The following is a 71402-nucleotide window of genomic DNA, read 5'->3' as shown; positions in this document are numbered from 1 at the left end:
TCACAACCGTCAGTGAGCACCAAACCCCAAACAATGTGACAAGTTGAACAAACACAACAGCTGCAGGTTAACCCACTGGATTCCACTCTGTGATGGATTTTCAGATACTTGGCACCAAAGCCAAGGTGCTGCAATAACTATATAAAGCAAGACCTCCACAGACCTCATTTCCCCTTGTTCTTTGAAGGAGTCATCTCATTATTTCACTCATGAAAAGGGATCTCAGCTCTTCTGAGTACCTGCCCTCACCTGGCAGGACCAAGTTCTGGAGAAACACTGTCCCTATACCTCTGCCTTCATCCCCATCTCTGTGTTGAAAGGAACCATCTTTCCTTCATGTCCTCGGTCTGGCTTTTCAGTTCCAAGCATTAATTCCCGTGGTGAGACCTCACTCCCATGTAGGTGTCCCAGCCCCTCTGGCGTGGTAGGGCACACCCCCAAGACTGCTGTTCACGAATATACACCATCACTAACAGGAAACAGGGCAGCACAGAGAAAGGACACTGAAAATGGAAACAAAACATCATGCTAAATTCCTCTTTGACCCATTTCAGTCTGTTTTCTCTCGTAAGATGGTGGGTATTTGGGGCCTATTTCTGCTTTGTACACTTGGAGGATTAGAGGGCACTTTGCTGGGAAAGGCCCTGTAAATCCTCTTCAGGTTTTTAATGATGAAGATGAATAAGGATGAGCATGGTCTGTCTTGAGTGAACATCAGAAAGAGTAAAACACCAGGAAGTATAATGAAAAAGACCTTAAGGTCAGAGCAATCTGAACTTTCCTCAGTTTTATGGCCACATTAATTCTGCTTGATTTTTTCTGAAACTGCACTTACCACATGATTTCTCAGAGGCTGGAACTGCTCCTTAGAGCTATGGAAGCTCACTCACAAGCAGAGCTGTAAAGGGAGCTGCATTCAGATTGTACATTTTTCCTAGGAGATCCACATTCATTCAAAGCCACCTGCTGCTGTACCAGGAAAACCAAAGCCCGCACCTGGTTTGAAAACCAAGTTTCTCTTCTGGTAGAGAAAAACAGGGCACTTTATGGCAAAGTTCTGATAAGCAAACTCGGATCTATGCACAGACCAAAGAGCTCACAGAAATCTTCCTGACCAAAAATCACAATAAAAGATTATAAAGGTAAGAAAAACAATGCAGAGACTGGCAGGTGAGATCTGGGCTCTATCCTTCATAGACACAAGCAGCTGAAGGGGCAATATCTGGGGAATGCTGAGCACCTTATGGGACATGGCAGATGTCAGCATCCTCCTCTGAAGCCAGGGACATGTTATGGCTGGGCCACCGGGAAGTCTTAACTCATGGCCTGCCCTGTTCTCCACTCCACAGCAGGGCAGGAGGCCACCTTAGGCCACAAGTACGGCTATGGCCCACTCTGACCTACTTCAGTGCCCCTTTGGAAAGGCAGCGCAGAGTTGTCCACATAAACCATAAGGCAGAAATGAATGCTGGATTTCTGAAACCAAGGAGCAAAGAGCATTTTGTTTATCATCTTGATTTTCTGCGTACCTGCAGATGCCGCTTCCCTACTGTGTTACACAAACTTTGCTTTCAGACTTTTTGAGTGAAATGCTTCATTTTCTCTGCTTTACAGATAAAGAACCAGACGCACAGCAGGGTGAATCACTCACCTCTGTACATGCTGTGGGTCATTGTTGGACTGACAACTCAGAACAGAGTTCTATTAATCTAACTCCATGTTGCAAAGAAAGGCCTGATGAACTGCATGGTTCAGTACGGTAATTCAGGCCATTTCCTGGTGCTGGTGGACTCGCTCTTGTCACAGTCTTTCTCCCCCACCTCCCACAGCCTGGTTCTGCCCAGCTCCCTCCAGCAGCTCCCAACGGCTCTGAGAAAACTGCTATGAGGCTGCTAAATTTTCAAAAAGTGATCTGGATCAAAATGCAAATTCTATAAATGAAGGATAACTCCCACCCCCTGCAAAAACGAGCCAAGAGGCAGCACTGTAATGCTTAAGGAACCCTGTGTTTGCACCTCTCCTCATAGGGTTCTGGCTTCTCCGTAAGGCTCCAGTTCCTGGAATAATGTGACTATGTGAAAACACCTATGATCATTTAAGAAAAGCACTAGTAGCTCTTCAATTTGGGGAGAAAAGCTCAAAAACATGACTCTGAAGGAATCAAAATCCTCAAATTAGAAAGATACCTGGTGACTTCTTTTGGCTCACACCCTTGTCCTGCCTTCACTGGTGGAGAAAGTGGGTGGGCATGGCAGGGTGTCATCAGCCAGTGATAAGAGAAAACCCTAACTCACTTCATGCACTGAGGCTTTTTTTCTATAAAGTTCCTCTTATCAGTGTCAGCTTTTTAAGCTACCTATGTATTTCAACAATATTGGAAAACATCAATATAATGAAAATACTGTGCTTGAAAGCTTGTAACCTCCACAGTAGTTTTGCCAAAGAAGAGATGTGCGGATGCTTTGGGCCTGGCTGTTAAGAATGTATTGCCCTGAAAATCTGCTACCTTCACAGGCAAGGTACTTGTGCTGGAAGGGAAAGGGACATATAACCACTGAACATAGGTTTTATGTGCTCGTGAAGGAGGGCTGACAGCAAAGTAAGAAAGGTTTTCCGTCCTATTTCTTTCTCCTCCTAATTCAAACAGGAGGAAACCAATTTATAATGACTTCACTTCAATGTGAGTCTGGAAATTGTTTAAATAACCGCAGTGAGGGAAAAGAATAAAATAACAGAGAAAGGATCCTGGGAGAAAATTTTGGAGAAAGCAAGCTGAGGAAAAGGCAACATTTTCTTTTTATTGGCATTGTAATGGCAAAATGACACATGTATAATGTCGGTAGGGCTTTTGGGAATAAAAATCTCTGTCCAGTTGGACAAGTCCCCTGACTCCCTGGAGAGGTGTCTCTGGAAGGAGGGCCATAGGACATGTCCACAACGCCTCCTGCTCCTCCCCACCAGCTGAAGGACAGCTGAGGGCTGCAAGTGCCCATTGCGCTCCTCCATCCAGAGATGCTCCAGCTCCCATGGGGTCCATGTCCCCATGGGATGCAAGCAAGCACACAGCCCTTTTTCTTTGCAATAAATGAAGGCAACGGGGTAGATGAACCTGGATTTAACCAAGGTTAACTAAGGTTTGGGGGCCAACTTGTGGACTGCTGGAGAGGGGCAGTGGGTGCTCTCCTGGCATCTAGTGGGGACCCTTCAGATCCTGATGTGCACAGAGTCCTCATGTGTTCAGGAAGTAAATGAAAGGGATCATGTGTGAGGCACTAGGTAGACGTCAGCAAAATCCACTTTATTCATCTTTAATACTTCCAATGCATCTTCTCAAATCTATCAGTTCAGAACTGCCTTCTCCAAGGCTTTGGTTTGTTGTAGCAGTGAATGCTGGAAGAGAGCTAAAAGAGGAGTTGTTCTGGTAATTTTCTCCAGGTACTGGAAGAGCCTGAAATACCTTTTCTTTTCTTTGTAACAGCCTTTTTCTGGACACAAGAACAAGACAGGGACATGTGGGAGGCTCTTGGGGTGCTATGGGCTGGGGGCTGAAGGGACAAGAGCAGTGGTTCACCCACAGCACAGGGCTGCAGCACCAGCTGGAACTGGGAATTCCACTGGGGTGAGGACTGAAGGCACAAGGCCTGCTTTGACAAAGGCTGTCAAGTGTGCTGTCACAGAGGAGAGAAAGCTATTTGTGTAAAGCCATTACAGAAACTGAAGACACTTTAGCTCTAATTCCTAGATTTCACTTCACTCTCTGCAGGGAAGATGGAGAAAATACTGTGTTCTCTCTGTTTGCTGTTTAAACGGGCAGGTTTCCTTAAGAGAAGCCTTCAACCTGCTAATGGCTAATACAGAAACACTCCACTTTCTCCCAGCTTTTAAAAACTATTCTCCATCTCTCCTTTTTAGTCAGATATATGCAGGGGAAATTGAGGAATATCCTGCTACAGAATAATTGCTTAAACCTGTTGTATTTCAAGACAATACACCCTTGCCTGAAGGAGAATTTGCAAAAATTTAGGTTCTGGCAGAGGAAGAATATGAGAGAATCCTCATTGACAGAGAGGATGCAAGTGTTACCTCACTAGAGAGCTGAAGTTGGTGGGGGTTTTTTTGTTTTTTTTTTTCCTCTACAACATAAGAATTCAGCAATCAAATCTTAGAAATACAGGAAATCTCAGTTGGGAAGAAATCCAAAGAAGCCCTTAAAGTTAATTGAATCCCTCCAGGGTAGCAAGTTTCCTAGTGATTTTGAAGTTGTCACATAAACTCAACGAAAGCCATAGTGCCCACAGTAGATAGGGTGACAGAAAATGCTCCCAGAGTGGTGCCAGGTGACAAGCCTTCATCAAGTGTCATGCCCTGCATGACTAGATGGAGCAGAGCGGCTCTCACACTCAGCTCTTGGCTCAGGATGAACAGAAGCACTAACCAGAGAGGTGATGCAAGACATGTACCTGAGGATGCAAGAGTTCAGCAGCTTCCCTGGAAGAAATCTTTGTCTGGGAGGTGGTTTTCAATGTGACCTTGAATGTGTGAACCTTGGCCTGTAAGAGGTTTCTTCCTGTTCTGGAAATGCTGCAACGGGGAAGGCTGTGAAGCAGTCACGGACACTCAGGAAATCCCACCAGGGGACCTGGCAGCTCCAGCCTTGGACCAAGGCTTGGAAATATAAGATTTTATTCCCATTGAATTGATGCATGATCTTGGGGAATGCAATCCGCCCATCCATGCTTCACTTTTACCTTACGTGAAACGGGAATAATCTCTGTGCTTTCAGCTGTACTAATTAAAAGAACAGATAAATGTTCACTGCTAATTATTATCATTGTTATGAAATAGTCAACTAATTGGCAACTAATTGATTCAAGGCCAAGTGCAAGATCCTGCTCTTGGGTCAAAGCAATCCCAAGATACAGGTTGGGTGGAAAATGGCTCAAGAGCAGTCCAGAGAAGAATAATTTGGGAGTGCTGACTGGTAAAGATTCTTCATGAGCCGGCAATGTGTGCTTTCAGCCCAGAAGGCCAGCCATATCCTGGGTTGCATCAAGAGAAGTATGACCAGCAGGTTGAGGGAGGTGATTCTGCCCCTCTGCTCTGTTCTCATGAGACCCCACCTGGAGGACTGTGTCCAGTTCTGGGGCACCCAACAGAAGAAAGACATGGAGCTGTTAGAGTGGGTCCAGAGGAGGGCCATGTAGATGATCAGAGGGCTGGAGCAGCTCCTTGTATGGGGTCAGGCTGAGAGAGCCTTTCAGTCTGGAGAAGAGAAGGCTCCAAGGGGACCTTACAGTGGCCTTCCAATACCTGAAGGGGGCCTACCAGAAAGCTGGGGAGGCACTTTTTAAAAGGGCATGTAGCTACAGGACAAGGGGAAATGGCTTTAAACTGAACAAGGGTAGACTTAGACTAGGTGTTAAGAAGAAATTCTTTACTGTGAGTGAGACATTGGAATTGTTTGCCCAGTGAGATTGTGCATGCTCCACCCTGGAGGTGTTCAAGGCCAGGGTTGATGGGCTTTGAGCAACCTAGTCTAGGGCTAGGTGTCCCTGCCTATAGCAGGGGGGGGTGGAACTAGGTGATCTTAAGGGTCCCTTCCAACCCAAACCATTCTATGACTCTATGAGAACAGCTCAAATATTAAGATTCTTAACTTTAAAGGCAAAGGTTGCTTCGCCCACTCTCTGTGAGCTAGGACCACCATGCAGGGAACAGCCATGAGCCCTAATCAAGAGTCAGCTCTAAGGAGCTCTACTCACAGCGATGGTTGCAGGGACAAAGCAGCAATATAATAGTCTCCCTGCTGATGAGATTTCTAGATAATCTGCTCAGCAGGACATGAAAACCCCTTCTCACCAGCCAGTGTGACTGCCACATGTAGGCCACCTTACTTATAGTCATTTTAATTCATGAGGGACTCTTGAGAATGATCACAACGAGTAATGTAACTGACCAGGCAGATATTAGCTTGGGTTGGCTGACAGAAAAATGTCATTCCCAGTTGGAGTGGGTTTAAATAGTCTTTCATTACATTTAGTTCACTGCAAAAAATGAAACGTTCCTTCACCTCTGTGCACTCAGCTTTACACTTTTTGCAAAGGAACGTTATGCCACTGGTATGTCAGGTTTGCTCCTGGCTCACTGCCCTGCCAGCTGGTGTCTGTACCTCGCCCTATAGCCCCCCCCAAAGGTTCCTGCCTTGTAGGGCTGCCTCAGTGCCTGCACTGACCATGGGCATGTTCTGCCCCATGCAGCAGGGCAAAGGCAGTTATTCTAAATGGATGGTCTGGTTTCATTGTTGATATTATCCCTGGTTATTCAAGAAGTGAAGTCTTTATACAGACATACATCAAGCTTTAACAGCAGACTTTGAGAGAGACGTGCATAATTGACACAGCACTGCAATTTATACTGTGAGAAGACCACCAAATGACCATTTCCTCAGATCTCTGTTGTGCTGGTGTGGCTTTTCGTAACAAGGGAAGGAGCACTGAGGGTTTGGAAACATTCATTGCCTTCAAGAGTTTTGCTCATTAGTTTGTTCAATTTCCTTCTAGCTTTAGCTCGATAGAGATATTTTTAAAATAAAAAAAACTCACCTCACAGGGATCAGTGATGAATAATATGTAGAAAAATTTAGCAACAAATATTTGCAGACAATTATGCTTTGTTTTCCTCTTTGGGGAATTCACTACCATTTATGATCTATATAACAGCAAAAGCTGAGACACAACGGAGGAAAAGTCAGTATGGGATGGTACAGGTAGTAAAAATAATGGGGAAAAGCTGAACAGAAGCATAGATGTCTGTTAAACCAGACAAAGAAGGAAAAAAAATATAATAATCAGAAGTTGTGTGGGAGTAACTTTCTGTAATACCAATTAATATAATCCACTACTACTTTTGAAGCAATACAGATTTGCAAGCAAATCCAAGTTTCTTCCTTTTTTTTTTCTTAACACCTTTATTTTTCTAGACAAGTGGAATTTCCAGGCTGTATAAACGTGCTTGGCTGAACCTCCTACTCTGTTTTTTTTGGGACAGACACAGTGACTGGAGCACGGTTGTTCACAGCTCAGTGCAGGGTCTGGCTCCTGTCATCCCTGGCACAGGAGAAGGCTGTGTCAGTCTATGAGGCATTCTTCTGCTGGCTGCAGAGTATCACCTGGGTGGAGAGCAAGCTCAGCTAAACCCCCTTCCCCAGGTTCAAAGGGCAGCAGCTGGCGAGGACAGACTATCCTGTATGCATAGAAGCTGGCTGAGGTGCAGCCAGGCACTCCAGCTTGGGAAAGAAGGGCACTCCTGGGACTGAGCAGAGGCCCATTCATGGCTCTGCAGCAAGCAAGGATTGCTCCAAATGTGCAGAAGCAGCAAAATGTCCCAAGAGTTAATGAGGGGAATCATAAAATCTTAGTGTCATTAAGGTTGGAAAAGACCTCTCAGATCATCCAGTCCAACCATCAACCCCTCATCACCATGCCCACTAATCTATGTCGCATCTCCCCTTTTCTTGAAAACCTCTGGAGAGGACAACGGAACCTCCACGTTCTGGTGTGCTTGGTGGCTCCTTGTCCACTGTGCCCTAGGGAAAAGCTTGGGAGAGAACAGATGCTTTCTGATGAGCTGTAAGCATGCACAAAGAGCGTCCAGGAAAAAGTCTCTCCAAAAGGAAAACCTGGAATAGAACCAAAAAAGGAAGTGTCTGGGGGCTTGGGGAAGCAGGGAGGGAGGGAGGCACCAGCACAGCCAGATGTTCCTGTAGCTGTCCCTGGTGTCAGGGCGCAGTGTGGCTGGGGCTCATGCTGCCGTCCCTGCAGCTGCCCCCACATTTGGGTGCGGAGCGTGGCGCTCCCCATGGACGCAGGCGAGGGAGCAAAAATAACTCTGAAAGAATGGACTGCGTCCTGACCATTGTTTTAACATTTAGGTAAGTCTAATCTGCAGCTGGAAAGGGCAAGATATTTTTGTCAGGGCTTTCTGTAAAGTTGGAGGAAAAACAAGGGTAGGGTTTGGGAAGCTGTAACGATCTGAGGATGATGGGAGGGAGAGAAGACTCCGCTTGATACAACACATTTTGGTGATTCTGTTGTGTTTTTGTAGTTTGTCACAGATGAGTGAAGATGGCTGGAATTGCTGACTGTGGGGTGAGTTTCATCTGACCAAAAGTAGACATATTTAGGCTTCTTCAGACTCTCTCCAAAGTCAGTGCAGAGCATTAAGTGCTTTGGGATGCAATTCACCTTCTGCTGAAGCAGAGATCTAAACCGGGTCACAAAGACTGTACTCACAAAGCACCTGATCCCTCAGCTGATTATAAGCAGAGCATGCAGTGGGCTGCCCTGCTGAGACATCCACTGCAGGTAGCTGAGTGAAGGCAGTGTGGAGCCCACCATTAATGATGACCAAGAAGTTCATCGGTCTGGAGAAAAGCGCAGCCAGATTTGGAGCTGGAAACTGAAGCGGAGGGATTTTAGATGAAAAGGAAGACATTTTTGGAGCAGTGTTAACTAAACACTGGAACTGCTTAGTGTAGGCTGGTGTAGATTTCCAAACCCCAGAAATCTACCTATATTTCATCTTTAAACAGAAATATTTCTGTTCAAAAGCAAACTAATTCAAGGAACGTCTGGCTGGGAATGCATGTGAAGTGAGAGTAAATGTTTATAACAGCCTCTTCCGACTTCAATATTCTGCAAATCTAAATGGCGAACTGAGGACAGGTTTCACCAGCTTCAGAGTCTTTCTTCCAGTTTGTCAATTGCCTCATGGCAGCAATGGGAAGTGGATGTGATAGTCATTAGTCATGCTGAGCACAGCAGGGCTCTGTATTCCTGCCAATACTTCACCAGGGCTGGCAGCAAGAGAGAAATGTGACTTTGATTGGATGTTCCAGGCTGCACCAGGAAAGCAATCATTTTGAAAGGGGAGTGACTGAGATCAGTCAGGGTTTCACTCCACGGAATAAAGCGGGATGCAGTTCAACCTGGGATGTTGTGGCAATCCTGGAGAATGGATATCTTCTGGTATGACCCAGCACCTTTTCCTTCCCATGTAGGTATGCGGGAATGGCAAAGAGCTGGACTGGGAAAAAGGCTGGAATCACCTTTGCAGAAGGTCAGACAGGAATTTTTTCCAGGCCGAACAATATAGGGTGGGTTACTCCCTATATTTTCTGCCTTTTGATTTTTGCTATCATTGATTAACTGGGGAGACGTTTCACAGATCTTTCTTCACCTCGTGTGTGTATGAGCACATATACCTCTGGCATAAAGCCTACTATGTGAACAAGTTCTGTGGCAGGAGGGCTAGTTTTCTTCCAGTGTCCAACAGGAGGGGCTGCTCAGAGCCATTTGGGAATACTCTGGGGCTCCCTTATAGACACCCAGCTCTTCCAGGAGTGTCATACAATGGGTTGTTCACACAGGGGCAAGCTAAGAACACCCCAAGCCACAGGTCTGAGTGCTATGCACACCTTCTTCCTATGCACTGTCTCATTTCTCCTGCCCCTGTGGCGGTCCATCTGACACTCACCACACAGCCCTTGCCATGACCCAACCTCCTCACACCAGTTTTTTACTCACTGCTGTTGGCTTTTGAGGCACCAAAGCTGCATGTTAATAAAAACTAATCTTTAAGTCTCTTCCCTTTTTCATGTGTAAAGAACAAATCCTTTTTGAGAGGATGTACTAAATATTTAATGTTATGCTACAGTTGATCTTCACCAGAAGTCTCAAAGAAAGTATTTGGGAAATCTTAGGCTTAGTTAATAGTTGTCTTTTTTTTTTTTTTTTTTTCTTTTTTTTCTCCTTAAGAAACAGCAAGTAAGTATGAGGGGAAAATGAGTCAAGGGAAGCACTATGGTGTATGATGAATGGAAAATATCCTGCAGGGCATCTCCAACACATCTGAAGTGTTGCTGTTGGCCATCTCCCTGTGGGCTCTGTGTCACAGTGCCTGGCACAACACCAGCACCCAGTACAATACCACCACCTAACACAACACCACCGCCTGGCACACTACCAACACCTGGCACAACTTCATCACCTGGCACTGCACCAACATCTGGTAGAACATGATCACCTGGCATGACACCAGCTGGTACAACGCCAGCATCTGGTATAACACCAACAGCTAGTACAACACCAGCAGCTGGCACAACAGCAGCAATTGGCAGGGTGAGGCCTGGCTCATCTGGGCCACAGTTGTGGCAAACATTGGACATCAGAACAAACTCAAAACTTAGAAAATGAGAAGCATTAGAACTCAGTATAGAAAGGAGAGGACAGATTTAGACCTGCTGGGAATGGCACTTCTCATTAATGGGATACAACCTCCCCTGCCTGCTATCTGCTGAGAAAGTGAGCTTAATGCTAACCTCAGCCTGGGTCCTTATCTGGCTGATGCTGGGCGTTCACTCCCTTGCAGCAATAGAAGTCCTGATGCTACTCCTCCCTCTCCTCTCTGAGTCTGTAGGGACTGCATAGAGCTGCACAGCCTCACTTGCACTGATGTGAAGGAGGCTGGAAAGCCTCACAGGGCAGATAGGGAGGGTGGGGTGGCAGAAAGGCATCCCTGAGTTATCCCATGCACTGTGACAAGCCCCATCACCATCCCGTGGGAGGCAGCTCCAACATCCTGCAACCAGAGAAGAAAGAGCAGTCAGTGTCCAAATGCTTAGAGAAGTGGCCCAACTAAAGAGATACTGAGCTTGAGCAGTTTAAATAAAATAAAATATATTTATATTAAAGACATCAGAATAGGGATGATATCAGATGGAAGTTTTTCACTGAGAGGGCAGTGAGGCACTGGCACAGCTGCCCAGGGAAGCTGTGGGTGCCCCATCCCTGGGGGCACTTGAGGCCAGGCTGGATGGGGCCCTGGGCAGCCTGAGCTGGGTGCCTGACATAGCAGCTGGCAACTCTGCTCACAGCAGGGAGGTTGGAACTAGACAGACTCTGAGGTCCCTTTCACCTCAAGCCATACTATGAAAATTTTCAGAAAATCAGGAGTAAACCAGCCTGAAAAGGAACTTGAACCTTCTGGCTTTAACCCTTTGAAGGAATCTTTCCTGCAGAGTGAGGAGCAGAGGGACACTCAGGCACAGCACTCTGCACCCAGCCCTGAAGCTCACCCTTGGCTGTTCCCTTGTGATGGAAAGGGGTTGATGTTGGCAGAAGCCTGCTTCTCTGTGGAACGCAGCCCTGAGCTGCACAGCAGGATTACTTTCTGGAAGATTTTGCTGTGTGTCAAGTGAACAGGAGCATAAAAATACTTTCTAACCACTAATGAGAAACCCAGCAATCCCTGTAGTCAATGAACCACAGAGGTCAGAGATAAGAAAGATCACTGAAATTAGGTCAGTTGAAGCATCCCTGTACCAGTGCCAGAAAACCTTAAAGAACCGTTTGTAAAGCAGGCATGCACATTTCAAAGAGCACAGAGGTTGTAAGGTGCCTGAGTGGCCCCTCCAGCAAAGGCAACCCAAAGACACTGACAGCCCCAGGTGCAGCACAACCCAGGCAGCTGTGAGCAGGAGCTGCCAGCCCCCCACCTCCTGCCTGCTGGGCTGCAGTCAGGATGAGACCCCATGTCCAGATTTTATCTTGTTTTGTAGGAAATGAGGTCTCAGCAGCTCTGAGAAGTGACAAGGGAAGGCAAGGCCTGTGTACAGCATCGTAGTGCTGCAACTCTGCTTTCCAGCTTCCTTGCAACTGTCTGCTAGAGGGGGAATGGATTTCTCTGGGGAATAATGAAGCCATTCATTGCCTCTTTCTATTTACCATGTGGTCCTCTGCTCCTCAGCCCTGAAATCTTTCTTAGCCACAGACATGGCCTGGGAGATGAGGCTGAGCCTGACTTATGCCCCTCCAGCTGACATCACTTCAGACCTGTCCCTGCAGCACTACTGGATCAGCACACCTGGAACCAGGTCGTGGGGATGGGGCATAGCAGGCCCTTGCTGGCAGGCTGCGTTTTGGAGCTTTTTCTCCTGAGCGCCCTCCCTTCTCCCTCTCTTCTTCCCATGTCTCCATCTGCTGGAGGACATCGGAGCAGCGATGCCCGGGCTGCATCACCCGACCACACGCAGGCAGGTGTTTCTGCTGGCTTCAGTCCTGCGTCTCCACACGACAAAAGGAATTGCTGGACTCAAGTTTGCTGATGCTTCCCACTCCTATGGGGGCAAAGATGTCAGTCCCATGTAAGTCTGGTGCTCAGGGGGTAAAATGCATTTTTATTTTTTGTTACAAAAGAGCTTAAAGTAAAACAAATAAATGTGATAGAATGGCGAGGCCAGGCTGTTTTCAGTGGTGAGTGGAGACAGGACAAGGGGAAACGGCTGGAAACTGCAGCATAGGAAGTTCTGCACAAATGTGCACAAGAACTTCTTTACAGTGAGGTGACGGAGCACTGGAACAGGCTGCCCAGGGAGGTGGTGGAGTCTCCTTCTCTGGAGATGTTCAAGACCTGCCTGGATGCCTACCTGTGTGACCTGCTGTAGGGAACCTGCTTTGGCAGGGGGGTTGGACTCGATGATCTCTGGAGGTCCCTTCCAACCCCTACGATTCTGTGATTCTGTGATTCTGTGATGGAAAGGGATACAAACTGCATTATTTCTTCAAGATTTTTAATACTTGTCCATCACAAATATTTAAATACCTGTGCTGTGTATATTTTAGATAACTTCTAATGCTTGTCTGCCAGCAGCTCTCTCACACAGAGCCAAGCCAGCGTGCCAGGCCAGGTGTGCACCTCTGCTTGCCAGGGCCGTGTGGTGCCCAGCTGTGTGCACAGCCCTCTGCGCCCTGCAGGCTGCTGTGGTGCTGCCACAGCTCAGCCTCATGCTGTGTCACAGAGCAATGACCTGCAGCACCGGCACCCCTTTACCAAATGGGCCCTGCTCCGGGACACCTTCTCTCAGGGCTCCTCAGGGCGGATGAGGTTAGAAGGCACCTCTGAGCCCATCTGGCCTAGCCCCAGCTGCAGCAGGAATGTCTCGAGCAGGGGTCCCACGCCCAAGCAGATTCTAAGGGTCTCCAAGATGGAGACCCCACAGCCTCTCTGGGCTCCTCTTCTCCAGGCTGAGCAGTCCCAGCTCTCTCAGTTTTCCCTCATTTCAGACATGTTCCAGTCCATCATCGCTGTGGCCCTTTGCTGGACTGTCTCTGTTAGCTCTGTCTCTTGCACCAGGGAGCCCAGAACTGGGCACAGATCTTCTGGTGTGGCCTCAGCAGCGCTGAGCAGAGAGAAGGATCCCCTCCCTGCCCTTGCTGGCACCAGGCCCCTCACTGAGCTGTTCCCCAGCAGCTCATTGCCTTCCTCCTCCCAGCTCACCTGTGAAGCACAGGGCTGCCATCACTGAGCTCGGCCATGGTGGTGTTAAAGGCTGGATGACTTCAGAGTGCTTCAGTGAACAAAGGAAAATGAGCCAGAGGAGGCTGTTCCCAGCTGCGAGCCAGCATGGGAAGAAGCGTGGCGGGTGTCTCACACAATGCCAGCCCAACAATCGGAGGAACTTGGAGAGGAAGCGACCAGAATAGCTGTGCGGGGCAGCCCGCAGAGTTGGCCTCTAATAAATGACCAAGGGACAGCTGATCTGTGAGAGATGAGGGGGAGCGAGCAGGGCTGGGGGGCAGAAAGGGATGGCAGAGGGCTGCTGACTTGTGATGAGCTTGAGCCTGCCATGGTTGGGAGTTCTCTGTTGCCAGCGTGGGACGCAGGGGCTTGCTATCGTGTGAAGCTGGGGAACAAGCCACCAGCATAGCTATGGGGTGAGCAGAGGCCCACACTCTTCCCATTTTGGAAAAGCATGGCCACAGCTCGTTCTGTCAGCCTAACAGCACCAGGAGGGAGGTGTTTTCCCTAATGCTTGCCTGAGAAGGAAAGGACTTGGCAGCGAGTGTCCCCAATGGGGAGCTGCCATCCAGCACATTCAGGGACAGCACCCATCTGCCTGCCTTGTATCAGCCACCCCTGCAACCTGCACAGGACTTTGCAATCTGTATGAATGCACTGGCTCCAGTAAACAGTCTCCTTTAAAAACAAGCAAACAGAGCAAAGTTTCCTTGTCAGCCTTTGTTTGAGCAATAGCCTTTGGCTATTGCTGAAGTGGACTTGTTTCTTCATCGCAGATATTCCCTATATAAAATATATAGTTTATTTGCTTTGATCTGCCCACATGCAGCACTTGAAGCTGATTCCAAGTTTTATACAGTTAAATACTACCACATGCTTCCAGAGCTGGATACAGCCTTTTCTATAAACTAGCATAAATCAGAGTAAGAATTTGAACTGCTTCTTGCCAAAACAGAGGGTGTGCCTCTTGTCCGAGTTCAGCTCTTTTCTTCTCTGCTGCATTCACAGCTAACCTGCAGTTTAGCAGCCTGGGTTTACACAGTGTCCTTACCACCCGTACAGGAACATCCTCTGGGAAGTGCAGAATGAATGTCACAGCCAAGTTCACCAACAGCTGTGGAAGTTCTCCTGATTCTGGTTAATCACTTTGTGATCAACCAGATCTGGTTACATTTAGTCGTCAAAACTAAGAAAACTTGGGAAAAAAATTTGAAAGGAAAAAACCCAACATCTGTGGGATATATGAGACAGCCATACATCACAGGGCAATTGTCCTAGTCTCACCACCCATGGAGCTATTGCAAGCACAGGAATGTCATTCTTCACCATAGAATCATAGACTCACAAGGTTGGAAACGACCTACAAGATCATCCAGTCCAACCGTCTCCTCATCACCATTGCCTCCACCAGCACTAAACCACATCACGCAGCACGTCATCCAGACGCCTCTTGGACACCGCCAGGGACGGCGACTCCACCACCTCCCTGGGCAGCCATTCCAGTGCCTGACCACTCTGAGAGAAAAAGTTCTTCCTTATGTCTAATCTAAACCTCCTCTGATACAACTTGCAGCCACAACAGCCCTGTTTTGCTGCAGAGGAGTACATCCTCATCTCTGTGGGGACCTGTGGCTTTCTGCATCCCCAGGAAGGACTGAGGGAAAGGGCTGGCTCCTGTGGACACAGCAGGTCTGCCAGATGTTGCATGGTCTCTTGTCCTTTTGGCAAAGTCCATCTACTTTGGAATGCTTAGCGGAGGAGCTCACAGCAAGCACAGGACATAATCTCCCTGGAAAGCATTCAAAGAGCTTGTCCTCACCACTTGCCACTAACAAGAAACACGAGCATCTGAAAAGAGGGATAGGACACAGATTGGTCTGGTGGCAGCCCATGCTGCTCATCCACAGGAAAGGCTCTTTGGAGCAGTCTGAGCATCCACTTGATAACAAGTTACAGTAATAATTAAGCACTTACTGCTGTTTACTTTTGCAATGGGAACAATTGATCCTTCTTCCTTCTGACTGCCATCTTAACCCTAATTCCTTGCTCTGCACACAGCCAAGCATAGCTCAGATGAGGAAACAGTAGGAGAGATTAAGATTCTGGGCTTCAGTTAGAAATATAAATCAGCTTTGAAACAGCTACATTTTTGTCCTAACTAAAGAAAGGCATTTGTACCAATCAGGCTATGATTGCTTTTTTTTGTAGTAACATTGTAGAAATGTATTGTAGAAATATGTGACAAAGATTGAGGAAGAGCCCAGAACGGCCTTTTGGATCACGTTATTGTATGTGTGCATGAAATGGAAAGAAGAGAGAGAGTAGAGGATGATGGGAGAGACGTAGTACACTTCTTTTTCCACTTCTACAAAGTGAAGCTATATTGTAAATGTTTCAGGGCTGTAGCAATGGGAGGGGAAGTGCGTCGGAGTATAAAACATATGAAACATCTCATGGCAAAGAATAGCTGAGAAATGCCCAGCAATAACAAAACTTTAGTTTCACATCTGTTCTTAAATATATAAAACATTTAAAACTCCACTGGGCAGTTCCTGCTGCCAAATCTGGATGTGCTGGACCTCATATTAACACAGTTTTCTCTCCGTTACCAGCTACTGAAGTTTCAAAGCAAAACGTGCCGCCCTTTGCTGCGGTTTTTCCGTGTTCTTCTGCTGCTCGGTGTCCCATATGGCACTGATGTTAGATGAGAAGCTTCACTAAAAACCCTCCCCTGCTAAAGGGAGAGAGTGTACTCCTGCAAACACAGCGCCTTTGCAGATCAATGTCTTTGAAGGCAGGAAAATGTCACATATATTTTTTAAAACTGGAGTACAACCACCTTCCCGCTGGCCATGTCAGCACTGCAACCGCCAGCTGAGACTGTGGTTTTGTGAACAAAACCCTGAGCCAATTTTCTGCTGCCAGCCCCAAAGACAACACTCGTGCTGTTTCTCCATTCCAACACAGTGCTGCCAACACCCCTGGGCCCACCTTGCCCTGCCAGAAGGTACATCAAGCACATGCCTGATGCCCTCCAGCTCACCCACAGCTGACACGCAGATGTGCCCATGACAACCTACAGCAGGGAGCCTGCTTTAGCAGGGGGTTGGACTCCATGATTCTCAGAGGTCCCTTCCAACCCCTCCAATTCTGTGATCCCTGAAGAAACAGTTCACGTGCCCACAGGCTCTTTGATTTCAAAACTGGCTGCAGGATTCTGGGTTCTTACTACATTTCTGTGTGCTGCGTAGGGATTTCCCACCAGGATCTCCAGGAGCAGCATGTGGTTCCCATGGCTGATGCATTAGGTAAGTGAAGGGGCTGCATACAGAAGATCCAAGAGGGCACTGTGAATCACCATGTGACACTTGTAAGGTGACATGGGTCTGAAGAGTGTGTCACAGAGCAAACCCAGCACATCCCGATGCAGCCCCACATGGACACTTCCTCCACCTCCCCAAAGCAAAAGACACAGTCTGTTTCATCTCAGAAAGCAGGTGAAACCAGTGGTGTCTGTGGACCCGCACAAACATTCCCTCACCACCACAGTTGTTTATGTTATATGGCAGGCATGACATTCGTGGTTTGAAGTTTGGGTGGTCCTGTGCGGAGCCAGGGGTGGAACGCAGTGATCCATGCGTGTCCCCTCAACTTGGGATGTTCTATGATTCTGTGATCACACTGCAAGAAGCCGCACTCACTGCCACGATCTGTACTCCCATCTCCCATAGCCACCACGGAAAAGGACAGCAGCGGTGCTCCTGTCACCGCTTATCAGCATCCCTGTACCAAGGAGAGCTAGAAAGCACTGGAGTTTGCTTTAATTGTCTCTCTCCACTGCATGTGGCCACAGAAAGTCAGACATGATCAACCTCAGAGCCCAGGCAGCTGCTTGCTGTGCTGCTCTGCAGGCAGGGCAGGGCAGAGCAAGGGCCTGTGTGGAGCTGGGCCCTTCACATCTGCAATGCAGCACTGCAGAGCAATGTTCCTGCTGAGGAGCACAGCCATTCACATCTCCTGTCTGTTTTCTGCCCCACCAGTCCCCTCTGCACTGGTCTTTGCTTCACCTTCTTTATTTATTTATGGTGTTAGATGGTTTGGGGGGCTAGCAGCTTGAAGTGTGACACCCCCCAAAAAAGAATTCAGCCTGAATCGTGTATTTTAATAGCCCGTATTTACTATTTCACTTTCCTCTCTTCCACCTGGAAAAGCTTAAAAGAATGAATAGGGATTAACCTTATTAATATAACCCTATATAATATAACCCTGACAGCTGGGTTCTGTTGAAGTTAATCATCGGTACTATGTATATTAATAGAGATCGACACCATTAATTCATTTTCTATTAATGGAGAAAAACCATTATGTATGGGATTCCTCCCATCTTCTGTTCAGGCCTATTGGTAGGATCCTCTCTGTCTCCAAACGAAAGTGGCGTGCTCCAGAGCATGGCATTTAACTTGATTCTTTCAACAAGAGTGGCAAATTATCAGGGGCATGGGCTTGAAACCAGAGAGCTGCTCTTCTACCTGTTGGAGGATCTTATGTTCCCATCCTGTTGTCTGTGTCCTGTGCCTTAGGCATTTTGCTTTGTGCCAAATGCAGCCCACAGCACCCTGGAGCAGCCCCGTGCCCCATGCTCATTGTCACTGGCAGTGGGGTGTAGGTTGCCAAATTTTTGTTCTTTATTCATGTCTCAGAGCAGTGAATGATGTCTCCAAGGAGAGAAAATATTCCCAGCTAACAACGCCCAAAATCCAATTGTCCCATAGTGGTGAAACTACAAGAAGAATGAAGTCTCCCTGAAAAAGCTGGGGAGGAGAAAAGTGCCAGCATGGGGCATGGACAGATTTTGGCACCCAATTGGAAGATGGGGAGAAGTCTGGTTCCCGGGAGGGTGTGAGTACAGGCAGAGAGGCACAGGGAATGAACTTGTGCTTCTCGCCATCAGCTGGGGGCTATGTGGATGGACAGGCAGAGGCCAGAGCTGCATTTCTGAAAAACCTGCCATGGTTTCTAATGTGGAGAACCTTCTTCTGCTTGAGGGGGCAAACATGAAAGGCAGATGAGGTGTTTGGAAAAACTGTCATTTCAGAGCATGCCTGCTCTGCTGAAGCATGAGGCAGGAATTTTGGGAGGCAGCAGCACCCCGTACCACACTCATGGCCCCAAAACCAGCACAGCATCTCCCCCAAGCATCACTTTTACTTTGATTTTTACAGCACTGGTGGCAAGTTGTGCAGCTAAAAGCAGCTCACATCTTCCATTAACACATTTTAACATCATTAATCTTTCAGGGAAATCCTGCCGTACTGCAAGGCACATGCTGGGCTGCAGGTTAAATCTGTGTGTTTAAGAAGCACCGTTCCACCTTCTTGCTGCAGTGATGTGGCAGTCCTCCTTCCTGGGGATCTGACAACATCAGCAGTGGCTTGAGTGCTGGTACTGGCATGAGGTTAATAGAAAACCTTCACCATAGCTCCTCCTTTGGAAAATGAAGCTGAAGTTTTCAAAGCTACACCAGAGAGGTATGTAAGGAAATTAAGGAACATACAATAGAAAATAGAATCATAGGAGTTGGAATGGGCCTCTGGAGACCATCAAATTGAACAAGCTGGACATACACAAGTCCTTGGGACGTCATGGGATGCTGAGGAAACTGGCCTATGTCAGTGCAAGGCCACTCTCGATCATCTTTGAAAGGTCAGGGCAATCAGAAGAGGCTGCTGAAGACTGGAAGAAAGAAAACACTCCTCTAAAAAGGACAAGAACAAAGATTTTGGGAGCTACAGACCAGTTAGCTTCATTTCAATCCTGGGAAGGTGCTGGAGCAACTGATCCTGAAAACTGTTTCCAGACATATGAAGAACAAGAAGGTGACTGCAAGTAGTCAGCATGGATTTATGAAAGGAAACTTACACTTGATCAACCTCGTAGTCTTCCAGAGTGAGATGGCTGGCTTGGTAGATGAGGTAGACGTTATTTATGCAGACTTCAGTAAGACTTTTGATACTCTCTCTCTTACCAACTTCATAGTTAAGCTGAAGAAGTATAGGCTAGATAGACAGTCAGATGGACTGAGAACTGGCTGAACTGCTGGGTTCAGAGGGATGTGATTTGTGACAAGAGTCCAGCATTGTGCCAGAGGTGTACCCCAGGAATTAATACCTAGGCAGCTTTATTAGTTGCCTGGACAATGGGCAAGAGACCACCCACAATAAGGTTGCAGATGACTGCCAACCTCACCCATTTTGCAATTCTGTATGACCCAGCTTAAAACTGATATGATTTTTATTTCTCCATTCAATTTTTGGTACAAAGACTTTTTAATGAATGATAGAACAGCTTTTTGTTGGCAAGGAGGGATTATCTCATATCCTGGACTTCATCAACTCTCAGGCCAAATGGAAAAGTCTATAGGTCTTCACAAGGACTAAACAGTTCTGCTACCAGGTGTACTTAACAGGGCTTGAAAAGTTACCCTGAAATAATGGGAATTCAGCAAAACAAATTGTATTGTTTTCTAGTTGGTGTTTGCAAGAGAATGAACAAGCCTCCCAGGAAGAATCTTTTTCAAGTTCCACTTAAGAGAAAGCTGTGGAGTGATGGGAAGGATTTCACAGCTTGTTTGGGACTTCAGCAAAGCCCTCTCTAACCAGCAACCTCACACTTCAGGTTCAGGAGGAAAGGTCAGGCAGAGCTTCGCAGGGATCACTTTGGCACCTTAGACGTGTGCTTCTAACAGAAGCATCTATTCTGTCTCAGAAATTATGTAAATTTTTTTGCACAGTAACACAGACTCACTCTGAGAGAAAGAAGCTGAGCCGAGGGAGTGAGGGCTTATGTCAGGAGGTCAGTAGCAGGCAGAACAGATGCATAATTTCATTCTGGACGATCACCTCCCTGTATGAGCAGCCTCTGGTATCCCTCCCACCAAATATTGGTGGCAGACTGCCTTTCTGGAAAGTGAGCCTACTGCATAAAGAAGTTATTTATCTTCTTCTTTTAGGAGATGTTTTTACTGGAAGGGCCAAATATACTCTTTGCTCTTCAAGGTTTTCCAAGCACTGTGACGGAACATTTCTAAACACACTCCAGCAAAGCCCACCAACACACTCGCTGCTTGGCTGGGAGCACACAGGAGGGTGGATATGCTCAGCTTCATGGGCCATGGGCCCCTTCAAGGCCCCTTCAAGGCAGCCTGACCCCTGTGGCACCACGGGCACCTTCATCCAACAGGAACGAGGCTCAGCCAGGGTGCAGCTAAGCAGTAAATATTTTTTGACAGGGAACAGCAGTGTGAAGTTCAGTCTTCTGTGATGCACTGAAGTCATCCGAAGTTATGATCTACAGCATCTCCCCACCCACCGACTTGCTACTCCTGGGAGCAGACCACCCAGTGTCTTTCTCAGTGTAACACAGACTCCTGTGATGTGCTGTCCTAACCTGCTATGGAGCAGAGAGCTTTCCAGCCCGCTACCTTTGCCATTGTCAGAGACTGGCTATGGTTAAAGGCTATGCAGATAGGTTTCTTTTATTATTGCTGGAGGTAAACTCAAAATTTCTGAAGCGGAATTTGCTGGCAAGGTGCTCAGTATGAAGAAGGCAGCAAGCAGTGCACGCACAACAGGAGGTGACTCTTTGCCATCATCTGGCTTTCAGGATCTGTCCTTCTCCCAGCCGTTGAATGTTCAGAAGGACAAAATCTGCCCAGGACACGAACTTAACACCACAAAGATGTCAGTGATGCAGCAATCCAGTATTGAATAAACAGGGAGGTGCAGGAGGAAGTAGACAGAAGGTAGTTCCAAAATCCAAGTGCTCGTAGCAGGCAGATCACAGCCCGTGTCCATCGGACATCCCTGCTGTCAGGCATAGGGCTCCGTGATGTGACGGGTGATACAGTCACTCTCACATTGTCTGCCCATGCTCTCTGGTGTTGGAAAAACAAAAAACAAAAAACAAAACCCAAAAAAATCACTTCAAGCTGTGTAAATGCCTTAAAAGGAAGAAAACAGAATAAGCAGTTTGTGCTCCGTCAGTTTGCAGATGAACTTTTTCCCTCCAGTGCCATACCTGGAGAAAACATGCTGTGCATTGTATCCCCAGCAGGGCTCCGGCAGCACAGAAACACTCCTACAGCATTTGTGGAGGAGATGTGAATGTGTGAATTAGTCTCTTTTCGTGTTAATGGATTTATTCACTTCTCTGGGCCAGCATTTCTATTTCCAGTTACAAAAAGAGCTCTCCAGCCCTGCATCTCACAACTGGAATTGAACCCAGCAACTGACCAGGGCCTAAGCAGGAGCAGAGGAGCTGCAGGCTTCCACAGTCCCCTTTCAGCTACATTCACCTACTCTGTGTCCACTGATTATCCACAAAAAAGAGGGGAGATGCTGTATTGCCAGGCACTGAAAAAAGGCTTTCAGCTGCTGTGGAGGGGGCCCATGTTAGCAGCAGAACGGCCTTGAGCTTGTGCCAGGGTTTGGCCTAGTTCAGCCTAGTTCTGTGACAAATGCACCACGCATGCCGTGGTTCTAGGCTGTTTCAGTTCTCCAAATATTTAATGTCAGAGGGATTATAACAGACTATCTATAGACATCCTTGCACTTCACAGCTTTTCTACTACATTTTCCATCAAAAGTAAGCTGCTGCTTTGCTTGCTGCTGTGCAAAATCAGGCTTTTTGTAGAAGAGCTGAAGGTGCTGGAATACAGATCAAAAATTGTAAGTCCATGACAGCTTGCTCCTGATTCAACACCCAAACTCAACGGGGTGCTAAAGCCATACTAACCCCACAGCTGTAACACAGTGTTCTGCAAATTTCAAGACTTTTTGCCCATTGTATGGAGGAGCTTGTTTCTGAAAACTGTACTGGGGGGATATCAGTGGCACTGATGAGCTTTAGTGGGCACGGGTGATGGGCTGGGGTTGGACTAGCTGACCTTAGAGTTTTCCAACCTTAACGATTCTCTAATTCTGCAACATGCTGTTATGTCACAGCAACAAGCTTTCCCACAGACACATATACACTGCTCTAGATCTGTGAGGAAGGAATAAGAAAGCCTTTATGAGAGGCCAGAAATCCAGTCTTGAGCTTTATGGGATTCTGACCACCTTGTCAGCAGCACCCTTGAGTGTCAATGAAGAAAAATAAGGTGGACCTCACTTACCTTAATAGAAAACAGACCAAATCTAATAAGCTACTTTAAAAAATAGCTTTATTTAAATTTCTGTTTTAAATAGATGCATACAAAATAGCTTAATAGAGCTCAATTATTACACCACTCATATTCAAATACAATCTTTAAACCTGATAATTAAAGTTCAAGCGGCAAAGTTTTACCAAAAGGTCATTTTTCATCCTATCTCCTACTCCTTATCCCTATGTTAGATATCAAAACAAGAAGATTAAAGTGTATCTCATGATCTGCATTCCTTTTTTTCCCCCTCCTTTCAGCAACAAACAGTAGTGGTAGTGTTAAACAAGGTTATAATATCCTGTTATATTAAAAGCATCACCATTATCTGAACATCTGAAATGATTACATTTTTGTCACAGCACCAACTGAGCTATTTCTTGGGTTGGTTTTCAGGTTCCAGATGAGTTCCCATTCTCCCAGATACACACTAGCTCATTTACAGAAACAAAGAGCAGCCTGGATGGATGACTGACTCACCAGACCTACTGGCCATTCATCACAGCATGATGCTTCCACAGAAGACATGCCCTGTTTCTTCTTCCCAGCATAAACTGTTGTGTCATTGATACTGACAGTAGTTTCTCAAAGATGCCTACAAGGGTTGGGTTTCAACACTGAAGCCCTTTGAAAATTCAAGTTGCATTTACATACACAGATGCTTTGCTGTGCCTGATCTTGGCGTTCTGTTTGGTCTGTTTGAGTGCATTTTATGCAAGAGCACTGTAGCAGAAACCAAAAACTTTCCCAATATTGGAATTTATATTATATATCATACATATTTATGCCCTTCTTCACAATCAGTAACAATCAAGACCTTCAACTGGTGACTTCTGTTGAAAGCTCTCAAGCTACAGCTGCTTCCACAATCATACAGCCCAGGGCTTCAGTCTGCTTTTCTCTGGAGGAGAGCACTGACCTGCAGACAGGTAGACAGAAATTCCTTGGCTTTTTTTAAATTAAGCCTCACCAATAAGAAAAAGTAGATTAAATCAAATTCTTATGTTGAGGCTGAAATAAAAATGTCAGTTATCACCCACTTTCCTTCTGAATTGTGTTGCAATTTAACATCTTTAATTTTAAATTTATTATTGCCTCACTTGCTATTTTTCCTCTACGAGACAGATCTTCATAAAATAATTAACTGTACCTCTGAGAAAAGAATTGCTATAAATGGTTAGGTCTGATGGAGGGAGGAGAACAGTCTCCAAAAAGTCCAGATTGTGCTGATAAACATGCCAAGAAAAAGTAGGATCATCAGACAACATCATGTCCAGCCATCAGGATTTATTTCCTCCTTTCCTGAGAAAAACAAATGAGTGTATGATCTGATCTTGGAACACTGCCTCCAACTGCTTCAAAATCTATTCAGATCTCAAGGTATGGGGACAAAGTAAATGTTTCTTTAATTGTGTACGATGCAGGGTCTAATCAAACATGGCTCTGGCTGCAATCCTTGCCATAACACACTCACCCAATGCCATAAGGCATTGTGCATTTCTCCCAGCGTTACAAGAAGAATCTGACAGTCTGCATCAAGGAGATGCATCGTTTAGGAAAGACTTCTGTGCCCAGACCAGGAGGGCGTAATACATGTCTTGGTTTGTCCTGGGTGTAGAGCATAGAGCAGTATCATTTCTAGTGCTTCTGTTTATGTAGCTGATGGTAACAGAGAACCACGATGAACAAACCTGCAAACCGGTGCTGGAGGTGACTGCAGGGAAACATGCAGAAGCACTCCATGCTCTGAAGAGTGGATGGTGTCATCCAAAGCAACCAAACGAAAGCAGCCCCAGCTGCCTCCCATGGCACACTTACACTGGGACAAAGATAAAAGCTTACCTCTTGATCTTCAAATGCAAACGGCTTTCCTGGAAGGAAGAGACAGCAGGGGAGAGCCAGAGGACTCCCACAAGAAGGCGTGCTGTGACAATGTGCAGTGAGGCATCCAATAAAGCATTACAATACATTAAACAACACGATTATTCCCAACATCGCTTCCTGCCAATAGGTGAAGCTGGCATTGACTGCATAGGTTAAAACCAAACTGACAGAGGAACAGGTTTCTGATGCACTATTGTAGACTTTAAAAGGCACAGAGATGCAATGAAAAGCCAGAGCCAAGTAACCTGCTAATTTCCCCTGACTCTTAAGTACACGAAGCATCTCCACGAACATAAACTGCTGTCAGCTAGACACAGTGGAACAGCGTGATTGAGTATTTCTAGGGGCCTTCTCCTTGACATGGACCCAGATTTTAATCAAAGAGCTTGGGTGAAGAGTAAATGAGCTGTTTAACCTGAAGAACTAAACCTGGTGTACAGACAGCGTCCAGCTATGCCAGCTAGACTGCAAGTACTTGACAGCAAATTGTTTATAGCCTACCTCTGCCAGGGGAACAATTTAAGTATTAGCAGCACGGTTTTTTTTTCTGCAATGCTTCCCATTCCCAGACTTCTTTGTAAAGTCTGCAAACAGAGATGCCAATATACCCCATTCTGACCTACATAGAAAACAATTGGACCTGTGTTCCTGCTGTGTTATCAGAGAAATGAATCATTCTTGCGTCTCCTCAATGTCCTGGCAAGACAGGGAATTTTCTGCTGGGAAGTGTTAGTTGAATCCTGCACCTACTGCTATCATGACACCAACTGCATATTTTCTGTTTATCACAGAGAAGAAAAACACCCAGCAGGAAAAGGCTCAGCTTTAAATTCTTCTTTCTGCCAGCACAAACATGGGAGCAAGTGAAGCACAACTTTGAAAGCTCCAGCTTACTGAACTCCAGAAGAAAAAAAAAAAAAAAAAAGTTCATCAATCTTTTTAGAAAAACAGAATAAAGATTCTAGAGAAAAACATTCACCACACCCCATACATTTACATAATTTGTGCAAATATGAGGAGTGGCAGTGGCCACACTATAACATCATCTGCTGCTATCTCTGCATCTGAGAAAAATGTCAGGGTTGTGTCCTGCTGTTATTGGAGTCAGGAGGAAAAAACTTGCTGGGAATGGGGAATAGGGAGGACAGTTTGCCTTCTCAGGCTTAAGGATCACATAAAACAAACAGACGACTTCAGAAGCCCCTGGGTCAGCTTGGCAGTGAGAGGTCCCCACTGAATCAGAAAGATTAACTTCAGAAGAAGGCATCCATTCCTACTGGGAGCAAGCAGCTGGCAGCCCTGAGTATTTATAGACTTCTGCAGCAATAGTTGGTAGGTCTGGAAAAGTCTAGGAGATTCTGACTAGGTGTCTCTGAATGAAGTCTGCATTAACCTATGTGATTTGAAGCTTCTCTCTTATCAGCATTTGGAGCATAAAATCATATCACTTATGCCTAACTGCCGCATACTTGTAACCCTATACTTGTGGGATAAAACTGAATCAAGACAAACAGAGATGTCTGTATTCTCCCTATATAATTTATAAGGATAAAATGCAAGTTTTTTGCCAGGGCAGAGGTCAGAAACTCTAGATAGTCTGCTCGACAATAATAATTCTCCCACCATTAAGAGATATCATTCAGAGTTTGTCAGACATCCAAAAAAATATTTCTGCTTTCTCCATCAGAAACCACACTTTATGAGTGACATAGCCTTCACATATCACCATTTACTTGGACAAAATATTAATCATAAAGTGATCTTGGAATGCAAGAAATGCTCCATCTCTAATGACAACTCAATAGAGATCACTTTGACCTTTGTTTTGTTTGGAAGATCCTGAAAGATAAACGCCTTTGTTGTGGGAATTTAAGCTGGCCAACACGTAGCTCAGCTTTCTTAGCATTGTTTTCTTGCTTTTCGTTTTTGCGAGTTCTTTAGATGTAGTTTTCTAGACCATCAGGGGTTCTGAGATCAATAGTTAAAACCATTGCTTTGGGAAATGCATTCTCATTTCAGTATGCAACAAAAACTGCCTACATCTCAGGAAGGAAAGCACCAGATAGTTTAATTTATCGTACTGAAGACTCCAACACCACAAGAGAACAGCAACTTACTGAACAAACACAGAGATCATCTTACTGTGTGATCTCCTAGAGGAAATATAAAATTAATTGCTGCAAAACACTTTAGAGATTGAGAATACTGTCTACTCTAAAGAGAGGACCTAAAAGCAAATACTCTGTGTGGGAGAAGGGTGAAAGTCTGGTCCTATCTGTAAGCACTGGTTTTTTAGGGTAATTCAGAAAGGTAATATTCCAAGTTCCTAAGCCAACTGCAAGGCAAAGCCTCTTAAAGATGGACTTCATTGCAGAGCTAGAGTAGCTAAGGTCTTTAGTGTCTCCACCAAAGAGATTATGGTCGTTTCAAATGAGATCTTCCTTTCCAAGCTCCTGTATCAAGCAATTAGAGCAAACACGCTTTTGTTGTGTGTCTAGAGATAATTTTCAAAATAAAGAGGCACAAATCACCTAAAGATGTACAAAGCCATTCTCTATACTGTATTTCTGGAGTCACTAAATCCCTGAATCCCATTTCAGGTTGGAGTCACCGATGTTTCTTTTTTGCTTACTGCATAAATACTCACAGTTGCATATATTTAATTTGTGATTACCCTTTCAGTATGCTCTCTCAAATCCTATCCTTTTATAAAAGCACTGCATCACTGGGAGGACTACAGAAAATTAATGGAGGAATTTTTTCAAGGGGACAAAGCATTTTACTTTTTATTGACAGTTTGTTGTACATATTTCTTTCCACTATGTCATTATTTTTGATGAATAATAGGATAGTAATTACCATTTATCTGTGAGACCTATATGAACTCTTCTGGTTCTTTCTCTCACCCTAAAAATCTCCAGTGATAGCTCCTAGAAAAAGACTTCAGAAAATCTAAGTTTAGATGTAAATATATGGAAAGTATTTAAATAATAGTGCTTTTCCATCTAACAATCCAATGTCTAATGTAAAGTCCTCTCCGCAGGAACAGCAGTTCCTGCAGTTTTGCTTCTGTCCAACATAAGAAAAAGAGATACAGAATTACAGGAATTGTTCCACCCTACAGAGTGAGCAACACGAGTGGGAGCCGATGCCTTTGTGATTTGTTGTGCGTTGACTTTCCCCGTCGGGCTGTGATGATAATACCTACAAGACATATTCTGGGAGTTGATCCATGCAAGATTCCAATATAGGGCTGCACTGTTTACATTTACTACAAATTTGTATGCACATGGGAACAAAAACCCATCTCTGAAGGCTTTCTGTAAAACAAATTGAACATAATGTTCCCCATAATAACAGTAAAAAACAGAAATCTTTTTCAAAGGGTCGAGTGCCTCAAAGAGCTCGCACCAAATTTCTGTTTTCTAATACTACAGCCAGTGTTAGACAAATGTCTTAGATGAACAAAATTCTTGAAAACATGCGAAGAATTGGTGAGGGCCACCAAGCCTGGTTAATTGATCTCTCTGTAGGCCACAGAAAAGGCAGTATGAAATGTCAGTCCACGCAGGAGATCAGGCTGCAGAAAGTTGCAGTGCAATGGGAGTGCAATGCTCTAAACACTACTCCACTTTCCTTGAACATAGCTTTATTCACTGCTGGTCCCCAAAAAATTATGGGCCAAATGAAAAACTACTGTTTAACGATCAAATTAATGTTTAATGATGGGATGACTGGCTAGAGAGGAGCTCTGGAGAAGGATCTGGACGTTCTCGTGGACAACAGGTTGGACATGAGCCAGCAGTTTGCCCTTGTGGGACCTGGGGTTCATTAAAAAGAGCAGGGGCAGCAGGTCGAGGGAGCTGATCCTGCCCCCTTACTCTGTCCAGGCAAGGCCACATTTGGACTACTGTGTCCAGTTCTGGGCTCCCCAGTTCAAAAAAGACAGGGATCTCCTAGGAGGAGTCCAGCATAGGACCACAAAGATGATAAATGTCTTAGAGCATTGCTCATATAAGGAAAGGCTGAATAACCCACATCTGTTCAGCTTAGGTAAAAGAAGACTGAAAGGGAATCTGATAAATGTTTATAAATAACTAAAGGGAGGTGGGAGGCAAATGGATGAGGCCAGGTTCTCCTTGATAGTGTATAGCACAAGGAGTAATGGCCTAAAACTTGAACATAGGAAGTTACATACAAACATGCAGAAGAACTTTAAGGGTGATGGAGCATTGGAACAGTGAAAAGAGAATGGACAGTAAAAAAAGAAGCAGGAGGGAAGGGTATTCATGATCATGATAGTACTGGAGAGATCCCACAAGGAATTAGTGAGGAGAAAGGCATTCATGCACCTGCTGTGATCTCCTCCTGCAGAACAAACTTGGCAGAGAACTGTACTCCCACAGTGATACCAAATGATTTCAGATTTGAAGTGGTTAAAAATCCACTTGTAATTGAGGATTTCATAGTGGCATCAAACAAGCTGCCTGTTAGTTGTAGAGAACTAGGCACCATCTATTCACAGAATCACACAGAACCACAGAATTGTAGGGGTTGGAAGGGATCTCTGGAGATCATCTAGTCCTCAGTTCATGTCGGAGTGGCAAAGAAGGCAACTTCAGCAGCATGTGAGTTTACCTCCAGGCCCAGGTTAGCCTTGTGTGAATCTTAATCCTTGTTTTCAAGAAGCCTCGAATTATCCACAGTGTCTGGAAGACCTCTGTACTAGAAGAGAGTCTTGGAGGTAATTCAGTGATAAGCAAGATAGAGTCTTTGGAACACAGTTTTCCAGTGAACAAGCTGATTTCACTTAAAAAACTTCCTGATTGTTGATTCATCAGATCTCAAAAGCAGCTCAGGCTAGAAATCCTGAACTTGCTTCAGCTGAACTCGGCACAGACCTGTAATTAGTTTGTTGGCAAAATTATTGAAATATTCTTTGCCTATCTTTCCTGCTCCAAAGGTACATACCTGAACCAATGTCTCCATATGGTGCTGTGCAGCCCTGCAGATGCCACAGCACTGGCGAAGCTAGCTCAGAAGTGTGCAATATGCTGCTTTTCTGTCATGGCAACCTTGTGTTTACAGCCTCTGGTTTTCCTCCAGATCCTTTTAAAAATTAATGTTTAGGCTGTATTTGAATGTCCTAATCGGGCTCATATGAGTGGCTGTAACTCGGCCAAGCTGGTGAGAGCAGCTTTCAGCTGTGAGCAGTAAAGAGAGGGCTACTGTAAGCACCAGTTAAGTGAGGCAGTGATTGAAAGTAAGGATGCAGGCTGATGGGAACAAGAGAGATTTCAAGAATATCAAAAAGACGAAAGCTGCCTCAAATGTGTGGATGCAAAGGTGTGCAGCCCTGGGGAACAAGTGGGAGGAATTCATGCTTTTGGTACAGCAACACTGGAACAGCAAGATGATGGTGATGGATGGACACACTCCTCAGGAGGGAAGGGGGGAAGACCTGGGGATGAAGAGGATTGCCCTTTTTGTGAAGGAGTGGCTTGGGCATTTGGCTTGGACAACAATCTGCCTTCTTAGGCATGGCTCTCAGGCTGAGAAAAGATGGTAGCAGTGACAGGATGGTGAGAATGTATTACAGTCCTGCTGAGCAGGGTGCTAAGGGAAGTCCAGCAGTGGAACAGGTTGTCTGGGAAGGTTGTACAGTCCTCGCCCACAGAAATTTTCAAGACCTGGCTAGATATGGGCCTGAGCAACTTGGTTGGAGCTAACAGCTAATCCTACCAGAGCAGGAGGCTGAATAGGTCCAAAGGTCCCTTCCAACCTGATTTATCCCAGGATCTGAAGTCCAAAGGACAAAACCACAACTGAGGCAGACGAAAAGCACCACCTAAGAAGACCCAACATTGTGACTGTGTCTCAGCCAAGAGCATTATGGACAGGTCCTCACACAGCCAAAGGCTGAAGATCACAGCTTTGGAGTCCCATGAAGCCCCAGAGGAATAGTGGAATAGTAGCAATTGCAGCAGAACCCACTCCCGAAACTCTCGTGAGCATCAAAATGTACAGAAAAGGAAAAAAAAAAAAAAAAAAAAAAAAACAAAAAAACAACCAAACAACAAGAAAAAAAGCAAACCTGGCAACAAGTGTGAACTTGAAGTTAATGTCCCAGAGAGCATTTTTTCAGGGCAAGGAACTTTGAAATGTTTCCAATTTCTCTCACCAATTAAGAGTCAGGGAATGTAAGATTGCACTAAAAAGTACTCCCAGTGAGGGGAAGGGGCAGAGGGTCAAAAATGTGTTTAATTTACTTATATTCCTTACTCTACATTGCTGGGGAGGACACATGTATCAGCAACAAGTTTGAGAACTAAAACTTACTGCCTCACTCTTGCTGAGACATTGTTTAGAGCACACGAACTTTTAAGTACAGACCATCTCCACTCTTTTTGACAAACATCCAACCCTTGTTTTTGCTGACAGAACCATATTGATGGCTTCTAAAGATATCAGTGCAATAAGGCTGCTGCCTTCAGGAAATTATAATCACATCATCCTCTTGATTTGCTACATACACCCCCTCAAGGCAGGGATCCTCTTCTCACAGGTGGTTTCACTGCTTTTCCCTTGACTGCAAGCTGTGTCTGGCAGAAGCTGATCGGCTGCCCTCCACACCCTGCCCTCAGCTTCTTCCAAGGAAGCTGACTGGCTGATTCATACTGCCAAAGAGAACTGTTCCTGCAGGCTTTGCTCAGCAGCTGGCCTCCAGCGCCCTGAACCTGCAGGTACCTGAAACAAGCACCTGTGCACTTTCATTGCTGCAGCAATGCTTTGGACTTCTAGCTTTTCTATTCAGAAGTCGGACTGTAGCCAGGACAATTGTTCAGAACTATTCCCAGAAGAGACAGACAGTCTAAACAGAAACGTGATGCTGAAAAGCTCTGCATATATAGCAACCACGTTTTGCCTTGCCTTTTAAGGAATTCTAAGCAGCTTGAATGCCAATGTACATTTACAAATAAACCATTTTGACCCAAAGTCGTGTTTCAGAGTCATTCAACTGTATAAACAAAATACAAAGTTTATTGGTGTTTGACTACAAGCATCTTATGTCTAAGTGTCAAAATTGTTATAGTCTTTCTATGTGACATCAAACCAGTGTGAATATAATGCAAGTAGGTATAAGCTATAACAGAGGGCTGTATGCTTCTGTTTCTGTTATGCCATTCTCTTAGTATTGCACTGCAATAGAATTCAGTTGGAAAAGACCTACAAAGACCACAGTATTCAGCTACCTGACCACATCAGGGCTAACCCAATGTTAGAGCATATTGAAGGTATTATCCATGTGTCTCTTCAACAGAGACAAGCACAGGGCATCAACCACCTTGCTAAGGAAAGGAAGGCTGTTCCAGTGTTTGACCACGCTCAGGGTAATGGAATTTTCCTAATGCCATTGGTTCCCAGAAGCACAGCCCAGCACCTCCCTCTTCTTCCCCTCCTTAGAGAGCTGCAGAGAGCACTGAGGTCACCTCCTGGCCTCCTGTTTTCTCAACTCCTGTTGAGAAAAGTGGCCTCAGCCCCTCCTCACAGGACATTCCTTCCAGCCCTGTCACCTTTGGTGCCTTCCTCTCAAAGCATCTCAATGTAGTTTTAACATCATACAGCCCAGAACTGCACACAGTATTTCAGATGAGGCTTCACCAACACGAAATAGTGAGAGAGTTACCTCCTTTGGCTGGCTATGCTGTGCGCAATGAATCCCCAAAATACATTTACCCCCTTGACTACCAGGGGGCGCTGCTGGCTCACGCTGAGCCCGCTGTCACAGCAGCCCCAGGCCCCTCCTGCTGAGCCGCTCTCCAGCCACCCACCTCCTCGTGTACCCGAGTCCAGCGCTGCTCTGTACCAGCTGCAGAATCCAGCATTTTACTTTGTAGAACATCACGCTGTTGATGGTTGGTTGCCCAGTGCTCGGTTACAGTGTGCCTGCTTCAGGCCTCATCCCTCCAGAGAGCCAGCAGCACCTTCCAGTTCAGCATTCCCAGTACATTTGCTGTTGATACACCCACTCCCCAGATATGTAAGACCTTCAGTAAATTCTTGAGAGGTCCTTCGCTCTGGAGTGAACCCTGTCATGTCCTACAAACTACCAACACTGTGCTGATGCAACTATTCTCTTACACTTATGGTGACCACAGATCATGCTCCCATAGTCACGAATCGTGTCCCTCCAACTCACAGGACCAGCAACCCAAGAACTATCATTAATATTAAAAGCCAGGGCGAAAAGTGCATTAGATGTCTCTGCTTTTTCCTCATTCCAGTTTGTTAGGTAACGATCTTCATCAAGTATCAGCCCAACAGTTTTCCTTAGATCTCCTCTTGCTGTTGAGACACTTAAAAAATCCTTTTTTGCTGACACAATGGCCAGTGTCAACTCGAGCTGAGCTCTGGCTTTTCTTATTTTCTCTCTACAGCTGTGAACTGTAGCTCTTTTCATCTCCCTGACCTTGCTTCCAGAGATCATAGGTTATTTTTCTGCCCATGTCCCAAAAGGAGCTCCCTGCTCAGCAAAGCTGATATTCTCTTCTATTTGCTTGACACAATGGGATTGCTTGCTCCCATGTTTTTAAAAGGTGGTTCTTAAGAAGTGAGCAGCTCTCACAGAGCTCCTGAACTCTCTAAAGCAGATTGCCAGGGATGCTGCTGCCTAGCTCTCTGAGCAGCTTAAACTTTGCTCTCTTAAGATCCAGGGTGGTAACTCTGCTGACCTCTTTTGAACTCAGCTATTTAATGATCGCTGCGGCTCAGACAGCCACCTACCATCACACCTCCCACAAGACTTTCCTTATGCTCAAGACAGTTCTAGAAGGGCAGCTTTCCTAGCTGGCTAAGCACTTGTGACAAGAAGTTATCTTCAGCGTCCTTTAGGAATTTCACAGACCTACCTGTCGCAGTACTCACATATTCCCAGTTTATATCTGGGAAGTTTAAGTCTCCCAAAAGGATGAGTTACCGATCCAGAGATTTATCTTCATTGCTTGTGGAACACCTCACCTCTGTCGCTATGGATGGATGACTGATAGCAGAAACCAACAACCAATTCTGTTTGCTATCCTTCCCCTTAATCCTTGCCAGAGACTCTCTACCACACTGTCTCTATGTGGGGATCTGTTACGTGTTCTACTCAACAGGGAAAGAGACAACTCACAAGTACTGAAGTGTCACCTAATCTTCAAATGCTTCAAAAAGCTTTCAAGTCTACTCCTTAGGAAACAGAAGAAAACATATCTTGGTTCTATAAAGTTTAAGTTAGCAACAGACTGCTTACCGCATCCATAAGCTTGCTATGAAAATATTTGTATTAGCACCAATAATAAGTTACAGTAAACTTCATCCAGCCTCCAAAAAAGGTCATAGCTTATACACTAGCACAGAGATTTTAAGTAGAAAGCTAAGTTTGAATTTCAAGGCTCAGGAAAGTTAATAGAAGAATTAATTCCTGTGACTAAGATAATAAATCTGTAAGTCATTCTTTGATAGAACATCTAGCAGTGTGAAATGGACACATATGAATATTATTTTAAAACTCAAATAAATTAATGTAGCATTGATCTGTCCCTCAAAGTCTGTTTAGACTGTTAACTGCTGAACTCCTTATCGAGCAGTGTTTTTACAGATACTCTGGAATTACACATTACTTCCTTTATGATCTCTAATAAATATATCTCAGGGAAAAGAGACATGATAACACCAGTTCTGACAAACAAAAAGAAAAGCCCACAAGAAAGCATATACCAGAACAGCATTAAAGAATCTAGAAATACCGAAAATGAAAGTTATCATAAACATGAATATTGCATCCGTAGGACAATCTCTCATTTACAGTAATTCTTGTACAGTACTTCTTTAAGAGTCAAAATAACAATCTGTGTAATTGTTCTTATCATGCTTGCCATTTAGTTTTAATGCATCGGTGGCACAAACTGGACAGGCAGAATAATCACAAATCTACCTGAAAATCTGTACTTTGTGTGCTCTCTTTCCATTTCTCTTTGTGTCTTCATTCCTTCCAGCCCCCTCTCTACACTCCCCCAAAAACACTCTCTTATGGTATAAGCACAGAGAACTCAATGCTTTCTTCAAGGCAGTGAGAAAAGTTGACTCTTGCTGGCCTAGCTGATCTGAAACATGGACAGTCAGCACTCCACTGAGTATCTGAAAAGTAAGACAGGACTGTGGGCTCAAGTATGTTACAGGATTTCCTGTGAAATCTCAAAAAGGACAAAAAGAGAAGCAGAGATAGCGAGAGGAAGGTTTTGGTGCTGTCCAGTAGGCAGCAACTTTCAGGAGAGTTGATAAGGCCAGAAGGGCACCAAAAAAAGTCCCCTACTGGAACCTGAAGTACAAGCTTAAATTGAAGGCAAAATCAGAAACATGAGCTGATGAGTCGGAACAAGCACTATCTGCATAAAAATAATAAAGATTTGGTTGAAGAAGTTTGAGGACAGGTGGTAAACACAAGCACACCCACTTTTCCAACACAAAACAGGTGCTCTATCCTTGGAGAGCAATAACCTACGAAACTGTAAACCCTGTTATCTAATTCCATTCTCTTTATTTTTGTCTTAGCTCTAGCCCCATGAATTGAAAACAATTACAAAAATAGACACATGCACTTTACTTTTACTGGCTTCCTGCATGTGACTGCAGCAGAAGCAGTGGTTCAAAATTCATCTTCTTTTAAGATGTACTTTCACTGAAAGGGGGTTACTTCTTGAGCTTTTACTTAACCAAAAAGAACTAACTGAAACAATTCCCAGTGGCTTTTTCCCATGCTCCTCTTTTCGTTCGTTTTTTTTTCTTTTTTGAAGAGTGACCAAAGTCTACTTCCAAAATGTACCTGTAAAATTTGCATTTTAATGCTCTTCATTCACAAAACACAGGGAAAAGTGAAGAGTAAAGGAGGAGATGATGTACAGAAAGTAGACCTGTACAAAAAACATCACAATGACAATCAGAGGCCACCCAACTCTCCATTTCACCACACAAGAAATATTAAAAGCAATATTCTTCAAATTGTGCCACATTCAATTCCTAAAACAGAACAGCAGCTACTGTGTTTTCTGTGCTGAAAGTCACTTTCCCACTGCTTTCTGTACGTTGTTTGCATCACTTAACTTTAAAGAGTCCAAGAGGCTTTTGATTGTTTCACTTCCCATTCCCTTTGTCCTACTCTTCATCGTGTTTGGATTGCTTTTTCCAAATGGTATCAGTACAGCTGCCAGTCCCCAGGGTTCCTTATTGATCATCTGCTGAGTTTTATCTTCCTTCTGTAAAATCCAGGCACTTTCTCTGGCCACAGCAACAAATTTCTCCAGCTGTGGCTGATTAACATTCTTGCTGATATTAAGGTCTTGTTCAAAAGGATTCCAGATATAAAGAGGAGACGACTCAGGTTTATTTACTTCCTTTCCCTGCAGATAGTGTGAAGAAAAAGTTGCACATATGCATCATACGCTGAGCAAGGAACAAATCACTCAAGTGACTACACTGAGAGTTTTCTGACCCAGAAGACCACTTTCTGGGGAAAAAAATAGGCATCATTAATCAAGTTAATTTTCCTGCCAATCTGAGCGTAGGACTCCTGTTCTCTAAATCCTCTTTGTGGTTGCTTTCCTTGCCACACTGAACTTTCCTTCAAGGCAAAGAATGTACTACAACAACTCACCCTGTCTTTTTGGCCGTTCTCCCATTTGCTTTTCCACAAACCTCAAACTCCACTTGCTGCAATCTACTCCTATCTCTGTTTGTGTATGGGCAGCATGAGTATCAAGTTAACGTGCACAGCCTAGTCTGATAAATGACTTCATGAGCTTCACCTGTTAAATCATTTCTCTCACAGTGCTCACTAAGAGCTGGTATAATAAAGCAAGATTACTGCCCTGGCTGAAATTCTCCCCAGTTCAGTTTGTCATTTAAGTACAGAGCTATTTAGACCACGGTCCACTTTCATGCACTTAGTATGGTAAAATACAAGTTATTGTCAACTATGTAGTTTGCTAGTTATATACACTTCCATCACACTGCTTATCAGCACTCCTCAGGTGACTTGCTGTGCAGTACAGCATCTCTACAAGCCTTCCACTGCATGTCCTACCAGGAACCTAGCAGCTAATGCTAGTCCAGAAGTGTTCACATGCATGCTGCATACCCTTGCTCCAGGGCTAGGACAACTAGTTAAACAGAAGAACATCCACAACGCAGACATTTCCCTTGTCCAGTTCAGGATCAGCACAAGGAGGTTTGTTATGGTGTTGTTTTGTTTTTTTTTTATTTTTTATTTTATTTTTTATTTTTTAACTTGCCTTTTAAGGCATAGTGGCAAACAACAGTTATCCAGCTTACTTAGTTTCCAGATTGATCTATATCAGAAAAACAAACAACTTCTATGCCAGAAACTGTTAGTGCTAAAGTAGGAAATGAAACACAACCAAGAGTGACCACACAGCAACAAAGCAATGAAAGCCCTCAGTCTGCAAGAAGCCCAGCAGGAACAGGTGTTAGTAGTTACTGTATTTGCATATATGTCTCTATTATGCCTTCATATACATACTCACACAGAAATCCCCAAAGAGCATGACTTAATTATATAAAGAAAACATGATTACAGTGCAGACCTCTTGGTAAGCATACAATCATGTTATCTGTCATGCTCACTGAGTTGTAACTAGGCTAACTGAAGGTTGATGGTAACTGCAGCAAGAAACAGAAGTGTAAAAAGCAAGTTTCAAAACTCAGTTTAAATTTTAATGTGGACACTGTTTGGATTTGTACTCACAGCTTGAAACGCAAAGTTTTTAAGTGTGCTATGTTTGTCACTGACTTTTGCTACGACAAATATTGTGACATTTTAAAAGTTCCTGCTTTTTAAAACAGTCACTTTTTATATAGGGTGGTCACAAAAGAATCATAAAGACTAAGCATCATAGTTTCTGCTTTCCAACATATACAAGTACTGACACAGCACTGTTAAGAATGTTACCATAAGCAATCAGGGTTCGAGGAGAAAGCTCTTCCTTCAAGCAGAGGACTCAGTTTCTGGTAACAACCGATTTGAATGCACACTGCATACATACTTAAAAATGAAAGCAGTCGTTTAACACGGGCAGTTGCTCAAACTGAAGACAGTAGAAGTTTAATTGATAACGATGAGAAATTAAAATTCATTTACCTTTCGAAGATTTATGGAATTCTTTCTGAAGTCGAAGTTTCCAAAGTATTGAAAAAAGTCACACAGCAACTCATCTGAGGGAGAGAAAGCGAACCAGCATTGAGCATCGCGGAGATGTTTATTGTCAGCACACTCAGAAAAAGCAAAGGTAATGAAGATTTACCTACCAAGCGTTTCCGTGTTTTTTGTAGGCTTAACCTTGCTGAAGTCGCTCACAAATGAGCAATCATACCCTCCAATTACATGTTTGTCTTTTTCATCTGAAACAAAAATTGCAAGCGTATTTTGAACAGATAAAAAGTAAAATGCCATTGTACATAACAAAATTCAGATATAAGACATATATAAGATTTCAATGAACGTACCGTATTAAGTAATGCAAATTACAAACTCATAACAAACTTTAAGGCTAAGATTCAAATTAAATGGTTAAAGATTTAAAAGGAAAAACAAATCTTTGGACAAACTAAGGGAAAATGTATTTTCAAAAACCTACAGGAATAAGGTGTATGACATCTATATATCTCTGAAGTTGAAGCAACAAACATGGTATCTCTGCATACAGAGCTTTATAATACACTGAGCCAGTAAAGTTTTCTGAGGTTAATAACTACACAAAGGCATCAACAGCTACACTCAAGCGTCCATCCTCTTTTTCAGAAAAGCTATTAGGAATATCTTGTAAAAATTTCATAAATAGCTGTTTCGTTATTCTGCGTATACAAGCGCTTCATTTTTGAGAGTCTGTTGGTAACTGCTAATGGAAACATTCAAATTATTTTAAAGCAACAGAAGGCAGATCATCTTCTCAAAGCTTCCAAGGAAGCATGTCAATAAGCTGTGGAAAAAAGCAAGGAATCAAGAATTTGGGATGTCATTTTCCATGCTTTGTTCAATTAGCTGAAGATAACATGCTCTGAAATTGAAATATTACGACAGTCAGAACAACTTGCTTATTAAGGTAAAAAATTATTTGCAATTGCCCTGAATAGTCTCAAGGACATTACAAAGAGTGTGGGAATACAGGTACACTTGGTGTCTTTAAAACAAAACACAGAATTGTAGAATCACAGAATCACTCAGGTTGGAAAAGACCTTCAAGATCACCAAGTCCAACCGCAACCTATCCGTCCTACCCTAACTCTAACAACCCACCACTAAATCATGTCCCTGAGCACCACATAAAACAGTTTTTGAACACATCCACGGATGGTGACTCAACCACCTCCTTGGGGAGCCTATTCCAGTGCTTAACAACCCTTTCTGTAAAGAAGTTTTCCTGATCTCCAACCTAAACTTCCCCTGGCACATATAATAATCTGCACAAAATCCTTAAAACCTGCAGAGACATTTTAAATCTTACGAGTCTGCTGCAAAATAAACAACAAAAAGAAACAGCGTGAGAGCACTGGGAACATAAATGATTTTAAGTTGTCCAAGGCACTCTGAGCAGAATTAAGCACTGTACTGAAAACTGATGTGGTTTGCATTTTAGGATAAATTACTTTTACAAAAAGTACATATGAAACTTCCACGTTCCCTCAAACATCAGGCACAGGCAATGCATATTGCTACTTGAGAGCACAGAGGAATGGCTTGGGTTTATTCCTAACCTTACAAAGTTACAATAATTGTGAGAAACGCCTCAAGCTCTTTCACAAACAGTTGCTCTTACCTGCCAGCTCTTTAAGTTGGTCTAGTGTTGGAATGATAGGTGGCGATCTCTTTTGCAGAAAAAACATGATCATCATGGTTAAAGAGAAGTTTGTAATCCAGGTACCAGGCACACTGTTTGTAAGGCCATGAACACGGGCCCAGCATCGTAAACTGAACACCAGAGCTCTCACACGGGGATCTAAACAGCCGTAAATATACAGGAGTTCTGAACACCTTATAGCAATGCTGAGGAAGAAAAAAAGTAAGACGTAAATAATTATGCAATTATTATTATGATGCCAGTGCTGGCTGTTCAGCACAAATTATCAGTTATAAGGGAAGAGAGCATCAATATAAAAACAAAGAAACAAACAAAAATCCACATATAACTTTTATTCATGGAAAACAAACAAACAAAGCAGATGAAAGAGTCTGAAATTGTCCAGGATAATGTATCTGATAACCGCCAATAATAAAAAGGATACAGTTAAAGGTAAACAATAATACTGCACTTGTGCTGTTTCCTGTTTCCTTGTTCCACAGGATAGTGGAAAAGAAAAAAGAACATTATGTATTTGGAGTTAGATCTACACACAGTCAAGGCCAAAACCACATAATTTAGCCATAATTGCCTTTGGGCTGTACTAGAGAACATCCCTATCCTAACATAGAGGGGGAAAAAAACCAATACAAAAAATACAAAATAAACTTATCTTACAATCTCACTCTAAAGACTTAACAATTTATTGATTTTCCAACAACTAACGTTTGAAGTTGGATGTCATTCAGTTTGTGACAGCATAAAATGCACTTAATCTTGTTTGAAAACAATTCTGAAGTATTAAAAATGTTATTGGTGTGACTGGAAGAAATTTGAAGTCGTTCAGCAAATTCTTTAAACAAACACAAGCAGACACTGCAGCTGAAAGCAGCAGCTTTGCTCCCAGGTGCTCACTCTTATTTCTGTGTTACCACATCCATTGTGCTGACAGTTGTTCATAATAACTATCCAAATCCAGGTCCTGCTGCAAAACAACTAACCTGGAAGGACACAAGTTTTCAGATGGATCAGCTCTGTTTCATCACATGGATGTACAAACTTTCTTATAGTGTACAAATGGGAGGGCAATATAGAGCAGATAATAAATGGAAGGAGGATGTGAGAGCAAGACTTACATTGCAAAGCTAGTTTAAAGTGCTTGCTGAACTACCCTGCTCTTACTTCCAGTCTTGCACTCAATTCCTCTAAAAATTCACCAAGGCATTTGGGGATGGCTGCTGCATCAAAGCCTTCTAATACCTGCACTTCTAAAGTTTCAATTGTGAGGTTCTCCTTGTGTCCACAAAGATTTCTTATTTCTCCAGGTAACAATACTAACATAGTCCCACAAAACCATCTTTTGCAGAGAATTAAAAAGAAAAAAAAAAATACCTGCCAGGAAACCTATGCTGACTCTCACTGTGGCTAAACATTAAAAAAATGTTAATGTTGTGACAATACTGAACAAATCATAGAATCATAGAATCACCAAGGTTGGAAAAGACCTAAAAGATCACCCAGTCCAACCGTTCACCTATTCCCAATAGCTCCCACTAAACCATGTCCCTCAACACAACATCCAGCCTTTCCTTGAACACCCCCAGGGTCGGTGACTCCACCACCTCCCTGGGCATCCATTCAGTGCCTGACCACCCTTTCTGAAAAGTAATACTTCCTCATGTCCAGCCTGAATCTCCCCTGCCATAGCTTGAAACCATTCCCTCTGATCCTAATATATATATATCACATATAAATATCACAGAACTCCTGTATATTCTGAAACAGAATGTGGGGTAATTCAGAAAATTCAGTCTGACTGACCTGACCGCATCTGATGTGTGCAAATTACAAAATCTGTAGTAGAAGGTGAGTTGAAAAGAATTTTGAAAGACAATCACTTGTGTTTTACCATCCCCAACAAAAAAAATGGGGATGTACTTGTTTTTAATTCTGTGATGCATACATCACAGGTGGTTATTTCTTAATAAAGTAAGTGACTGCAAAACAAATAAATCAAATGCTTGACTATCAGCCACTGATTACCTAAAAACATGGGAGCAATCTGAAAAGGAAAAAAGATGCAGAGAACAATTTGTGAGATGCCTGCTCCCTCTACTGGGTGCTGTTGTGAATGGTACAAATGACAGTAAAACTTCAGGCTGCTTTCTAATGCACAATGTTAATGCAGTATTCCAAATCTTTTGCCCATAAAAAGGATGCAGAACCCAAAATAACTTGAAATCCAATGACTGCAAATCAGCTGATAATTACAATTATCATGATATGGCTGCTTAATTTGGAAAGCAATCCAAACAAGGCTTTGCATATACATGTACATGAAGAGATGACTGAAGAACCATGTCTGCTTTCAGTTCCTTACAAGACAACCTTATTGGGAAGGCAGTTTTTCAGTTTTTGCTAGCAATTACTTACTACACTGGAGAAACTGATATTTAACACACTAGGAAACAAAATTCTAATAGGCAAAAATATCCCTTTCAGACCCAACATTCATATTTGATACAAAACACAGAACTGAGTTGGCTGAAAACTTCTCATGACAAGTTTCCAGAACTTAGTATTCACCCTGAACCATTTAAAACCAGGTCTTACCTGTTGCTCACTGACAGGTCGCACTGGAATCCTGTTGGTTGATGGGAGAATTTCACCAGGGGGCAGCGAGCGTTGAGTATCTTCTGTACATTTGAATACCCAGGACCAAAATTGTCAAGACAGTCACCAATTATAGAAAGAATCTTCTGAGTTGCTAACCTTTCTGATGGCAATCTTTTCATCTGATACTCCATTTCAAAGGGACCTTTTTTCTAACGAAAGATTTTGAAAAGTAAACTGTTAGTTCTGGAACTAAAGAGAAATTTAAGAATACTTCTGCAAGATTACAAGAGCTTGCAGAGTAGCAGTGTAGTACAGTGGATTTTCCAAAGCAGTCTGCAGACCTTGTAAAAAGTTAAACCACACTGCTTTTTCTTGTACAATTCTTTTCTCAGTGATTCAATTTTTCCCACGCTGATAGTGAGTAACTTACTGTGAAGTTGGCTATTCTGATGAGGGTGCAATGCCACTACATTACCTAAAACAGTTCATGTGGGATTCTCAAGACGGCACATATGTTGACTGAAGAAGGTATTACAAGGCAGGAGGGACAAAACACAACCAAACTGTAACTTGCCAATTTCAAACCACCAGTAATTCTATTTCATAACCTCAAAGTACAGTGTACTAGTTAGTACAAGTATAAAGGAAAATGCCTTTTTATTTAAAAATAAAATAAAAAATCAGCACGCGAGTTGCTTGCTGCTTCAAGATGAAGGTTAGTTTCCTTAAGATTTAAAGTAATTCCACCAGAGCAGCTGCCCTCTGACATCAGGCGTAAATTTCCCTGTGGATCTTTGAATTTTGAATTGTCACGTGCAGTTTACATCCCAATAAAACAACCTACAAAATCTGTTCTCTTTATACTCTCTCAGTTTTTAAGCCTCAGCTAATTTTGCTTGCTGACCTGATGCTTGATAGCGGCTTATCCTCCCCTCTGAAGCATACGATGAATAGAACATGAATTCACGCAATACAAAGAGCATTACATGGTGAATTAATTAGTCCTCCAGGAGACAAGTAAAGGTGGTCACTTTTGTTGTCAGCATGCCAGTGCAAAGAATGCAGACCGGCAAAACAGTTCAGAAATCACAGACCTTGCAACCCTTCCTACAGTTACACCTCAGGAACTGAAATTTATGTCTCTGTGATAACAACGAAGGTAACCTTTCCTTGCTGCCAACAGAGCTAGCATATGTGTGAGTGTATCAGAAGAGTGGTCCCTAACCCCACAGCGCTGTGCAGCTTCATGCTACAGCAGTGCTGGCTCAAAGGAGCCTGCAACTATGAACTCTGAGAGAGGTAACAGGAGAAAAAATATAGAGGGACTTGGCTGACACATAGGCATCCTGGGTGGCAGCTCGATATCTTAGAAGCTGGATGGACTTTTTCATGATGAAACAGACGCTCTTAGTTGGTAGAACTTACAGATGGAGTTTTGGTTTCTCTTGTGGGAGAACGAAGTACTGACACCACTTGTGATTCTCCATCAGTTCTTACCATGCCACTCAAAACAGGTTTGAACAAACTACTACTTTGGGGGTAAATTCATTACCCTTGGTAGCTTAAATGTTATTCTCAAACACCTGTTGTTACTCTAAACTTATCACAGAACTCTGCTTTAAGTCATTCACTGATCTGCCAAACCACCAGAAGTTGGAAACAAATGCTGTGCTGATAATCTGATCTTGGGAAGGGAACTAATTACTGAAGTACTGATGATGTGGACTGAAATGTCTCTAGAAAGGCTAAATACTGGGAGAGCAACCATGAACTAGTTGTCCTTGTGATCTGAGGCATCTAAGAACATGTAAAGAAATGCTAATTAAAAAAAAAGCTAAGGGAAGTTCTATTGTCTAGGAAATCTGTCATTAGAATGACATCGTTCATTATGTCAATCAAAAGAAAATCTCCTTGTTCTATACCTTGATTGCAAAACTATTTTAGAAGCTGATCTCAAGCACAGCGATGTTAAAGTGAGAATTTCTGTTCCACTGATCTTACAAAATAGGACTGCAGTGACACGAATCATTCAATTTAATCTGAATTTATTAAGCATTCTCTAATACTCCATGATATCGAGGCATGTCATCACTTCAAAATTCAAAACATAAAAAACAACAAAAGAGAAAAAATATTTTAAAATGGGCAGCTGTGATTACACTTGCCTCCCTTCTTGATTTGCAAATGTTTTTCAAAACCACAAACAAAAAGTTGACCTCTCAGGATAAATGACATCAACAGCCAAATGTTCTTTTTCAGGGCGTTAATACAGGAATCATAGACTCACAAGGTTGGAAACGACCTACAAGATCATCCAGTCCAACCGTCTCCTCATCACCATTGCCTCCACCAGCACTAAACCACATCACGCAGCACGTCATCCAGACGCCTCTTGGACACCGCCAGGGACGGCGACTCCACCACCTCCCTGGGCAGCCATTCCAGTGCCTGACCACTCTGAGAGAAAAAGTTCTTCCTTATGTCTCATCTAAACCTCCTCTGATACAACTTGCGGCCATTGCCCCGTGTCCTGCTCGTTGCCTGGGAGAAGAGGCCAAATCCCTCTTCACCACAACGTCCCTTCAGGAGGTTGTACAGTGCAGTGAGGTCTCCCCTGAGCCTCCTCTTCTCCACACTGAACAATCCCAGCTCCCTCAGCCGCTCCTCATAAGACTTGTGCTCCAGACACCTCACCAGTTTAAAAAGATTTTTAAAAAACAAAACAAAACAAAACAGTTAGGACTTCTGCAGAACAATGACCAATTTGATGATCTCTCTTCCAGCTTCCACACATTAAGTCATACATTTTAGGTATACTCATTTTTCTCAGAACTGGGATTAATGCCCTACTGAAGTACATGTGCTCAGAGAAATCATATGCTTACCAATCCAACACAGTTTCTAATACCAGTCTGACTGAACAACAGATATATGCATATAAAAAGGATTAAAACAAATGTTAAACTGTGGGAAAGATGTTTTCACACCTAAGATTCACCATGACCCACTGCCTTTCTTCCTTAGGCCTGTTTTGTAATTCTGAATTCATCTTCTTCATCGCAAGACTGCCTTCAGAGTGCAAGTTTTCTTTTGAAAATATGACATGAAAGAAGGATTTTACTGCTGCAGAGCATCAATACCAAATTCAGCTAGTTACAATATGTGCTTTGAACACAGGCATTTTATACTTAGATTTTTTCCCCAAAACTCAAGAGGCAACTAAATGTAAAGGGTTCTTGGATTTTAACCCTTCCAACAAACTCTCAGTGATCCTGTCTTTCTGCTGACATATCTTTCATTATAATCAATCACTGCAATAAAAATGAAAACTCTGAATTGAAGGCATATTTCTTTAAAAATCAAAAACAGGGCAAAACAGAAGTAGCACAGAAAAGCTGAGCAAATCAGCTTTCAAAGTGTCCCAATTCTCACCTCCTTTCGTATTTCCTTCTCCAATTCAAAAGGAATTGCCTACATGCACCAGGACTAAGATACAACCCATTCTAAATAACCTTTACAATCTGAAGCTGCCTGAATCCCAATACAGGGATACACAGCAGAGATTTCCACATCCTCGCATGGGTGAAGACACAGTTAAGATAAAATTTAATATGTGTGCTGAAGAAAGCAATGCTGTTCCCTGAGTATTGCTTATTGGCAGTCTTGTGTAACCATCCAACTTCTCAAGATACAGATGGAAATTCTGCATTTAGTAATCAAATTCAAGTGAACATATTTCAATTTCAAGCCTCTACACTTGCTTAGTAAGCATCACTTGTCTTGGTGCTTACTGCAGTGTTATCAATGAGATAATCAAATAATTACAAAGTACATTATGGAAAGTGCGACAACTAAGGACGTCCGCATTATTATTTGGCTCAGCTCCTGTTTCACTCCTAGGTCCTACTCCCAGCACACCCTCAGGTTCCTTCCATGAGTAACCCAAACCAATTCCCTTCTCAATGAAACCACCTGATGCTAACACTATAAATTGTCTCCAGACAGACACTGCAAACATGAACAGCACTAACTGCAATTATCCACCAGCATTACCCCAGCAGGTCCCAACACCTCCACACACCCTTGGAGGTAATGTTTCTGTAGCACTGTTACAGTAACTTTTTAACCTGAGGAAAAACAATCTGATAGCCCTCTCAAAATGCACACGCACACACATGCATAAGATTATTATGTATCAGGATAGAGAGGACCCTAAAATCACAGCCCAGTATTGGTCAAGTCCAGCAGCTCCAGAAAAGAAAAAAGCAGCAGGACTGGAAGGTCTGGTATTGCTGAATTAGCTTTGGAGGATGAAGGTTTTCTTCAGCCTGACAGTACACACAAAGTCTGCACAACCAGCAAATTATTTTCTTCCTATTACAAAGAATGAGGACTGGAGCCGCCAGCATCATCTTACCATTTTTGTAGGATGCTTCTGTATATCACGGAAGTCCAGAAACATGTCCACATCACACCCCAATTTGCCAAAGGTGTTCACTGAAGAGCCAAATGGCTTTACAGTGCTGTCTGGAAAATACGCGCGTGCAAAATCCCGAACCAGAGAACAGGCCAGGTATCGGAGCTTGATGTTTTCTTCTGTAAGTTGATACTCATCCAGCAGAGTGTACATTTGACTGCTTACCTATTTAAGAAAATAAACATTGCTAAAGCATAGCGACCCATCTTCTGCCTACCGATATATATTTTCATCCACGTACTATCACTGCTCTTAAACAACTTTAGACTCAAACAAGTTTATTTCCTACAGACAAAATTATTGTAAGCATCAGTCATTTTTTTCTATTTGTTTCAATGCATGACAGCCATTGCCACAATTCTAACAGGGGTTATTTTTTTAACAGAAAAAAAATGCTTTAAAAGCTTCACACGACCACTTGCAAATGTTACATGGACAAGGTTTGTTTGCATTTGAGAGAACTTATACTTACACTGTCTGCACGACAAAGCTTTGGAATAAGCTCATTCACTGGAATGTGAGACTGAGGAGAGAGGTTGACTGGCCTTTCTTCAGCAGCTTGACTACCAGGGTTTTTCAGCGTGAAAGTAAAAAGTCTGGATTTATACGGGACAACATGATGCTCAGCAGCCCTTGGAATTCCAGTAACAGCCTGTAGTGAGGCTACACTGCTCTTCTCTGAAAATTCTATTAAAGCATGAATACCCTAAAACATTAAAAATGGAAACAGTTAGATAAATGCATATGAGCATTGAACTGATTGCACTCACATTATTCAGACCTGCCTGGGAATACTACGGCATATTAGTAAGAGTCCTGAAGCTGAATGGTAGCTTCTGCACGTTAATACTTTAAAGATAATTTTATACAAAACATCAAAAAAATTTAAGCTGTTATTCTTGATAGTAAGCACTAAATCTACCTTCAAAAAGAAGCATAACAAAGGGTTAGCTCTATTTTTCAGACAATCAGCAGTGCAATATTAAAATTTCAAACATTTGGCACAAAATCTTTGGCGAGATTCACTTAAAAACAGGCATTGCTTAGGTAATTTAAACACAAAAATTTGTTGTGCAACACCTTGTAAACAATAATAAAGACAAAAACTAGTTGAATATATTGTGTTTAATATGCATAACTTAGATGTATGAAGGCTTGACCAAATGATTGTGTTTCTTTTCATCCAAGTTTAGATTCTAGTTTGTATTGTCAGCTACTTACACGATTTTCAAAAAAGAAGTAATTGTCAATGTTTCCATGACTGGATAAATACTGCAGTAATTTTTTTTCATTAAGTTTTGATGGGCACTTAATTAACACACTCCGATCTGCCTGTTCCAATCGTTCTGTCTGAACCTCAGTGAATGTCTTCTTCCTGCTACTGACTTCAGCATCTGTAAGAAGAAACAAGCATCAAGCTTTCCTTCTACACAAATATATAAAACTGATTTTTGTTCTCTGCTCTGGGTTTGCTCTTGCACTCTGGGAGGATCACAGCAAAACAGAAAACTCCAGAGAGAAAGAAATACATTCAGAAGTGTATTTCTCTCACAAATGTATACATTTTCTAAGAACAAAGAATAGAAAATGTAGGATGGAAACAATATTGACCTTCCTCGATACCACAGGACATCTGATGATATGAGGAATCTTTGGTCTCTGATTTGCTACTCACCATTAGAAACTCAGCACGTGAGTCCAGCATCAGCACCAGACAGAGCTACACTGTTAGCAAGCTGCTCTAAAAAGATAATGCCTCTTTGCCACCACAAAAACAGCACTTTCACCTTTGGAACAATTCTACACTTGGTTATTTTTACAACTCATCATCTTCCTTTACAGCAAACTCCTACACAAAATTTTCTTTTTGTACTGTATTTTCATCAACTCACTTCAAATAACGCGCAGAACAGTCACACCTTGCCACACTACTGGCAATCTATACTACTGCTGCTGACAGTCAACAAAATCAGCATGGAAATAAGATATGCTGGAATATCCAGAAATACAGAAAACACATCCCAAACCTGAATTATAATTGCAAACCTGCACAACTCAAATAATCAAATGACCACACCATGTTACATGTTGAAGGCTTCCTGTTCACACTACCATTCATAACTCAAGATTGGGAAGACAGAGAGCATGCAGCTATTTCCCTGTGGCTACCACTTGCTACACAGATTCAATAGGCTGCTTTCTTTGACTTTGCGGATTGAAGAAAATCTTCTAACCAAACCTGTTAGCATCTATACTTATGCAAAAAAAAAAAAAAAAAAAGAAGTTCTACGGTTTCTTTCTGCCTTTTACACGAGCTACGTAGCACCGCTCATCAAAATAATGAAGAGGCACAAGTCACTGAGTATCAACAGTAGACAGTCCTCAGATGAATGTGTTCATTTTAAATGCTTGAGACGCAGTCCTCATTGCTTTCTTTCTTCCTCTGTACAATGTTTCAGGTTTGTGTCATAGCCTTGTAGTCACCAAACAGGTGCTCACCTGCACTGCTACTGGTCCCCCATGGTGCTCAATGCACCCTAATGCTGCCCTCTGTGATGCCAACATACCTGTTCACATAGCATGGAGCAAACCAGGTGAGACAAACGACCTAATGCATACACCAAAACAAGAGGATTAACTGAAATCTGGACGTGGTCCTTCACCCAACTTGCTGCATGCTTGTTAATCCAGGGACAGAAACACCACAGAATTGTGTTTCTTCTGTGTGACTGTCATACTACAGCTCAGCCTTCCCCGCTACAGAACTACAGAATGCCTCTCAGGCTCAGAAACAGGAGCATACACGTGGCCGCCTAAGGCCTTTCCAGCTCTGACTCAGGCGCACGGGCACAGTCTGGCTGCCTGGACCGAGCTGCACAGCACGGCCACGGCACACCGCTCAGCCCTCTCTGCTCCGTGACTCGTCCTGAAGGCGCAGCTAAACCCCTGGGTTGCTCAGCGGGACGGCCATCTCCGCTTAACCCACCTCCGGCCTCCACGCACGCAGTACGCCTAGGCCGGGCGGCGGGCCCCGCTCTCCCGGCTGCAGTCCGAGCCGGGAGTTCACACGCCGACCCCGCCGCCCTCGGCCGGTCTCAGCCGGGACGCCGCGACCAGCGGACGCCCCGCGGCCTCTCCCGGAGCGTCACCGCCCGTCCGCCCGCCCCCCAAGAGGACACACGACGGCCCGAGGCGAGCAGGGAGCGCGGCGCGGCCCGCACCGCCTCACCTGCCTCCTCGGCGCCGGCCGCCCGCTGCAGCGCGGGCCCCGAGGAGCCGAGGCGGGCGGCCGCCGGGCCGGGGGGCAGCAGGCGGCCCCGCAGCAGGCACAGAGCCCGCCCTCCCGCACGCTGCGCCATCGCCCGGCCGTTCCGAGCCGCCTGCCGGCATCGCGCACGCGCACAGCGCCCGGCCTACGGCAGCCGGCGGGGCTCAACCCGGCGCCTCCGCGCGTCTCTCGGCAGGAGTCGTGTAGACCTGGGGGGAGGGAACCGTGGGCAGAAAGGTGGGCCTGGAGAGCCTGTGGAGAGCCTGAAGGCGTAGCTTTCATCTGAGCGATTAATTAAAAAGTAAAATAAAACGCGTCCGAGCAGTCACATACATAAGACCTGTGGGCACACCGGTAGCGTAGGTTAGGGGTGAGGTTAGTGCCTGCTTAGCAGTGCTCTTTGGCGAGCTGCACTCTTGTATGTCCTGTGGGGACTATGGTTGTGTAACTTACCCTGATTCTGTATCCCTGGATGACCCAGAAGACTGCTTGTAAAACACTGCCTTTGAATTAATACCCTATTTCACAGAGCGTGAACTCCGGTTTCCTCCACGTGTCCATAACAAGTACACAAGCTTCCTCAGGAATCCTACAGCACATCCTTCCCAAATTCATTGATGTGGGGTGGGAGAAACTCCTCCTCTTTCCTCCTTTGAAGCTGGTCTAAAAAAAGAAAATTGTTTCATTAAAATTAATTGTGGGTTTAGGAAAACTAACAACGCAGGCATGTTCCTGGAGGAAAACCAGCGTGCTAGCTGCTGTGCGTGAAGGATGTGTTACTCAGCCTTAACCTAGAATCATTTGAGGTGGAAGGGATCCTTAAAGATCATCTGGTCTGACTTCCCTGCAATGAATAGGGACACCTACAGCTGCATCAGGTTGCTCAACAGCCTGGGCAACCTATGCCTGTGCCTCACCACTCTTAGTGTAAAAACTTATTCCCTATATCCAATATAAATCTCCTTTATTTTAGTTTGAAACCATTTCCCCCATCCTACCCTGACATAGCCCCATTAAAGAGTCTATCCCCCAGAGCCTTCTCTTCTTCAGGCTGCACAGCAATAGCTTTCCTAGCCTGTCCTTGTAGGAGAAGTGTTCGAACTCTGGCATCATTTTTGTGGCCCTCTTCAGGATGCACTCCAACAGGTCTACATCTCTCCTGTACTGAGGACTGCACAACTGGATGTAGTACTCCAGGTGAGGTCTCACTCTACAGAGTGAAAAGGCAGGATCGCCTCCCTTGCCCTGCTTAGCACGCTTCTTTTGATGCAGCCCAGGATACAGTTGCCTTACACGGCTGCGAGGGCTCATGTCTATATGCTGTCCACCAGTACCTCCAGGTCCTTTCCAGCAGGGCTGTGTTCCATCTTTACCTCCCTAAGCATGCACTTATTGGGGTTGGCTCAACCCAGGCGCAACACCTTGCACTTGGCTTTGCTGAACCTCATGAGGTTCTCCTGTACCTACTGAGCAGCCTGTCTAGGTCCCTCTGGATGGCATCCCATCCAAAATAGCACCACTGAACAAGTTCAAACCTGACACAGAAGGTACGTATTTGTTAGTGGAGGTTTGCCAACGTATTTATCACCTGTGTGTTTTGGAGGAGAAAGCAGAGGTCAGTGCTGCTGGCAGGGTTCTGCATGCTCTGTCCTGCTGCTGTCCTGGTGCATCGTGGTCCCTGAGCACTCCAGAACACCACTTGCGCCATACTTTGAACTGTTTTGAATAGCAGGGGATGCACCTGTGACCTTCAGACAGGTACTCAGTGTGTCTGGCTGACAAACAGAAAAAAAGCCACACATGCCCCAACACTGAAGCCCTGAGGGGAGCCTGTCCCAAACATATGTAATGAAAGCTTTGTAATGGACGCAAACAGTCCTTTATAATGCAGATAATAGACAGAAAAGGCAGTACTTGTCTCCTGGGATGGTGTGGCGGTTCCGCCCCACGGCTGCTCGTGGTGCAGGGTCGGCGACCAGAGGCGCCATTCCCTCCGCGATGAAACACCGGCAGAGGCCGCGGGTCAGCACAGCCCTGCCGGAGTTACCGCCGCTGGGACGAGAAGCAAAGCGCTGCTCTGCATCAACTGCCAAGCTAACAGTACCGGCACCCGGAGCATTGCAGAATGGCAGAACCCTGCCATTCGGATTAATCCGAATGCCGCCATCAAATCCTACACATTGTTGTCCTAAATTCCACCAGACTTCCAGCTCAACTTTTATTTAGCTAACGCTTACACCGTGCTCGCGTTCCGAACGGGTGCAACGCTCTGGGTCGCGTGGGGCTGCGACCCGCTGCGGCAGGACTCACAGCGCTGCGGCGGGACGAGACACAGCTCCCCAGGCTGCGCTCCGCCGCTGCGTGGGGTGCGGAAAACACCGCGCCGCTTTTCCGAGCTCCGGCGGCGCGTCCCGGCGGGGCGGCGCTGACTCCCGCCTTCCCGTAAAGCGAAATAGAAACCGCGGCCGGAGCCCGCCCCGCGCCCCGCCCGCCCCCGGGGCTTCCCGCTGCGGGCCGAGCGGCCGCGGCGCCGGCTGAGAGCGGGCGGGAGGACGGGCGGGAGGCTGCCGGCGCCCCGCAGGTAAGCCCGGCGCGGGGGGGCGCGGGGGTCTTGGGCGGGCGGCACCTGCCGGCACCTGAGGCGCTGCGGAGCGGGAGGGGCGGCGGAGCCCTGTCCTGCGGGTCAGCGGGTCAGCGCCGTCGGAGCTGCGCTCCCCGCTGTGCGGTTGCTGCTGTTTGCGAAGGGCGGGTATGAGGACGCGTTAAGGAGATCTTTTTCTCAGAAAGATCGTTTTAAGGAAATACCGTTCGTCATAAACGGGAAAAATAAATTCTTGGCCGGCAGGCGGCTCATGTGGTGGTGTTGAAATAATGACAGAATTGGAGAAGCAGTCCCGTGCTGTAGCAACTGACCTGAGAGATCAAGCTGAGATAAAACCTGAATCCCGCTGAGAACACAGGTAGAACACTATTAGTGACGTGATTTCTCGTGATTAGTGACGGATACCTGGGTTGTACAGAAAGACTTAAAGCTTTATTTAAGTGCCCAACACAAGCGTTGGTATGGAATTGAGAGTACTGTTAGCTTCACGCTGTGGTTTGGGAACATGTTGAGGCACAGAGCTTATGGAGAGCTGCGTTTGCTGTCAGCTGCACTGTGGTCTATGGTATGAAAGTATTATCAAGGAGTGAATGAGTTTAATTGTGGCGCTCACTTGTCTCTGCCCACAAGGGACGGGCCTCTGGAGGCTCGTGTTTTTCTGCACAAAGTCCCCCGAGGTTGGTGTGTAACCCAGCCTTGCTCTTCAGAAGCAGCCCCACAGTTCCCGTTAGTAGACTGGCTGATGCTTTTCTCTTTACTCCCAATAATTCAGCATCATAAAAGCAACAAAAAAAGCCCAGCTGTGGGGCAAAGGCTAGAAATCTCCTCTATGATTGAGAGTAACCACTTGTAGGCTTTTAGGGTAGTAGTGTGGTAGGGTGAGATGCTAGGGGTTAGATAACAGCTTAGGCTTCTGCTAGTTCTTGTATAGGTGTAGGCTGACAAAACCCTGACCCCTCTCAGCACCCTGCTAGATAAATGCTTGGGGGTTTCCCCTCCGTGCCCTGATACTGGGTGCCAGCACGTAGACTGCAGGGTGCTGAGCCCATCACAGGGCTTTGGAAGGGGGGATGTGGTACCGCAGCTCTCTCATGCCGTTTTTTGTTCTGCCCATGCTGAGTTTTCCTGTCCTGCCTCTTGAGCTTGCAGCACATGGTCTGAATTTCTCTGCCAGCTGCACCAATTTACTCATTTTTCTTCGACGTTAGAGCTGACGTAAGCATCTTCCAGCCCATGAGAAATATGTGCCGCAAAGCTTCCACGTCCTTGCGGGGACGTAAGATAGTGATCATAACCAGAAACTGTATCTGGGCAAGCTGCATTGCTTCATGACCTCGGGGGACTGAGTCTGCTGGTGGTGCCTGAGATAAATAGATTGTGCTTATTTCTTTTCTTTTTTTCTTTTGTAAGTATTTTTTTGTTTGCTTGTCATCTTTTACTGAGAATAGGTGGTTTATGAAAAAGGGAAATGAGAGTTCTCTGAATGGGGTATGTGCTACTGGAGGAAAAGAAGATTCGTCTCTTCTTTGCTATCATCAAGCATGAGGCAGAGAGAATAAAACTCCAGACCTAACCATGGAAAACTTATTTTGCAGTAGTACCTGGAAATCTGGGTGATCATACAGCAGCTTGACTCTTTTTAGCTGTCATCTTTTTCTGCAAAAAATCCCCTGTTATCTCACTCAGCCTTGTGATTACTACTTTTACTTTCCATGAAGCCTGTGAAACAAATGATCATATGAGCATAAACCAGTCCTTCTGCTTGAGCTGGTGTTCCATGGCTTTATTTGTTTTGCCTTTTTTAATAGACTGCAAAGGAACACTTTGAATCTATCATCGGTGGTAAATACGGGTTGGAGAAACATGACGTCTTTACCCATTATATTGAGACCTTTTTGATGATTTTGTGTGATGTAACCGGGATAAATATAAGGTAAGTTCACTTAGACATTTACGTGTTGAAAACTGTGTGTGTAAGAATGGTAATGGCTGATCGTGTATATGCCTTTCACTTGGGTAGAATAACTCTGGTTCAATCTGGGAATCTGGGACGAGAAAGGACTTCTTGGGATGCTGAATCCAGTTCCTTAGAGCTAAATTCCATTTCAGCCAAATGGCCAAGATGTATCTTAAAAGTTGTTGTTAGGCATAGTAAGGGATAGTAGGAATAGTAAAGTGCTTGAAACTGCTTTAGAAGTTCATTACTTTCATAGTAACTCTATTTCTGACTTTTTTCGTAAGTTGGTAAAAATTTCAGTTCAAGTCTAATTCTAGTCAGTCATTTGCAGAAAAGGTGGGTGTTGTATCTCAGCTGGTGATGGATGGTGCTTCATGCAGTGATACTAACAGGTGTTTATTACTGGTGGATGCTTATTAGCTTTGCTCTGTGATCTTCTGCTCTTTCTGGACACATCACATAAGTTGTTCACAAAATCTTGGGGATAAATTAATATGATACATTTATATCCCTGTTTGTCATCCATTTCCAAATGATGAGTCCTTGCAGTGGCACTGAGGGTGCTCCATTTTTGCATATCCAGCAAAGCATAACTGGCTCATGCTTCCTTACTGTGTCATTACCTCCACTGAGAAACTTTATGTAAAGTCCAAAATTGAATGGTTGGAAGAGTTCACAAATAACTTCCAAAATAGGTTGTTAGTGGACACTTTTTCTTCTTCTCCTCTATACCCATTCTACTCGTTATGACTTTTCTTAATACAAAGTAATTTAAAAATCTAACCATGTAACAATGAACTACTCTCACTCTGATCACTTCTTTTCCTTCTTGCTTTGCTACTGTAGATTCAGATGAAAAAATGTCCTCAGGTTTGTTTTATTTCTCTTTTTTTCAGGAGTGGTTTTGCAAAGTGGACAGTAATGGAGTATATGAGCACGGGTAGTGATAGCAAAGAGGAAATTGACTTGTTGCTAACTAATTTAAATATGTCTGAAGTGATAGACATCATGGAAAACCTTTATCCAGGTGGAGACCTTGCCGTCTATGAGGACAGCTTAATTACGATGTGTGAAGAGGAAAATCAAAATGAAGAACGTGCAGAATCTTTACTGTTTTGTGAGAGGGAGGTTTCTTTGATGTCCTCTGTCAAATATGGGACTGTGGAAGACCTGCTTGCTTTTGCAAATCAGGTGTCTAACGCTGCAAAACAATTTAAAGGATGCAGACAGCAAGAATCTGGAATCCTCTTGAATATGGTATGTCTTTTTTCTTTTCACTTGAAAATTAGTAGGTATAGGTGTTACAAGTTATTGCCGAATCTAAGTGGAGATCACCTCCAGTCCCAGCTGTAACAGGCAGACTGAGCAGTAACAGGAAGCTTGAGCCTGGAGGGGATTCCTAGGGACATCAGATGCAGCCCCTGCAGTCCCAGGCAGCAGTGAAGAAACATCTGCTCAGAAAGATGCAGTCTGTGTTGCGTGTTGGTAGCCTGGAGATTAGAAGGCATTTCCCAGTGCTGGAGGCAAGTTTAATACGTGCAGTAAGAAAGCAAAAGCCACAGATGTGAGGGCTTACAAGGAGCATCTGGGAGTTCTCCAGTGCCTTTGCTCATGTGGTAGCAGAGATCATTATGCTTAATTCCCAAGTAAAGGTCTGGAATCTATTCTGAATTCATTATCTGCACAAAAGGTTGCAAAACATGGTAACTCGAGGAGAAAAGGTGTTTAACATCAACAGCAATGTTTAGAAATACAATATTGTGTAATATATCACACAATGCTAAATGCAAGCATAGATGCGGTGTCTTGAGAGATGTTAATAATTTTTTTCCTAAAATGACCTTTCTTCTATAAACACCTATGGATATTAGTGTCATTGAACTGCTAGTAAAATAAAAATGTTGCTTTGGAAACAACCAATCATAAAATGGAAGTTTATTCATATATTTTTGTCTTGCTGTTTTCTTAATATGTTCTAGATCTGTCATCTAAAATTCTTGCATGCAGTGTGTTTTGTACATGAGGATTCATTGCTTGAGCCTTGCCAGTTTCTTAGCACTGAAACGGCAAAGCGTAATGAGTTATCCTGATTTTGAGGGAATATTGCAAAATGGTCACGTCTTGAATTGTAACACTGAAATGACAATTACTAATATTAAATGTGTCCTATACTTAGGGTAGGCACTGTTTTATGTACTCACAGTTGTTTTGCTTGGATATTATTTCTATAGATGCATACAATTGGTATGGACCAGGTGTTATTAGGTGCACGTGACTCATTGAGCAACTGAGGACTGCAGGCAGGGCCTCACCAATGGATGCATTTCAACAGGCACATCTGCACTGCATGTAGCTGCCGCTCCTTAGCCAGGGTCAGGAGCATTCCTGGCTGTCTGCTTACCCCACAGACTGCACTGCAAAGGGCCTCTGAGTGCCCACACTGAGTTTTTTTAAGCTGGAAGACAGCAGTCTACAGCCACAGGAGAACGTCCAGTTCACAGTGTCAGGCAAGGATCTAGTCTGATGCAAAGCCTGCTGAAATGCGAACAGTGTGCTGTTTGTTGATCTCTTTTGTTCTGCAGATCCACCCTGTATCCGTGTTGCTTACTAGACAGTTGTAACACATGCAGACTAGCTACTTTCTGCCTGTGAAACATAGAAGTGTGTAGGGGAGGTGCAGGAGCTGGTACAATTTTTGCCTTGGTTCTAATAAGCACCAGGGAGGCTCATTCTGCTCATCCTGAGCAAAGTGCTTGTGTTAAAAAGGCACCCTCCACATCACTTAAGAACTTATCCTCCCAAAACTTAACTAAGAATGAACTTATTTAACATATTTAAATACTAGTCACAAGTGCCAGCTTTAGATACTTTCCTAAATCAAAACCACCAAGGTAAAGCACAGATTCTGTGCGTGACATCTTAAATCTAAAACTGGTAATCTTCTGAGATGTTGTTCTTACAAAGGGCCACAGAAGAGCTGAGCACAGTGAGACCATGTGACAGACAGTGATAAATATCTTTGATCTACTTTTATATGTCTTTAAGCATCTTGGTTACCCGTCAGTAAACAGGTTAACAATATTCTGTTTAGCGGTGATGCTGTATATCCCTGATTTAATAAGAAGCATATTTGCTGGAAACATTAGTGCTGTTTTAGCTAAGAGAATATGAAGAGACTTCAGAACCAACATCAAACCTGAAGCAAGACTTCCATCACTACAGTTAGGAGTTTGCTCTCTGGCATGTGCAGAGGGAAGGAGCTCTTCCAAAGGGCGATTCAGAGCAAGATACTGACTTGGATGCTCAGGACCACTTCGTAGAGGAACCTCCTTGCCCTGGTGATAGTGCAGAGACCCAAAGCTCTCTATGCATGACCACCTAAAACAGATAGTGTGACTCCCAGTCACTTTTCAGCTGCAAAGTAAAACTGCAAGAAGGTAGCTGGTGAAATCACAGCGGACTTCTTCAACTGCTTCGTAAGCAGCAGAAATTCTGATATGAGATGGAAAATTGAAATTCTTCTAGCAGTCCATTTGATATTAGGAAATGCTGAAACTCTTGCTCACATCATAGAAGATAGCCTGTGAGTAACAGCTATGTGGCATAACAAGTAAGCAGATTGCAGGAAGGGCAAACATGTGCGGGTAAATCTAATAACAAGAGGTGGGTAATTTCATTAACCCAGCTGCTGTTGTTGTTGTTTCAAGACAATTAATTGCAACTTACACTTTGTGAGTTAGTCACTTGAGAGAAACGTGGATGCCTGGGCTGTGAATGGATGCCACACCTCATATGCTGTTCCCATTTGGTGTTTCTAAATAAAGACTGCTGAACAGATTGCGTGCATTGTGTACATTCATAAGCAACATATATTTTTTTTCCATCCCATGTATAAGATTAATTAGACTTGATGTAGTTTTAACTTCAGAGTGATTTATTATTTCATTGTAACTTAACTCCACAGATCACTCCCAAGAATGGCCGCTATCAGATTGACTCGGATGTGCTCCTGTTTCCGTGGAAGCTGACTTATAGGAATATTGGCTCTGACTTTATTCCGCGGGGAGCTTTTGGGAAGGTGTACTTGGCCCAAGATAGAGAAACCAAGAAACGGATGGCATGTAAACTGGTATGTTAGTTCAGGAGCTTTATGTGCAGATACTGTGTGACATAGAGCATGTAGTGTATTTTTAAATGTGTCTGCATTACATTCCACTACTGGGCTGAATATTGCCTGTGTTCCTTTGGCCTACGTAAAGCAAGAGAAATGGATGTTTTTAATTGTTAACTTGTTTTCAGCCTTGAGACTTAAAAAGTTTAAGCGCTGTGGAAGTGTCTGGAAGCCTGTATAGCTATCCTGTGGGCAGGCCTGCTACCCTCTGCAGCTGTGCCTGGGGTAAATGGAAGAATTTATGCTTGTCCTGCAGTAATTGTGGCAGTAATGTATCAACATCGAATCATGTCCCTGCTGGAGATGATAACGAAACCCTGCCTCTGCAGATGATTCTGGGATCCCACCCTTCAACTGAGGCTTTCAAACATGTGTTTTTGTTACTGCAATGGCATTTATGTCATAGTGACCTCAGCTTATGTGCAGATCTCATGGTGTTTTGGACACTAACTCAGCATAAGCTTGAGAGATGTCTCTAGGAGATTGCTGACCACCCCTCTATGTTAATGCAAGCCTGTGTTTTCTTTTAACATCACCTTTCAATGAAGTATTCTGAATTGAGGGTCAGCAAAAATTCAAGTGGTATGCTTGTCTATACCCCGCCACTCGTGAATAAGTACCTGCCTTCTATGTGCAACAGAATAGGCAGGGAGTTGTATGTCCTGCCCTTCTGCCAAACCTATGGGCCTAGAAAAGGATTTAGTTTGCCAGTCCTGCATAACCCACTGCAGGGTTAAAGTTATCTAATGTTTCTGAATGTGCAAAAAGTATTTCTCACTGCACTAAAATTATTAGTGTGTTAATTGCTTCACAGCCACAAGCCTGAGGGGCAGAAAATAAAAAGAGTGATAATAGCCTTCCTGAGTGTAAACAAACATTGCTTTACTATTAATATTTAATATTGCTTTAAACAAACTATTGCTTTAATAATCTGCCATCAGTACTTTTAAAATAAATAAAGTGTTGCTGAGTGCTCACTTTAAAGCAGACTTCCTTTCTCAGAAGCCATAAAATAAGGCTGATAAGGAGTTAAACAAGGTCAGTAACGGTGTGGAGTACTGTCAGTCTGCAGACAGTGCTGAGCATTGTTGTGCTGCAAGCACTGATCCACATGTCAAAAGTGTGTACAGTCCTCGTAGAGCAGATGAGGCTGCACAAAGCTAGCTAAAAAAGCAGTGGGATTTTTATCTCCTTCACCAGGAAGTTTGCATAGAGCTTTTGCGTAACAACCACCCATTTTTGACGGGAATAACTCTTGCTACATTGCTTTTTCTGGAAGACTGCACTTTTTATTAAGGCAAGATTCCAAAAATTCTCTTATTTTTGAACAGGATGTATCTGGATTAGAAAAGAATAAAGCACAAGATCAAAATAAAGCTTCATATTTAAACAAGTAGTTAAGAGCCCTTTGCTTCCTTCTTCCATTTTAATCTATAGGAAAACTAATGTTAGTATAAATAACCTGGGTTTTGAGCTGCTTTTATGTGGTTCTGTTTCCACCTCCTAGGTGCCAGTGGAACAGTTCAAACCATCAGATGTAGAAATACAGGCATGTTTCCGTCATGAAAACATTGCTGAATTGTATGGAGCTATTCTGTGGGATGAGACCATTCATCTTTTCATGGAAGCTGGGGAGGGAGGATCTGTCATGGAGAAGCTGGAGAGCTGTGGGCCTATGCGAGAATTTGAAATAATTTGGGTGACAAAGCATATCCTGAAAGGGCTCGACTTTCTCCACTCCAAAAGGATTATCCACCATGATATCAAACGTAAGTGTGCTCTGTTCCTTGGAGTGCTCTCTGTTCCAGATCAGGGTGGGGCTCTCCTAAAAACCTGCTACAGAGGTGGGGTGTGTAGCCTTGCATCACAGGGACGGAGAAACTGGATCATGCCAACAGATAACAAGGTCGGTTCTTCAGATAAGTTATATACACTATGTATTGCTATGTTAATAGAGAGGATGATTCAAAAGTCATCGGTCCTTTGCCTTTCTTGAGCAATACAGATTTGAAATAAAAATCAAAAGAAGTTTGAGCAAAATTATCAGAGTGCATTAAGCCAGAAGTTTACTTCTTTCTGTGGAAATTTGCCCTAAATATTTCCCTTCCTAGAATTATAGAATGGTGTGGGTTGGAAGGGACCTCAAGGATCTTCAAACTCCAACCTCTCTGCTGCAGGCGGGGCCCCCAACCTCCCCATTTAATACTAGACCAGGCTGCCCAGGGCCCCATCCAACCTGGCATTGAACACCTTGGGGCATCCCACAGCCTCTCTGGGCAGCCTGTTCCAGCACCTCACCATGCTCTTGATAAAGAACTTCCCCGACATCCAACCTAAATCTTTCCTGTCTTCTTCTTGTGCCTGCTTTTTGTAGTTCTTTGCCTGTACATGGCTGTTCCTCAGTTTAACTCCGTTTTGGAACTAAGTACATAATTTCTATTGTTTTTTTTTTCTTTTAACAATTATTTCAGATTTCAACTTGTTTGTTTTTAAAATCCCCTGGGCATTAACTTGTGTAAATCATCAAAATATATTGATACTAAAACTAAAATTATTGGAATCATATTTAATTGCTTTATCATACAGCTTTAATGCACTGCGTATAATTTAATATTGAATACTGTTCCTCCCAGTATATCTCCTCCCCACTGCAAACAGATAAAATCTGCCTGCCACTCTAGTAAGAGTGTTTCTAATTAAGACATATTTCCTCTGTAAATTTATTTTTGCTTAAAGTAGATTTTTTTTTTCTGTGTGTGTAAAATAGAAATATTCAACTTAAAGTGTTAGAATAATTAGTTGACAGGATGATTATTAGGAATTACCAGTGCTTCTGGAACAGGAGAGATGGTGGGTGCCCCATCCCTGGAGATACTGAAGGTAAGGCTGGACAAGGCTCTGCACCCTGATCAAGCTGTAGGTGTCCCTGTTCCTTGGAGGAGTGTTGGACCAAATGACCTTTAAAGGTCCCTTCCAACTCCAACAGTTGTTATTCTGTTATGTTAGCAAAAGGTTTATTTGGAGTACTACCCAGTGCTCTGCCTCAGATACCTGACATAGAAAAAGTCCCCATACATCTGATTTCTTCCTGATTGAATCCTCTTCTGTTGAGTCTGTCATGCTGACGTATGGGGGATTGGGATTTTAGTGAGAGAAAGGCTTCCTTGAGCCAAGAAGGAGGAACCACTTTCTGTTGGATTTTAGCAGTAGATCAGTGGGTTGTTTTAACCCTTCAAGCTGTTAAATCACGAGAGCTGAGTACAAGGGGACAATCACCTCCCTGCACCTGCTGCCAGCTATTTCTGATACAAAACAGGATGCCATTGGCCTTCTTGGCCACCTGGGCACACTGCTGGCTCGTGTTTAGCTGAGCATTGACCAACACTGCCAGGCCCATTTCTTCCACGCAGTCTTTCAGAAACTCTGCCCCAAGCCTGTAATGTTGCTTGGGGTTGTTGTGGCCTAATTGAGTGTGGGGTCAGTGTTGGGCTTTTTCAGCTGTGTCACACAAGAAGTGAAGCAGAGCCTGACAGAAGCTGGAATTTAATGCAATCCCAAGGAGGCAGCAAAACTTGCCACGTTTATGGCAATGCTGCATTCTACGTGATTTTTTTTATGTGTTGTGTAAAATCTGTGTCTTCATAGTTATACTTAAAATTACTGATTTATTCATTTATTCATAGCACTTGTAAGTAAGCAGTTTTCTGGGAGATTACTTGAGGAATCAGTACAGTGCAATGAAATTCTGTTTCTTCCCAGTGTATTGGCGGGCACTGTCAAGATGGGAAATCACCTGACTCCACTGTTTGCTTTGGGGGGAAAATATATTTCTCTTGCATAACTTGGAGACTTATATGTAGCTGCAGAAGAAATGAATAAGAATTTCTCAAGACTTAAAAAGAAGCATTACGTTCATAACTATTTGATCAGAAATACAGCTGCAGACAAAGTCTCTGAGTACACTGTGCCTTAGGCAGAGTTTGATGAAGGAAGGTGAATGAAGCTCCTAGATAGTGCTGCAATTCAGACAGGGAACTCTGCCTTTTCTTACTTTTGCATTTATCTTCTTTCATTATGCTGAGCCACTGTTGCTGACAGGTATGGTGGCTGTGGAGGGGCCTCAGTTCTTATTTATTTTGCTAGTGTTAAGAAATCCCTTGGTGACCACAGTTTTGTTGTCTGTAGCAATAGTTGCACAGCATGCTCGCAACTCTGGAGACAGGAAGGCTCTTCAGAGCAAGCCAGCAGACTGGCTGTGCAGAGATCTCCATCAATCCCCCAGCTTGATCCTTTGCCTTCAGCCATTTTCTCTGTTTCTCACTCTATTTTATTTTTGTTTTGTTTTGTTAGGAAAATGACCAGACATTAATTTCTGCTTTTAAACAAACCAGTCCTGCTTGATTTTCTGAGATATAATTAAAAATTGGTCTTGGATCACTAACAGACATGTTCTGGCTAGCAGAAGGACTGGCTGTTGGGACTGGTTGTGCTGGCCTCCTGTTTCAGGCAAACATCCAAATGAAACAGTCACATTGTGAAATAAATGCCCAACATGCTAGAACCTTAAATGCCACTTTTTTGTTTTTCTTTTAGCAAGCAACATTGTGTTTATGTCAACTAAGGCCGTGTTGGTGGATTTTGGCTTAAGTGTTCAAATGACTGAGGACATTTACTATCCCAAAGACCTTAGAGGAACAGAGGTAAGACAAAAGAGGGACAAAAATCTGTGTGTTGTATCACTCCTATTACTGTGATGCCCACATTCAATTTTGGAGCTTGAGAGTAAATACATATATTACTTGATGTTAATATTTGTTTGTAAGTTTTTAATTTTTTTTTTTTTTTTTTAACTTGCTGAGTGGAGTCAGGTGTTGCACTTTGAAAGCTGTGTTAGCTTCCCTGCTGTCCCGCCTGTTAGTGATTATTCAACGTGAAGTCAAGGAGGAAGTCAGGATGCTCTGAAGCCAAACAAAGGAACAGTGTGCTGGGGAGGGTGGTTTGCAGTGCACCAGCTGCTGGTCAGAGATGCTTCAGACTGGAATTTAGTTCTTTGCTCTGTCAAAGATTTCTCCCGAGATACCAGCCATTGACTGGGGTGACCTGCTGAGCACTCCACCTTTGAAACCACAGAAACAACAAACCTGTGGGTTCTTTAGCATTTCCCACATGTCTGTAGTCCTTATGTCCTATGGAGATTATGTACTGCGTGGTTGATGATTATCTGGTAAAATGCTTAGGTGTTACAGCAAAGGAGGCAGGGGCTTTAAACATTCTCAATGACTTGGACTCTGAACACGCAGAGAGGTCCTGCTCACCATTTGAGTACTCTCATACCAAAGTGTTTCCAGACTGGCAATTTAGCAAACAGCGAAGCAGCAGCAATTAGCTTGGATGGCTGCTACAAAGGGGCCTTTGCTTGCTCTCTGTTGCCACAGGAGGCTGTTTACAGGAAACACTCCAGCTAAACTGTTGGCACTTACTATTTTGATGCTCTTTCACAGCATAGGCATGTGTACAGAAGAGATACTCATGTAACTGACAGAGAGCATCTTGCTTCCTTGGAAGGGTAGGATAAACTCATATTTCACAGAATGCCAAGCTTGTTTGATTTTTGTTTTCAGAGTATTTGGGAAAATACTCAGGCATTTGTTTGTGTTGTCGGAGGAGTTAAGAGTTTAAAATGCTTACTGTATTGGAAGTAATGTGCTTTCTGGCATTTAATGTATGTGCTTTGATCATGTGTGTGGGTGCATGCATGCTATTAATAAGAATCAAAAAAAAAAAAAAAAGGAGGGGAAGGGACATGATAGAAAAAATGAGATGGAAGCCCTGCTATGTAATTTCCCAAGGATAGAGTTGTTTTAGATGGGCAGTTTGCAGGTTTGTGGAGCAGGTGATGGTCCAACCCTGGCTGTTGGAGGACAGGTCAAGTTAATGTTGGGAAGCACAATGGTGAGAAACGCTTATCCTTCCCTTTCAGAAAGAAAAATGAGTTTGCATTGTTGAGCACCTGCAGTCATGCCCACAGAAAGCAGACAGTCCATGCAGCTCTAAAACATGCAGGGTCCTGTGGTGTGCTGTATCCTACGGAGTGGTGTAGAGAGGCAGCATGCTGGGTGACAAGTAGGCTGTGGAAAGATTACTGGGAGAAGAGATGCTGAAATTCCAGTCGAAGACTTACAGGAACATTGTGAATGCTAGCATATGAGTTTTTGTGCTCACGAGACCCACAGCACTCATGCTGAGCTTTGTGGAGTCCAGTCATTCGCAAATGCTTTCTTCAGATGCACAGCACTGTTTTCTCATTGTTTCTTCCATGTAAGATCTCATCTCTTGCTCCAGAGTCCTCCTGAGCTTTACACCTCTGTTACATAGCCTTAAGAAGTGGTGCAGCTGTTGTCCAGGAGGGCTGTTTCTGCATATGGCTGTGTAATGACATCCCCTTGTTAGGGCTGTATTGCTGCCCTGCAGATTCCTTCATAGGAACTGCCTGGCTCCTTTTGCACTGGCCGGGGCTGGTTTTCACTCAGGAGGCCACAGCTGGAATCAGTGTTCTCCTCTGAGGGTCTGGGTACTAGCTACGTACTGTGCCATGTTTCTGTCACTGTGTTAAATTGCACAAGCTTCAGTTGCAAATATTGCTGAGGTATTTAAATATCGAGGGTGTGGTTAATTCGCAAGAATGCTAAACTAAAACTAGCACAGTGTTTTAAAAAAAAAAAAAAGGCTGATATGGCTGGGTTGCCAGCCCAGCAGCAGAGAGCAGTGGCAGTGTGACAGGATCGGGGGTTGGGCTGCCCACCTTGATGGCAGCTGAGCTCAAGCCGAAATCAGTCTGAAATCACAGTGTGGGTGCACATCTCATGTTTGCTTTTTGTCCTTGTGCAATCGGGGTGTGTCTTGACCTTTCTCACACTCTGACTGTAACTGCAGACAGGTTATACTTCCAGCATCCTTTTTCCTCATGAAAGTAACTGCTTTTCATTCGTACAGATTTCACTGTAGTTGCATTGTTTGCATTGTATGCAGTTGTAATTACTTATTTCATAAAAATGAGATTCTGCTCTTTGGTCTTTGTGAGACTTAATTGTGGCAGATGCCTCTTTCTGCCACAGCTTTGGGGAGGGCAATGGACAGGAGTCAGTAGCAGCTCCAGACGTGCTCCTGGGCATGTGCTTCCAGTCCACAGCTCTGGTTGCAGATGTGATGTGTGATTTACTGGGAAATATTCCATGGTATTTGCGTGAGCCTTGTGGCCATTCTCCATCTGGTAGCGAGCAGGCCAGCAATGCGGCGATGATTTAACTTCCTGCCCTTGTCTCAATTAATGGCTTTTAATGTGATTCTTTGTGGCAGGGTAACATGAACTAATTAAAGATCTGTTTGGCTCCTTTAGAGGGCGATTGGGTGAGGGAAAAGTGGAAACCAGGAGCGACAACCAGGGCAGCTTGGTGCTGAAACCTTCCCCCTGCGCATGGCCAGGTGCTCGGCAGCGGTGGGCAGGCAGTGCCTCTCGCATCTCAGCTCTCCTCACCCCAGCTCAGCCGGCAGGGAGGTGCCCTCAGAGTGCTTCAACTGCTCTGACAAAGCTCAGCTTTTCTGTGGAAAATTTTGGATGGAAACCATAACTTGGACGGCAAGGAATTTCTGGTTTAGAAATTAGTTTTAGGTTTTAGGAATTTCTGGTTTAAAAAGAAGTGGGAGAGAGATGCTTGCCTTAATAGCTGCTCTGGGGCTTGGTCACACAGCAGGAGCTGACTTTTAATCTGTGCCTTACCTTAGACCTGGCTTGTGCTTCGCTGCCCCATTTCTTAGGGTGGTTCCCCACCGTGCTGGTTACTGGATAAAGAGTGGAGAGAAGACTAAGAAAGCCAGATCTGCCCGAACAGTTGTGTATTGTTCAGTGTAACAGAGCAGAAAATCTGTTCCCCAGCTGGTGCTTGGTCTCTAGGCTGCAAGTATCAGAGGGATTTGTCGTGTGTGTGTTTCAAATCGCAACATATCATGGCTGGTCATTGCTTATTGTTTTCCACTGCTGATAGTCTTTTTTCTGCTATGTTTCACAGATTTACATGAGCCCCGAAGTTATCCTGTGCCGAGGCCACACAACCAAAGCAGACATCTACAGCATGGGAGCTACTATTATTCACATGCAAACTGGCATTCCGCCCTGGGTGAACAGATATCCTCGTTCTGCATATCCATCCTACCTCTATATTGTGAGTGCCCTTGGAAAAACCATATCTCTGCTTTCATTGAAGGGGCTCCTGTACTCTTGTTGGGAAAGCTTCAGTCATATAAAGACTGTCAAAATATTTGTCAGAGAGATGATATCATCCTTTTTGCTTTGGGGGAGGGAGGGAAGAAGTAGGTTTTGATCATTTAGTGGAAGGCTGAAACTGAGCTGGAGTAATCTCTGCGGTTTTGTTACAAGTTGACAAGCCTTGAGCTTCCTGCAAGAACAGGGATAGAACAGGGTGAAACTTGATTGGAACAAGTTCATCTCTGTCCCACTGTTGGTCTGTTTTGCTTAGAAGCTGCAGATAAAAAGAGCTTGATTCTGTAGTTCACATGCTGTGGTACAAAAGTCTGGTGAATTTGTGCTGCACTGGATTTTATACTTTCTTAGAATTGCTTTGAGTTTTAAAATTTATGATAACATCTGATAAAAGGTGGATTTGCTGTAGTTACATATTATGTTCTACTTGATTATACTAGCTTGGAGATGTGGTAAGTTGTAAATGAGGAATTCCCAGATCACCAAGGTGATTATTTGTGACTTCTTTTTCCATTGTTTTTGCAGGAACTGTATCAGTAGTCTTTATTATTATTATTATTATTATTATTATAATTCCAACAGATACACAAACAAGCTCCCCCTTTAGAGGATATTGCTGAAGACTGTAGCACTTCCATGAGGGAGTTGTTAGAAGCAGCTCTAGAAAGGAATCCTAACCATAGACTGTCTGCAGCAGAATTATTGAAACATGAAGCTTTACACCCACCCCCAGAAGACCAGCCACGTTGCCAGAGTTTGGACTCAGCACTGTTTGAAAGGAAAAGGCTACTTGCAAGGAAGGAGCTGCAGTTGCCAGAAAACATTACAGGTAAGTAATACCTTACCTTGCAGCCTTACCTTGCACTCTGTAGATTTTACATTGTGTCAAACTTCAGCTTGACAAAGTGTTTGGAAATGAGCTAAACTCAAGAAGCTTCTGGAAGGAGATCAGTAGAAATCCCAATCAGATTAGGTCAGACCCAGCACTCATTAGGTGTTATGTAAAACACTCATTGACTTCAGCAGGAGAACTTAGCTTGAATTCTGCGGCTCCAGAAGAATTGGCTCATGAAAAGGCCTTGGCAGTCATTTGGGGCAGTTTTTCATTAAGTATAGATTGTTGTCCCAAGATGACTAAATGCATCCCTATATTACAGGTGTTTTATTTATGTCAGCAACTTGTCTTTCAGCAAGCAAAGTTTCAACAGCTGCCTTGAAAATAAATACTTTATGCCTCCTTAAAGATAAGCCACACACAAAATCTAACTGTAATGATGCTGTCAACAGCACAAGCCCTTTGTTTTAAAAAGGGCAATGACTGCAGGATGGAATTCAGCTCCCTTGTGCATTGATAATTGCTCTATGAAGGATAACACATGAGCCAGTTAAACAAACAAACAAACAAAAAGAAAAAGCCCATAAATATGTGGCCTCAGATAGTATCAAGCTCAAGGGAGTTTTGGTGTCAGCAACTTACTAGCAGGCTTCAAAATGCTTTTCTTCTACTTCTAAAATATATTAGGATCACCCTGATAAAGGGCATTTATAAAATGAGCCCAGACAAGTGGTTCATTTAATTGCACTAATTACTTGAAGAGATACCTGTGCAAAATTTTGGGTGCGCTAATGAGTAACTGTTGAAATGAAACATTTGAAGTAATCACTGCCTTTACATCTATAGTGGTGTTGCTCCTTCTGGATTTTGCCGTATGGGTGCATAATCCTATGACCAGCACAGGCTATCTCAATCAATTCTTTTGAAGATGAAAGAATATTTGACCATTACACTGGAACTCTAATTTAGGTGCTTGAGATTCCAAGACACTCATTGCACAAGTATTCAGGGGAGTTCTGCAGCTGCAAAGTTTCTTCAGACCTTGACTTAAAAGAAAATAATCGGAGACAGACAGTCCCAGGTTTGTTCTACACTGTCACAAAGAGGATGTCGTTTACTTAAATGAAAAGTCCCCTGTAATGAAGGGGAATTCTCGACTGTCAGAAAACTAGCAGTTTTTTCTTGCACCAAACTCTCCTTCAGTGCTGTGGCACAGAGAATGAGGAAGCTCTCTCTAGCTGTGCCAGCAGACAGGGTTTTTTTTGCAACTGAGCACACTTGCTATTTGCAGTACCAAGCTGCTTACTTTTCTTTGTCCTGGATTTATGGGTTGATTTGTTATCTTTCACTTTATTTTATATGAGATTTATTTTATGTTGGCTTTAAAAATGAAGCTTTCTAAACCACAAACAAATAAAAGCAAATGCTAGGCATTCCAATAATGCCTTTAACTATGAAGTTGCATTGATGCGCTATCTGTGCAATAATGGCGTGCTTTGTGTCTTTTCTTTTTAGATTCCTCATTGTGTACTGGGAGCATGGAGGAGTCGGACCTGGTAAAGAGGCAAAGATCACTTTACATAGACCTTGGAGCTCTTGCTGGTTACTTCAATATTGTTAGGGCACCACCAGCATTAGAATATGACTGACCCAATAACGTTTTCTATCAGAAGGTCAGAAATGGACCTCTACCTCTTAAAACTTGATTTTAAGACTTGATTTTCAAATCTGTACATAAAAATATTGCCATTGTAGGCTGTAAAATGTGAATAGTTTGTAATTGCACAGATGATTAAGCTAAGCCCTTAGGGACTCTAATAAGCTGATCTCAAGCAATGGTATTGGTGCATCTACTGGCTGACCAACAAGAAGACAACAAAAAGAACACTGCAGGAATGTCTTCTTCTGGGGGACCTTCCTGTGCTGGGCCTTACACTTTTGTAAAGCTTATATGATATGCTTAGAAGTATTGCCATAAAAAAAAAAAAAAGAAAAAAAAAACAAACATATGAAACGAAAGGGAGCATGCGGGCCATAAGATCTGGTCTGTCTGAGCTGTCCTTAGTGAAAACCTTCCCCCAAAAAGCCTTTTTTCAGTCTTGAGACCTGGCCAGTCTCTGGTTGTTCTCAATGTAAATCAGGAGCTTCCTCAAGCTGAGCTAGTTTCTATATCGGGTGTCTCTGGAGTCAAAGCATCACTTGGTTACAGATATGTTTTAGCTTTGAATCTTCCCTGTCCCCCTGCTCCTTGGGCAGAGGGAGTATCTGGCTGTATCTGTTAGCTCTGGGAGTGGCACAGCAAGTTGGCCCTGCCTCCACCAGCTTTTAATGTTGCAGCTACTGCAAGGATATCTCTGCTAGTTTTCAAGGGTAGGGCAAGTGTCAGTTCATATTGGTAAGAGTGGGCAATCTCCAGTCTCTTGCTTTTTAATGCTTTAAACTTGTGTATGATTGGCGTGAGCGCTGCGGTTTGGAAAGCGTGTCATTAGTGACAAGCTGTGTTTATGTTCCTATGGAAATGGAATTATATTGTTCTTGCTGTGCCTCATACATTTGAAACACGATGTTTTGGATGATAGTAAAACTATGCAAACTGCATAGTTCTGTACATCCCATGGGATGAGAACGTAAACTTTTATAAAACTCTCTTTGATGCTTAGGATGACTCTTTTTAAGCATTTTTGTTAAAATGGCATACTATGTATGTTGTACACTGAATCTTTTCTGAAGCACAGTCTCTTTTTCATACATCCATTATTTAATGCTGCTCCTTTCTAACATGTAATCTTAAACAGATTATTTCCAGTTTGATACTGATATGGTCGAATGAATAAATCCAGCTCAGTGCCTTGAGAAGTGGTCGCTGTGTTCTTTGAAAGCAGTGTGGGGCTGTGACCCTGTATGTCTCCTTCCACAACCCAGTTACACTACATGCATTGTTCCACATGCTGAAGTCTTGGGTGGAGGGTGCTGTTAACAGATTTTGGACTTGGAACCAACAATTAATGCTTCTGACAAAACCTTACTCTTGGAATACCACACTCCTTCTGGACTGCCTGAATCTTGCACAGCAGATGTGGGCAACATGCACCACTTAAGCTCTGATGGTAATTTCTGCAAAAAAAAAAACCCAAACCAGATGGGAATAGCCAAGCTGCCCAATGCTGGCTGCAAATCTCTAGACGGCCATCAGCTTTGTGGAGAGCTGTTCAGGGGAGTACCCTTCATATTTACATTGGCTGCAGCTATCAGGATATTTGAGGATCAGATTTCCAATGTAGCTGACTTAAAGAAGAGGTGCCATAATGGTTTGGATACTCACATTTTTCTTGAGAGAACAGTGTTCAATTTTCTGATACCTTGCTGCTGCCTTTTGATCTCTGAGATTTACAGAACCAATAGGAAACAACTTTAGGGGGTGGTGAGTTTAAAATATGTTCCCCAGTTTCCATTGTATAAAGTTAAGATGTTTATCATTGCCAAATAGTGGCTGGATGTTATGCAAGTGCTTATCGAGTGCTAAGATGCTGCAAAAATGAGGTGCATGTAAGAATTAAAGGTTGCACGGAAACTTTTACTATTGCTTGAAAAGTGTTATGCTGAATTTTTTGCTTGTTTTTTTTTTAATGTGGTCTTCCTGTATGATAAACACCCCTTCACAGGCCTGGTACACAACCAACAGATGGCTGTTCAGGTACACTGAACACCAAGCAGTGCTGCTGGCACTAATAGTAGAGGATGATATTTTGGATGAGCTGCAGGCTGCAGCTAAGCAGGGATTTCTCTCCAGAATGATGCATTGCATACTGTACCTCTCAGGAGTATCCCACAGGGATTGTCCCCCATGCACTTGAAGCAATGGAAGTGA

General features: G+C 43.8%; 2 protein-coding genes across 4 annotated transcripts; one reads left to right on the top strand and one right to left on the bottom strand.

Moving 5' to 3' along the window:
- Positions 1-34233: 34233 nt before the first annotated feature.
- Positions 34234-49782, bottom strand: LOC122159319 (mitochondrial poly(A) polymerase). Its single transcript, XM_042816801.1, has 9 exons — positions 49653-49782; positions 47645-47817; positions 46896-47129; positions 46364-46588; positions 41944-42155; positions 39310-39536; positions 37802-37894; positions 37635-37708; positions 34234-35877 (listed from the first exon to the last, which is right to left on the bottom strand). The coding sequence occupies exons 1-9, from the start codon at positions 49780-49782 to the stop codon at positions 35539-35541; spliced, it is 1707 nt and encodes a 568-aa protein (XP_042672735.1). The 3' UTR covers positions 34234-35538.
- A 2435-nt stretch (positions 49783-52217) lies between these two features.
- Positions 52218-69528, top strand: MAP3K8 (mitogen-activated protein kinase kinase kinase 8). Of its 3 annotated transcripts, none has more exons than XM_042817467.1 (9): positions 52218-52272; positions 54102-54226; positions 55278-55507; positions 58215-58379; positions 59929-60190; positions 63015-63121; positions 66488-66640; positions 67282-67528; positions 69050-69528. In XM_042817467.1, exons 3-9 carry the CDS (start codon positions 55316-55318, stop codon positions 69181-69183), a joined length of 1260 nt encoding a protein of 419 aa, XP_042673401.1. In that variant the 5' UTR covers positions 52218-52272; positions 54102-54226; positions 55278-55315; the 3' UTR covers positions 69184-69528. The 3 variants fall into 3 exon arrangements, with proteins under 3 accessions (XP_042673401.1, XP_042673398.1, XP_042673400.1); XM_042817464.1 differs by having other exon boundaries at positions 52224-52272; positions 55147-55507; XM_042817466.1 differs by lacking the exon at positions 52218-52272 and adding an exon at positions 52497-52651 and having other exon boundaries at positions 55147-55507.
- Positions 69529-71402: the final 1874 nt, after the last annotated feature.

This window comes from Centrocercus urophasianus, unplaced genomic scaffold (genome assembly GCF_019232065.1).
Source record: "Centrocercus urophasianus isolate 14NV4802_14NV808 unplaced genomic scaffold, USGS_Curo_1.0 seq_16, whole genome shotgun sequence".
Classification (NCBI taxonomy): Eukaryota; Metazoa; Chordata; class Aves; order Galliformes; family Phasianidae; genus Centrocercus; species Centrocercus urophasianus.
Note: the sequence above shows the minus strand (reverse complement) of the source record. Positions and strands in the feature narration are given on the sequence as shown.

Bases quoted from the DNA above. Each gene is read 5' to 3' on its own strand.
- LOC122159319 (XM_042816801.1), bottom strand. From the start codon at position 49,782: ATGGCGCAGCGTGCGGGAGGGCGGGCTCTGTGCCTGCTGCGGGGCCGC. The intron at 47,130-47,644 runs GTAAGTAGCTGA...TTAATGTTTTAG, and splicing joins ACTTCTTTTTTGAAAATCGT to GGTATTCATGCTTTAATAGA. The intron at 37,709-37,801 runs GTAGGTAAATCT...TCTCTCCCTCAG, and splicing joins AAAAAACACGGAAACGCTTG to ATGAGTTGCTGTGTGACTTT.
- MAP3K8 (XM_042817464.1), top strand. From the start codon at position 54,192: ATGATTTTGTGTGATGTAACCGGGATAAATATAAG. The intron at 54,227-55,146 runs GTAAGTTCACTT...TCTTTTTTTCAG, and splicing joins GTAACCGGGATAAATATAAG to GAGTGGTTTTGCAAAGTGGA. The intron at 66,641-67,281 runs GTGAGTGCCCTT...TAATTCCAACAG, and splicing joins ATCCATCCTACCTCTATATT to ATACACAAACAAGCTCCCCC.